A 72,089-nucleotide genomic window follows, 5' to 3' on the forward strand; every position below is an offset into this window, starting at 1 on the left:
TACAATGAAAAATTCCAAAAAATACTAATATCTCGTTTACAAGTCCTTTTCAAAAGGGTACTCTTGGTTTTTCAATTTATTTAAATAGTTGAAAAAAAACTTACTTGAACAACAACAACATAATTCTTTACAAATTGTCTTTCTACCCCGAATCAAAATTCATACCTCTTGTAAGAATTTTGAAGGTTTCAATTTGAGAAAATAGTAAAATTTTGAAATTTCATTGCCACATTTAGCCCATAAGTGTAAACTTATATTCATGAATTCACCCATTAATTAGATACATTTAAATTTTAGTTTTTTTAACAAAGACACATGATTGTAAGAGCAATACATGATCTTACCACATGGATGGTTTGGTATTTTCATTTATGCATCAACAAACTTTTAGAATACTAACAATTAAAGCCAGGGAATTCTCATGAGGGGTCCCTTGAAAAATTGTCTTTCCTATATGAATTGAGTGAGTTCTTGATTCAAATTGGTTTTACTATATATTTTCAATCCTTTGAACTCTGAATAGTTTAATCCAAATTAGAATACTACACTACTTAGGTAATATCAACCAAAATCCCTTGTGGTGGCCTTGAGCCCCTTCCTTTGCACATGTATCCTATTTTCATCTATGAAACTTTAAGATCTTGAAAGAGTTAGTGATGAGAAAGGGCCAACCCCTCCTTTAAATTGTATGGAGAACTCATTGTTCCCTTAAAGTGGTGTATGCCAACTCACTCAACTTATACTAGTTACAAGATAAAAGATATGTGCCTACTCAAAATGACCTTCATAACCGAGTGGTAGCTTGCTTTCTTAATTATCTAGATTGAAATCATAAAACAACACATAGTTAAAATACCAAAACTTGCATTAGTCCACCGAACATCTTGATAATCTTATTTTGGAAGCCAATTACCCTTTTTCCATAGCTATAATAGCTTATTGAGTGGATGGAACTGAGATTTGAAACCCAATTTTTATACACAACTACCCGAATCATTTTCTTAGTGATTTTGATTATTTTTAGGGTAGCTTAAATCCATTTGAATTGAAAACACTTTCTATTCACAATCTCTAGTCATGTTAAATCGTGTTTCTATAGCTTTCCCAGGTATTTTTTAATCCTAAGTTTGATAGTTTTACACAAGCCATTTACTATTTAATTGGTTTCAAACTCAATAATTGACCTCAATAATATGTTTAGACTATCTTTCCAATGTCACAAGTATGTGAACATATTTTTTTTCACTTATTTTAGTTCATAGGTTTAAAAATCAACAAGCTCATTCTCACAACTCCTTCCCGAAAAAAAATCATATTGTCCTTTTTGGCAAACTAAGCAGCTAAGGGAGGACAATATCTATGTTGGGCAGTCCTAATAGGGCATGCACACAAGTCCTCCACCTCTCTTTCTTCCCCTTTTCATCACCTTAAACACAATACCATCTAAGGTATATGTAGCTGATCTGAGTTGTACTAAGTTACCAAAGAGATTGTAATTGGCCTCACTACAAGATAAGTGGGATTTGTCTCAATAGATCATTTTTTGTTATAACAAACACTAAGGGATTTATTAGTACTTCCGCATTTTAAGTATTTTATAAAGCTAACATCATTCTACCTATTCATATAAGAATCCTAGTAATGAAAATTCCACAAGGAATTCAAGAAAAGCCTAATGATACAAAAAATTAATTGATTTATCCATACGTAACAAACCAAATAAAAAAATACAAGAGGATAAATGAAAAGAGGACTATGGGAGATATGAGAAGCTTGATAATCCTTGGATAAGGTCTTATATTATACATAATTTGTTGAAGGTAAAAATTCTTATTCACTACAAAATTTATAAAAAAAGGTTTGAGGGCATTTATGAATGACACTTTTATAGATATTTTTTTATTTATTCATTTTTCAAATATATATTAAAAACTATACGAGCACAAATTTTATTTTATTTTAATTTCTTAAATAGTATGTTTTTTTTATTATTTTGAGTTTGTAGTTTTGAAGTTTTAAATCTCAAATTTTTGTTTTCTACGCACTCTTTTTTCTTGAACTTTTTGAATTAAATAACTTATTTTATTGAAAAACACATTACTAAAAATCAATTCGATATGCATTTTAATAAAATTATCTCTTAAATATTATTATTTTTTATTTTATTTTATTTTATTTTATTTATTTATTTATTTTATTTTTTTCAGCAGGAAAAAAACCATCTGTTTTATATTATGATTAAAACAATACATATGTATGATGGACGAAATGTTAAAATTGGAAACTAGGGCCAAACTCAATGTGGGTCATCTTATTCATGGCTGATAATATTTTTATTAGATTCCTCTCGTCGAGAGGTGTAGGATTGATCTAAGGATCATCCGATTCCGATATGTATTTATGGAGATATGAATTTATTTTGATTAAGGAATAATTATCAAGCCGACCAGTGACTCATGTAGGCTCAGAAGCCCAACAGACGCATCTATTCATCATCAACATTTGTATATAAATACAATAGGTCTTTTCCTCATTTGGACACTCACTCTCATCACATCTCTCTCTCTCTCTCTCTCTCTCTCTCTCCTGCACAGAAAAGAGGCTCTTCTCCTACTACGCAGAGAGGGACTCTTCTCTCACACGTGTGGAAGGAAGGACACATAATTTAGGGCTGCAACTGTAGATCAGAAGTTTGACCAGCATTGACCATCAGACTCTGTCTCAGAACTATGCTGTAGGTACTGACTCTCCTCAAAAGGCCACATTTTTTGGTGAAGGAATCAAGCTGATCTGATAGTTGGTTTGCAAGATATTGTCTGCCCTAGTTTAGCGCTGATCTAGGGTTTGCTGCTGCTGATGTAAATCATATTTATGTAATATTTCTCTCTACTGAATTATTGAAGATAAAGGAAGATTTGATCAAAGGGTTTCCCCATATTGAGGTTTGTACCTGGCTAGCTGCCACATCTTGTGTCTCTTGTCTTGGCTTGTTTTATGTCAAATCATTTAATTTTCTATCTGCACTTTACTTATTGTACATGTGATTTCTAATCTGTGGATAATAATAATAAAAAGAAGTAAACTTATCTAAGCATAGAACATACCATAACTTAACATGGTATCAGAGCTGAGGTGAAGACAAAACCCGAGCAAGAGCAAGAGCAATCATCGAAGAGAAGATTGGCAAGGCTATCCTAAAAGAACTATGGGGTCCTCAACACTCTTCCCTGCAGAAGACAAGCTTCATGAGAAGTCTGACTATCACGGATGGAAGATGTCTCTTGATCTAACCTTATAAGATCAAGGAGTGTTGGACCATGTGAGAGGCAATATTGTTGAGCCTTCATCAAACACACCCGCTACTGCCAAGAACAAATGGAAAACCGGTGAAGTCAAAACAAAGAAGATCATCCGGGACTCTATCGACAAGTCCTTGGTGGCCTACATCTCCAACCTAAACACCTCCAAGGAAATCTATGATAGACTGGTGATTTTATTTAAAGTTAATGATGCAAATCAAGTCTTGTTTCTTAGAAATAGGCTGAAGGAAATTAAGAAGGGAAAAGATGATAGTATGCAAGCATACTTCCTAAGAATCACCAATATCAAGAACAATCTCCTATCTATTGGGGAGATTATTACTGATACAGAAATGGTACTCATGACTCTTGAAGGATTACCATCCGAATGGTACGTGTTTAGGACTACTCTTCTCAACAATAACATAACTCCTGGATTCGAGGAATTAATGGCAAGATGTATTCAAGAAGAAACAAGGATAGAAGAGCAAGAAATACCCATGCCTAAAGGTCCTCCTGCGGCCTTTTCTTCTCATGCTAAGAAAAGAAATAATTCTGGGAGTAAATCAAAAAGAAAGGCTGGACCTAAGGGTGGAAGAAAAGGATGATGTTACATTTGCGATAAAGCAGGTCACTATGCAAGGGAATGCCCTGATAGAAGGAGCTCTCACCAGGATGACGATCAAAATCCCTCTCATGGAAATCAAAGGAATGGAAAATCTAATAGCAGAGGTAAAAGGAGTTTTGGAAATCAAGGAAGAGGACAACCATTCAAGAAGGCTAGAAATTCCAGGTATGAATCTAACATTGTTGATAAATAGGAGGAATATTATCTACTAGTTGCTCTATCTACCTCTGCTCCTCCAGACTTGCTGGGAAATTGGCTTATTGATAGTGGTGCCTCAAGGCATTTCACTGGTCACAAAGAAGTTCTCCATAATCTGATAGAGAAAGAAACTAACCTGGAAATTTTCCTTCGAGATAATATGAAATATCCTGTGAAAGGTGTAGGCAATGTCTCTCTTAAATTGAATCAAGGTAATACGATCCAATTACAGGATGTATTATATGTACCTGACCTCAAAAAGAACCTAGTGTCCATCTCGACAATGGAAGATAAAGGCTACAAGGTGACCTTCAGCAATGGCAAGGTACATGTATGGAAAAACAATGTTAAAGATGCCTTTACTCTTGGGTTTCGAGTTGATTCATTATATCGGGTCGGTGGAAGTCTGCTAGGTGTCATGTCTTGTGACACATCTCTTCAGTCCAAAGTTTAGCATCAGAGGTTTTCCCACCTTCATTATAAAGCTCTACCCGATGTAAGACAAATGGTGACAGGGATGCCCGAATTCCGGGTAGAGAAAGAAGGTGTATGTCTGGGATGTGCCAAAGGAAAGTTCAAAAGGGAACCATTCCCCTTAAGCCAAAGCAAGACCTACGATATATTACAGTTGGTTCATTCAGACATATCTGGTATGATGCCTGTGAACTCCTTGGGAGGATATTCATATTACCTTACTTTTACCGATGACTATTCTCGAAAGACTTGGATATACTTCTTGAAAAAGAAGGATGAAGTGTTCTCTTGGTTTCAACACTTCAAAGCCTTGATTGAGACTCAAACTAAAAATAAGATGAAGATCTTAAGGATTGATAATGGGACTAAATACGAATCTAACGAGTTTCATGATTTTTGTAAAGAGGCTGGCATTAAGAGGGAGACTACTACACCATATACTACTTAACGGAATGGTGTGGCAGAAAGAAAGAACCGTACGATTGTGGAAGTTGTCCGTGCCATGCTCCATGATCAAAGACTTCCGAATTTTCTATGGGCCAAAGCTGCAAACACTGCTGTATATGTACAAAACTGATGCCATCATCAAGCATTGGGTTCCAAGACTCCTGAAGAAATGTTCACCGGTAAGAAACCTAACGTATCTCATTTTAGTATTTTTGGAAGCCCTGTATATTTTCATGTGCCGAAAGATAAAAGGAATAAATTTGGTGCATCTGGAAAGAAAGGAATCTTCGTGGGCTATGTTGAAAATACTAAGGGCTATAGAATCTATGTAGCCAGTCAAAGGGAAGCCATGACTAGTCATGATGTCACCTTTGATGAAGATATGGCTCTCAGCAAGGTGAACAATCTTCCTACTTTAAGGAGCTCTCAAGAAGTTGACACCAGGGAACCAAAAGAAAAAGGTGATGTAACAATGTTCGATGTGGATGAACCCATGGATCCTATTGATCCACCTCAGCCTTCATCTTCTAGGAAGAGGCCCTCTTGGCTTAGGGGGGCTACTCGATGATGCTGAAGGACACATTGCACCCTGAGGAACCCTCTGTGAAAGTAAGAAATCTAACACGTATTAGGGATACCTGACCATCATGAGCACGATCACACAAAATGAGCCTTCATCATTCTTAGATGCCGTCAAGCATCAAGTATGGAAGGATGCTATGACCGAAGAATATGAGTCTATTATGAAGAATGATGTCTGGGAAGTAGTTTCCAGACCCGAGGACAAGATAGTTGTCACTTCTAAGTGGCTTTACAAGATAAAGCATGCAGCAGATGGAAGTATGGAAAAGTATAAGGCTTGTTTTGTCACTCATGGCTTCTCCCAAAAGGAAGGTATAGACTATGATGAGATATTTTCACCTGTTGCTAGATATACCACCATCCGCTCAATCATAGCCCTTGCAACTACACAAGGATGGAATCTACATCAGATGGATGGAAAGACCGTGTTCCTTCATGGTTCGATCAAAGAAGAGGTCTATGTGGAGCAACGCGAAGTATTTGAGATTCATGATTGAGAATCTCATGTGTGCAAGTTGAAGAAGGCCCTCTATGGGCTGAAGCAAGCACCTGAAGCATGGTATGAGAGGATCGATAGCTACATGATGAAGCTAGGATTCACTAGGAGTGAAGTCAATCCTAACCTTTACTTTAAGGTTGTAGATGAAAAACCTCTCATACTGGTGCTATATGTTGACGACCTCTTCCTAACAGGTGCAGACCCTCTCATTCACAAATGTAAAAGGGAGTAGGATTATAAATTTGAAATGAAGGACCTAGGACTGATGCACTATTTCCTAGGACTTGAAGTTTGGCAGAAGCCAGGGGAAATTTTCCTATCTCAAGGAAAATATGTGGTGAATATTCTAGAAAGATTCGGTATGGTGGACTGCAAGCCTGTAACTACGCTGATGAAGCTTGACTTCAAAAAGTTAAGCGGTAGTGTTGCTGGACCTATTTTACGAAATGCCACCGAGTATCGGCAACTCATCGGAGCATTAATGTTCTTAGTGAACTCCCGTCCAGATATATGCTTTGCAGTCAACATATGGTTGAACCTCACCACATACATTGGATTCGTGCCAAGAATCTATTAAGGTATCTTCGTGGCACAATTACTTATGGGTTGAGATACACTACTGGAGATGTCAGACTTCTTGGATACACTGATGTTGATTAGGTAGGTAATGTGGTGGATCATAAGAGCACTTCCGAGTGATATTTCTCATTGGGATTTGCTTCGATATCTTGGATGAGCAGGAAGCAGAAGTCGGTGGCTTTGAGCACCACCGAAGTAGAGTATATTGCTGCTAGCATGGCCTCCTGTGAGGCAGTCAGGTTGTGAAAGCTCTTCAGTGAGATGTTTGTATTTACATTGGATACCACCGTGATCCTATGTGACAACTAGAGTGGGATTCATTTGTCAGAGAATCCTGTATTGCATGATTTCTCCAAGCATATCGATATCAAGTACCACTATATTCGAGGTATGGTGCAACGAGGAGAAATAAGGCTCCAACATATCGGTACAGATGAACGGTTCGCTGACATTCTGACAAAGCCCCTAGGGAAAATCAAATTCCTGACTTTCCGAGAACGACTTGGTGTCATTCAAAGACCCTTTGATGAGGGTCCTATATGATGTATTTAGCTCTGGGAGCTCTGGGAGAGGCACGGGGTACTTCTTGTAGCTACATATGACCACAGGGTGACACACCATCCCCTGGTGGTACACCTTGTGCAGGGTAAAAGGATCAAAGTTTCCCTGTGACACCCCATGGCGACTGTGGAATAGGATGATTAGTTCTCCTGTGGGCCTGGATGATATGTTCTCCATGGTGATTGTGGACAATATGATTCGTTCTCTTGTGGGACAGGGTGATTCACTCTCCTATGGACAGGATGATTCGCTCTCTTGAGGACAAGATGATTCGCTCTCTTGTGGGACAGGATGATTCGCTCTCCTGTGGATAGGATGATTCGCTCTCCTGTGGACAAGATGATTCACTCTCTTGTGGGACAAGATGATTCGCTCTCTTGTGGGATAGGATGATTTGCTCTCCTGTGGACAGGATGATTCGCTCTCATGTGGACAAGATGATTCACTCTCTTGTAAGAAAAGATGATTCGCTCTTGTGGTAGAGGATGATTCACTCTCTTGTGGACAGGATTGATTAGTTCTCCTATCGAGGCATCCTACCCATGCAGTCTGGGACTCATGGGAAGCACCTCTCATTTGATCAATGTGCAGGGAAATGAGGATAGGAACCATGGTAGTACCGATGGACGTATCACTGTATCTACCGTACTCCCTATGCTAGGTTGACCTTCATTGATTTGGGATCAATGATATTTGTCTGGGACCATTGGTAGGAGTTGTACCCACTATGACACTGACTTCAGGTCGGTTGAGGATTGGTCTAGGACCAGTGGTACACACTCTGAGACTAACTTTGAGTCAGTGGAAGATGGTATGATACATCCTCGATCATTTCTTCTTCTTCATAATTCGAACAAAGAAGAGCAGAGCAAAGAAAAACAGAGCATAGCAGAGTAGATTAGAATAGGGCAGAACAGAATAGAGCAGAGCAGGTAGAATACAACAGAGTAGAGCAAGGATCAAGCTATACAGGGCAGTCCATTTGATGGATGAATAGTAGCGGCCGACAGATGAATTGCAGATGGAGTTCTCCCTAGCTGAGAGGGAGTGTTAAAATTGGAAAATAGGGCCAAACTCAATTTGGATCATATTATTCATGATTGATAATATTTTTATTAGATTCCTCTCCTTGAGAGGTGTAGGATTGATCTAAGGATCATCTGATTCCGATAAGTATTTATGGAGATATGAATTTATTTTGATTATGGAATAATTATCAAGCCGACCAGCAACTCATGTAGGCTCAGAAGCCCAAAAGACACATCTATTCATCATCAACATTTGTATATAAATATAGGAGGTATTTTCCTCATTTGGACACTCACTCTCATCACATCTCTCTCTCTCTCTCTTTTGCGCAAAAAAGAGGCTCTTCTCCTACTGCGCAACAAGGGACTCTTCTCTCACACGTGTGGAAGGAAGGATGCAGAATTTAGGGCTGCAACTGCAGATCAGAAGTTTGACCAAAATTGACCATCAGACTCTCTCTCAGAACTATGCTGTAGGTGGAATTGACTCTCCTCAAAAGGCCACATTTTTTGGTGAAGGAATCAAGCCGATCCGACGGTCGGTTTGCAAGAAATTGTCTGCCTTAATTTAGGGTTGATCTAGGGTTTGTTGCTGCTGATGTAAATCAGATTTATGTACTATTTCTCTCTGCTGAATTATTGAAGATAAAGGAAGATTTGATCAAAGGGTTTCCCCATATTGAGGTTTGTCCCTGGCTAGCCGCCACATGTTGTGTCTCTTGTCTTGGCTTGTTTTCTGTCGATCGTTTAATGTTTTATCTGCACTTTACTTATTGTACAAGTGATTGCTAATCTGTGGATAATAATAATAAAAAGAAGTAAACTACTCTAAGCATAGAACATACCATAACTTAACACAGAACATCATCATAAATATGATATTGTATCCACAATATGACTACACAGGGTATTATAATTCTCAACATTCACAAGCTATAGCTATATGCTAATAAGCAACAGAGAAATAGTTTCTACAACTAATCTTCCCCTTCCAAATATTTCTCTGATTCACACAATGGGAACGAGAAGGCTTAAATGCACATCTAGTCTCTAACATGTTCTACATATAGCTACATAGAAGTGATCTTTTTTCTGTTTTTTTTTTATACAAGACCATATACAAAACTTTTACAAAAAATGGTACAAAAAGTTCCAAGGTACTTAACTGTGCAGACATTCTTATCCTTTTTTCTGATCTTCAAAAATCTATCCCGACAGCTTGACATTTCCTACTTCTGTCAAAGCTGATCCCATTTTTATCTGGATATGCATACCTTCTTCTGTGGCTAGTAATCCTTTCTTCGACATTTCATCCGCTTTCTTGTTGTGTACCCTGCTGATGTGTTGAATGGAATATTGATCAAGAGTGTTCCATAGGCTTTGTATATGTCTCAACGAGCCTTGCATATAATTTTGTTGAATATTATTCTTCCCCAAAATGTGATCAATCATACCTCTCGAATCTCCATATATTTGCATTTGTGGGATATCCAAAAATTTGATAAACCATAGTAATCCCCACAAGGCTATTTATTCTGCTTTCATACGTGTTCCCTCTCACGCATTCCAGTGAATCCTATACTCTTGTTATTCTTATACTTTTAGCCAAATTCCACACCCACATCTCCCTCCTTGTGCTGCCCCATCAAAAAAGCATGCCGAGTATTTGGTAACCTGTACCCTCCCCTTTTCTGCCTTCTCTTTCTGCTTGGTTCCGTCTCTCTGATCTGATATAAACCACCATTCTAGGAATTCGCAAATTACATTCTCTCTCCATCTATTGGATCCAAATATCAATTGACTTCGACCTTTCCAGATCTCCCAAAAGACAACCAAGGCGAGCGTTCGCCAACTTTCGCTTTGTGTACTCCACCATTTTAAACATTCCTCAATTGTATTAAACTGCATGTATGAGATCTACATCTTGGTGGTGAAGTGCTTCTAGATGCTTATAGATCTTGGACAGTGTAAGAATAAGTGGCAATTATGCTCACCATGTTTTCTACATAGATAAAAAATTCTAGGACCATGATGATTCTTCTTTTGTAAGTTTTCCCATGTAAGATTCTTATTCTGCGAAGTTAACCAAAGGAAAATGATGATCTTCATAGGGATATTAATTTGCCAGAACTTGTAAAACCAATAATATTCCTCATCACGTAGCCCCTTCAAACATAACTTGAGATAGAAGTCTGCCACCTCAATCTCTCTGGATTTCTTCTTTCTACCAACCCATGTGATGCAATCCCCTTTTCTGTCATAACATATCCTTGCATCTTTTAGTGATTTTACAAGCTCAAACCAATCCAATTCATACTGTCCTGTAAGGTTCAGTTGGATGGAGTCATGCCAAATTGGAATATTACCATTCCAGTCATGGATCATCTGACTCAGGACGAATATGCCCTTTCTATTCAAGTGGTTTATTAGTTCCACTGTACCAAGTGGAATCTCACTAGATCCTATTATGTTGTCTTTACCCAAAATAATACTATTACCGGATCCAAAAATCCACGAGATGTTCTGGAGTAGGATATTCTTGACCCTGTTAAAACTGTTCCATATCTGAGAACCATATTTTTTCCCAATTACACCATGTCTCATCCAAAAGGAAAAATCCTTATTCTTCATGTACTTAAACCAAATCAAATTTCCCCATATGTCAATACTATTGATGCCCTGTCATAATGATTTTAAAATCAACGCCCATCCAAAAATTTTAAGATTTAAAACACCCCATCCACCCAGCTTTTTTGGTCTAGTAATCTTCTCCAACTTGACCAAGTGATATTTGCAGCTCCTTCTTTCTCCTGACCAAATATAGTTTTCCATTATGCGATTCAGTAGTTTTATTATCATCTGCGGGATGTGGAACAAGTGTGCCCAATATATCCCCAACTGCGTGAGAACTGAATGTATGAGGGTGATACGACCTCCCATTGATAAACATCTATGTTCCCACCCCTTAATCTTGGAGTGGAATCTTTCCACCAACCACATCCAGTCAGCATTTTTGTAGTTTCCTAGCTTTAGGCGGTACCCAAAATATTTCATTCCATTATCTAAATTTACTACATTTACCCCAAAGCATCTCTGGATATAGCTGATATCATCATGGTTACATGATCCATATAATATGATGGATTTGTGTTCATTTTGAACAAGAACAGTAGCTTTTCCAAACTTCTTTAGAATTAATGAAAGTTCATAGCACTTAATTCTGTTTAACATACCCATCAACAAGATATCATCAACAAAGAAACTGTGAGAGATAGAAATATGAATGTTGACTTTTAGCGCTTCAAATTGACCTGTGTTAATAGATTTTTTAATTTTCAAGCTTAGTCCATACATCGCCAGTATGAAAAGAAGGGGGGATAAAGCACATCCCTGTCTAAGTCCCCTGCCGCAGCAAAAAACTTTGATGGGTATCCATTAATTATCATAGCATAACTTACTGTTGTTACACATCCCATAATCCATTCTGCCATGTTTGTTTTTATTCCAAATTTATGAAGGACCAAAACTCCAATCTAAGCAGTCATAACAGTTCGCAAAAACATTCCTGTTCTTTGTAAGGAGAATACAGATTAAGGATGTGTGTCCTTCCTTGGATATCTCTAATGTTACCAACCAAAAAATACTCGCCGAGTAGGAAAATGCCTTCAATTTTCCCACCTTGGGTCCCAGAAAGCTGCTAAACCCCCAGATCTTGTTGTGACATTAGTTGCCACAATATACCATGTCGGAAACATCCTCCTAAAATAATTGATTTTTTGTGATGTAGAGTGCATTGATTCTTGGATGAGAATAATTTTGGAATGAGATGTGATAAACAGGTCTCTTAATGCAAGGAATTTTTGAAGGGCCCCCAAACCCCTTATATTCAGTGAAAGGATGGAGTTCATTTGAGCCTATAGGGATGGGAGAGGAAATGGGGATATCAATGAGAGACGACGAGTTTGTCAAGGTTGTATGGCTTTGACATGAGCAACCTCTGAAGTGTCTAGTGCCTCTATTGTTTTTACGTCTCACAGTGATATTCCGTGTCGAGGAGGGACTTATTATAGGAGAACCAGATCCCTTTGGCTTATGAATAGTGAGCGATTTGAGGTCAAGGGTTTTCCTTTGAAGAAGGAAGTTGAGATCGTTGTCCACAAAGTTATTTGGTGATGAGACCAAAGATATTTGAGAACGAGATTTAGCAATGAGAGAATTTGGTTGTGTAGCAAGAGAATGGAGCCTTTGGGCTTGAGTATATGTGGCATATGAGGTAGATGGAATATCTACCATAGTGTGTTGTGACAGCACCGATGGCGGAGGCAAGATTGGAGTGGAAAGAAGCTAGTGATGCTCCCGATATGGAGAGTTGGCAACAATATGAGAGCGAGACTATTATGACGTCGGGGAGGAGGAGTGAACATGAATAGGAATAGGAGCAAATACATTTTTTTATAGAGCAAGGAGAGGGCTCAAAACAATCCACATTGTCCTCCTCATTAAACATTGTAGGGTATTCATTTACTGCCCCCACCTGTGAGTCCGCTTCCTCCACTTCCATTCTTTTATATGCCTTTTTGAAATATGAAACTGCCAAGGTTGTAATTTCCGATTGTTTCTTATAACAGTTCCCTTCACCATCACTCATCTGCCAAATCATATTTTGTTTCCTTCTGTGATTGGCAAAGTGATGAAATAACTTGGTATTTTATTCCCTTCACTAATCCAGATGGTTGTTCTTTCAATCTCCATGTCATCTCTCTTACTTGAAGAATCTTCTTCTTTTCTACTTCGAGTGCATGGATCCTCTCCCTTACTTTAGCAGGAAGGGAATGGGTGGCCATTTGGCTATGCATGGTCTTTAAGGCCTCCTCAATATCTATCATCTCCCTTCTCAAATTTGCATTCTTCTCCCGTTCCCATTTTTTACCTTTGTTTTAAGAATTCGAAGCCTACTCATAAACCTTTCAGTATACGAGAGGTCTTCCTCTGTATCTCTTCTTTCTAGCCAAAATGATCTGATAAGAGAATCAATATCTATGTCTTCAAGCAAAACTATATTAAACTTAAAAGGCAGGCAGCTCTTATATCAGTGTTGCACCAGAAGAGAGTGATTGGGCGATGATCTGATACATAGTTTTCAATAATGTGAGATCTTACATCCTGCATATTTTCCACCATATTTTCTTGTATAGGGAATATATCAAGTCTCTTTGATATAGAGCTATTTCCACTTCTTCCATTATCCCAAGTAGGAGCATTATTTGGTAGACAAATATCTATTAAGTTGTATGAGAAAATAATATCCCTTAGCTTTTGTGCCATCTTATCCACCACCCTAGATTGTCCCCACAGCTCCTCGACCCCTAGGGTATAGTTAAGATCCCCAACTAAAATCAAAGAGGATGAATGAAGGATCCCAGTTGCCTCCATTATATCCCAAAAACATTCCCACTCTTTGTAAGGAGCATACAGATTAAGGATGTGCATTCTTCCCAGGATACCTCTGATGTTACCAACCAGAAAAATACTCGCCGTGTAGGAAAATGCCTTCAGTTTTGCCCACCTTGGATCCCAGAAAGCTACTAAACCCCGAGTTCTTCTTGTGGCATCAGTTGCCACCATATACCATGTCGGAAACATCCTCCTAAAATAATCGATTTTTTGTGATGCTGAGTGCATTGATTCTTGGATGAGAATAATGTTGGAATGAGATGTGATAAACAAGTCTTTTAATGCAAGGAATTTTTGAAGGGCCCCTAAACCCCTTATATTCAGTAAAAGGATGGAGCTCATTTGAGCCTATTAGAGGGCATACATGCTCTAAGTACCTTGGGAGAGATGGGAGAGGAAATGGGGATATCAATGAGAGACGGTGAGTTTGTCAGGGTTGTATGGGTTTGACGTGAGCGACCTCTGAAGTGTCTACTACCTCTGTTGTTTGTACGTCTCACAGTGATATTCCCTACTGAGGAGGGACTTATTACAGGAGAACCAGATCCCTTTGGCTTATGAATAGTGAGCGATTTAAGGTCAAGGGTTTTCCTTTGAAGAAGGAAGTCGAGATCGCTGTCCACAGAGTTATTTGGTGATGAGACCAGAGATATTTGAGCGGGAGATTTAGCAATGGGAGAATTTGGTTGTGTAGCGAGAGAATGGAGACTTTGGGCTTCAGTATATGTGGCATATGAGGTAGATGGAATATCTGCCATAGTGTGTTGTGATAGTATTGACGGCTGAGGCAAGACTGGAGTGGAAAGAAGCTGGTGATGCTCCCAATATGGAGAGTTGGCAGCAATATGAGAGCCAGACTGTTTTGACGTTGGGGAGGAGGAGTGAACATGAATAGGAATAGGAACAAATACATTTTTTATAGAGTGAGGAGAGGGCTCAGAAAAAACTTGATTAGTGTGAAAGGAGTTACCTGAGCCCGAAATATTTCCAATATGTTTCGTGGCATATCCATGATGTGGAGAGAGGCATTCCAACTTGTTCTCCTTTTGTAGCCTTTGATGAGTCCCTTTACGTTCCCACGAAGGCCACCACCCTCCTCTTGCTTTGGGACAATTAGCTATTAAATGTCCAGTTTGATGACAATTGAGGCACCGGAATGGAATTCCCCAAAAATCCAAGCGTTGTGTGAGATTTATGTCCTCCCACCTTAGCTCAATGTGATACAAAAAGGCCTCGCTAAAATATTTTTCTATAAGGACCCATGTTATCCTTTTATCCCTAGCTCCCAAACATCGAGGATCAACGTATATGAATTTACCAATGGCATTGCCAATATCAGTAAATACTTCCTTCGTCCAAAATTCTAAAGGTAATCCGGGAAATTTAACACAGATAAGCTTGTTTTCGAGCATTTTCTTCAACGGATTGAAGCCTACGTACCATGCATACATTTCCAAAAATCCACGGTCCTTGACCCATGGCATTGTAATGATTTTTCTGACATCCTCTTCACTCAAAAAATGAAAGTTGTACTAGCCTCACCACCATGCGGACATAACTAAACAAAATTTTCCATTTTTTTGCCAGCCACTGCCTAATCTCAGCTTCTTCTATCTTTGTAAAAGACCTTCCTACGAAGGCCCTCTTTTGGAGACTCGTTACTCTATCGAGGAGAACATCATGGCCGAAAGAATGTATAGGTGCATGTGTTATTATCTTGATAGCACATTGTTTTTTGCCACCTTGCCTTTCACCACTGTTTTTCCCTTCCAAATTATTCTGAAGCTGGAAGCAGCCATCTGCCCACATGTCTCTTTCGTCACCCACGGTTGTCAGCCGAGGGGAGCGTGCCGCATTCCATTTCACGTCCAGGTTTGTGTGGCATTGTGACTCAGCCACCAATGTGGCTTGGATGAATGCTTCGTTTAAGGATGTTTCGGACTCAAAAGGGTACATCAGCATATATGGAATAAATGGGACTTCCTTCAGGACTTAATGACGTCCCTCCTACCAAGACAAGCTATAGAAGTCGGGATGGTTCCCACGTCCCAACCCCCCTTGTAAGGCCCTCGCGACTCGGGCAGGTGCGCGACGGGCGGGCGCCCCTTCACACGACAGACAAGCAGTGGGCACGAACCGGGTAGGCACGCACGACGAGCGGGCGCCCTTGCACGATGAGCGGGCGTGGTCACCCGGTGAGCGGGCACGGTCACCTGACGAGCGGGTGCGGTCACCCGGCGAGCTGACAATGCGATGAGCGGGCGCGGTTCTGCACGAGCGGGCGCAGTTCTGAACGAGCGGGCGCGGTTCTGCACGAGAAGGCGCGGTTCTGCACGAGCGGGCGCGGTTCTGAACGAGCGGGCACGGCTCTGCACGAGTGGACGCAGTTCTTTACGAGCGGGCGCAGTCACCCGGCGAGCGGGCGCGGTCACCCGATGAGCGGGTGCGGTCACCCAGCGAGCTGGAAATGCGACGAACAGCCGAGCTAGGTGCGACAAAAGAACGACACAATGCGACGAACAATGCGACACTTAAAATTAGACTAAGTGTTGGAGCCATGCTTATATGCGCAGCCAAATAGAAGCAAGCCGACTTGTATTAGAGTATTGTTTGGGCGTTGAGTGAAGGGTATGGGGGTCGGCCTTAAGGCTGGACACCCCTCCTAAACTACGCACAGAGTGGGTATAAATACAACAAGGTTGGAGCTCATTTGGAGGACAGTTCGAACAAGGAACTTCGCATATCTCTCTACATCGAGCAAGGGGTAAAAGGAAGGCACAGAAGTGCGCATATCTCATGCGCTGAAGGGTAAAGTGCGCAGTTTTACCGGGAGCTGATTGAGGACGACAGTACATGGTTTTAAGGTAGTTTTGTGCAGAACTAAGAGGAGGAGTTCTTGGTGTCTCGGGTGAGCACCCTCCTACCGTAAGAGGTTGGCACATGGTTGTAAAAGGCTGTCTTTGCCTTGTTTGTAAATATTGCTAAGTGCTGGCTTGGATTTTGCCAAGCACACTTGTATGATGTATTATTGAAGATTATCATAATATATTGTTATCGGGCAGACTTGTTCGAGAGTTGCCCCTCCCTTTATACTTATGTGCAATTGTTATTGTCTTGGTTAATTGCATATTGGATAATGAATGAGTATGGGTTTCATTAAGTATAAAGGTTAATGCATTTTACTTGGTTGCGAAACACAAACTAAGTATGTTAATGTGGAAAGGCGTAGTCCATGTGTACAAGTATTGTTAAAAAGAAAGTGCACGGTGGTGCCGCACCTCGCCGGACACGGTTGGAAGACTACCGTAGGCCTGGGGGTGTGACAGGTGGTATCAGAGCAGGGTTGCTCGTAGAGGCTTGGATAAGGTTCAGGTGTTGAAGCATTTGAAGGTGGTTTCAGGACTCGGTTTGAGCAGGGTTGCTCGTGACAGTTACTTGCAGGTGAAGGAAATCGTTTCACACAAGTGAGACAAGGATTGGTTCTATTTGCAGGTGACTTGGTAAATATGGAGAAGGCTGAAAAGGCAGTAATGGTGGATGATGGTGAATCCAGCCATAGTGCAGTTAAGGATTTCCAATACAAAGTGTTGGAACACATGAGTCGACTAAGTTCTAACTGGGTTGCGATGAAGGCTGAGAACATGAAGATTCAAGAAAGTTGTTCGGAACTAAGGAGAGAACTTGAAGAACTCAGAAGCCAATGCGAAAGTACGACAGATATTGAACTCAATGAGTTTGATGAGGAGATCCAACGAAGTAGACTTGGTCTTCAAGAGCTCTTTGATGAAAGAGCCCGGTTGAGGAAGGAAAGTGCTAAAGTGGAAGCCGAAATCAAGCAAATTGAGGAAGAAATAAAGAAGAAGCTTCTTGGTAAGAAGGTTGTTGTGATTGAGCAGGAAGAACTCGACTACATTGACAAGTTGGAGACTCACTACCGAGAGCATCCAGAGGACATTCGGAAGTTTAGTTCCATGAACTTGGTCGATGGACACTTGGTTGGTACACTTGAGCAGAACACGGTGGAAGGAAAGCTTGAAGCAAGTCAAGCTAGACCAGGGCCGAGTTCCCTAGAAGAGCCAAGCAAGGAAGTAAGGTATCTTAAGAGGAATGTCAAGAAGGAGCATAAGCCTATTGACACTTCTGAGACCGAATTCTTGAAGAAGGTTGCTGAGATAAGGCGCAAGACAAAGCCGATAGAGGAAGATGGTTCCTTGAAGTTAAGTTTTGTGCAGGTGACCGTGAAGGGCAAGAGATTTGCAGCTTTGATTGATACAGGGGCTACTCATAGCTTCGTGAGCAGGAAGGCAGCAAAGTCTTTTGGAAAGAAAGCAAAGATGGAGAGGGAATGTAGTGCTTTCAAAGCAGTTAACTCTTCCATTAGAGCTGTTGATGGTGTATTGAAAAACACTCAGGTGAAGGTAGGATCATGGTTCGGGAAGTTGGATTTGAGAGTTGTGGATATGGATGATCATTCTATGGTGTTGGGGCTGGACTTTATGAGGCTTGCACAAGCCATACCGATGATGACCCGGGATCTTCTCTTGATCACAGCTGAAGGAAAGAACATGATGGTACCGATGAATAGAAGAAGTTGCTTGGGGTATAGACCAAGGATGGCTTCTATGACTTTGTATCCCAAAGATCCAAATGTGAAGCATGAGGATGTGGAGCAAAGAGGACTTGGGAGTGTGGTTCAAACAACGAAGGAAAGGAAGCTTGTTGACTTCGTTGCAAGAGCTGGAAAGAAGAATGAAGAAAGTGAGGAGAGGACCTCACGAACATGGAGACACTTGTTGGGAGCATCTTCTACTGATGATCTTCACAATGGAGTTGCAAATGAAGCAAGCCCGAGTGCTACTTCAAAAGCAGTGGTTGATGAAGGTTATGAGGGTAGAGATCCTGCTGGGATAGTGGACTTTTGCAGATATGCTATGGGCATATATGACTTTCAGTTGACAAAGGACAAGCTAGGTGAGCTTGGATGTACATGTGAGGAGGTTGAAGCTGTGCATAGATACTTGAGGACACAACATCAATCTGACACATGGGTGGATGAGAGTCAGGGAGGAAACTTCCTGGCCCTTCTTTCTCTATAGATGACATAGAAGATGGGGCTCATTGTTAGCTGCTCATGGCAGTGAGCCCTCAAACATGTTGAGCAGGTATGATTGATGATGCAGGGATGGCTTGGCATCAAGCATCATGACATGTTGCAGATGGATGGAGTTTCCATGGACCTGAGCATGGATTGTAGATTCTTGATGAGTCGAGGATGTGGCAGTATGTTTTGAGGACCGGCTGATGGTGACATGAGGATGTGCATTCTCATAGTTTGAGCGTGACAGTTGGACTGATCACCCGACTAGTTCAGACATGGGGTCGCGAAGTGTACAGAGATGTGTTGACATTATGCTGGAGTATCATGACATGAGTTCACATGATGATCATTGAGATGACTATTGATATAGTGTGGAGATGAGTTGTTGACACATGGTTGAGATGTGTTAGCACTTGTTGACATATCATGGGCAGTTTTGCACATGGAGATGAAGACATGATGGAGATGGAGCTTTATATATGTTGCAGTGATGTTTGCCTTATATGGAGGAGTCTACATCATGGTTGATGATGATCTTGGTGGAGAGCTACCGGGATGGTGTGTTGTCGAGGACGACAACGATTTCAGGTGGAGGAGGATGTAAGGCCCTCGCGACTCGGGCAGGTGCGCGACGGGCGGGCGCCCCTTCACACAACAGACAAGCGGTGGGCACGAACCGGGTAGGCACGCACAACGGGCGGGCGCCCTTGCACGATGAGCGGGCGTAGTCACCCGGCGAGCGGGCGCAGTCACCCGACAAGCGGGTGCAGTCACCCGGCGAGCTGACAACGCGATGAGCGGGCATGGTTCTGCACGAGCGGGCGTGGTTCTGAATGAGCGGGCGCGGTTCTGAATGAGCGGGCGCGGTTCTGCACGAGCGGGCGCGGTTCTGCACGAGCGGGCGTGGTTCTGCACGAGCGAGCGCGGTTCTGCACGAGCGGGCGCAGTCACCCGGCGAGCGGGCGCAGTCACCCGACGAGCGGGTGCGGTCACCCGGCGAGCTGGAAATGCGACGAACAGCCGAGCTAGGTGCGACAAAAGAATGACACAATGCGACGAACAATGCGACACTTAAAATTAAACTAAGTGTTGGAGCCATGCTTATATGCACAGCCAAATGGAAGCAAGCCGACTTGTATTAGAATGCTGTTTGGGCGTTGAGTGAAGGGTATGGGGGTCGGCCTTAAGGCTGGACACCCCTCCTAAACTACGCACAGATTGGGTATAAATACAACAAGGTTGGAGCTCATTTGGAGGACAGTTCGAACAAGGAACTTCGCATATCTCTCTACATCGAGCAAGGGGTAAAAGGAAGGCGCAGAAGTGCGCATATCTCATGCGCTGAAGGGTAAAGTGCGCAGTTTTACCGGGAGCTGATTGTAGGACGACAGTACACGGTTTTAAGGCAGTTTTGTGCAGAACTGAGAGGAGGAGTTCTTGGTGTCTCGGGTGAGCACCCTCCTACCGTAAGAGGTTGGCACATGGTTGTAAAAGGCTGTCTTTGCCTTGTTTGTAAATATTGCTAAGTGTTGGCTTGGATTTTGCCAAGCACACTTGTATGATGTATTATTGAAGATTATCATAATATATTGTTATCGGGCAGACTTGTTCGGGAGTTGCCCCTCCCTTTATACTTGTGTGCAATTGTTATTGTCTTGGTTAATTGCATATTGGATAATGAATGAGTATGGGCTTCATTAAGTATAAAGGTTAATGCATTTTACTTGGTTGCAAAACACAAACTAAGTATGTTAATGTGGAAAGGCGTAGTCCATGTGTACAAGTATTGTTAAAAAGAAAGTGCACGGTGGTGCCGCACCTCGCCGGACATGGTTGGAAGACTACCGTAGGCCTGGGGGCATGACAGGTGGTATCAGAGCAGGGTTGCTCATAGAGGCTTGGACAAGGTTCAGGTGTTGAACATTTGAAGGTGGTTTCAGGACTCGGTTTGAGCAGGGTTGCTCGTGATAGTTACTTGTTGATGAAGGAAATCGTTTCACATAAGTGAGACAAGGATTGGTTCTATTTGCAGGTGACTTGGTAAATATGGAGAAGGCTGAAAAGGCAGTAATGGTGGATGATGGTGAATCCAGCCATAGTGTAGTTAAGGCTTTCCGGCACAAAGTGTTGGAACACATGAGTCGACTAAGTTCTAACTGGGTTGCGATGAAGGCTGAGAACATGAAGATTCAAGAAAGCTGTTCGGAACTAAGGAGAGAACTTGAAGAACTCAGAATCCAATGCGAAAGTACGACAGATATTGAACTCAGGGAGTTTGATGAGGAGATCCAACGAAGTAGACTTGGTCTTCAAGAGCTCTTTGATGAAAGAGCCCGGTTGAGGAAGGAAAGTGCCAAGGCTAGGCCATGGCAGACAATAAAGATCACCTGATCGCATGCAGTCGTGACAATTCCCACTTCTCAACCTTCCTGGAACTCGTCGCCAGATCGAATGCCTGAATTTGGAAGATATCACCTCGATAACGTAGATTGTCCGAAAACAGTAATTTTACATGTATGAGGGACAGGGGCAGACGTCAGGAAGGGTGTGATAAGTGTAGGGGAAGGGACACTCGTCACCTCCAACAGGCGCCAGCAATTGGATCCAATTAGAGTTTTAAAAACTCCCCCGGAATTTCCAGTGTCGGAATCCGGTAACAGGACATTCCCGGAATAACTAGTAAGTGTGAAAATTGCCTTCTGAGCCGGTTCAAGACTCAGGACCCTCACAATAGCAAATGCATTACCAACCCTGTCAAAACCACCACCTATAACAAATTCTAATGGAAAAGCTGTTGCAGGGACGTGATACAGAGAAAATGTTAATCCACTTATACCAACATGTGTTCTGGGGATGAGACTGTAAACATGAAGTATCTATTTGGAGAAAGGAAGGGAATAAGGGAGCTATAGGTTAATTGCAGGCTATCATTTGGACTGTGAGAGGAGTGAAAAGATCATATCTAATGAATGCCTTTCAGAATGGCCCTAGCGAAGAGAATAATAGGGAGATATCATTATAAAACCATTATAACCAGAGAAAGACATACGATAACCAGATACAGGGGGTTTCAGAAAAATACTACATAGGATTTTTACTTCATTTAATTGTAAACCACCCTCAAGAAAATAGAGATACAAAAGCTACACTATGTCCTATTTTTTGCATACAAGCGAGATTTAATTCCTAATTAACAAGAAAACTCCAGGTTCAAATAATTCATACCAGACCCATTAATACAACATAACTTTGCACTATAATTGCTAGAAGACATACCTTTTCCTTTTTGCGCAGTGACTATGTTGTTCCTGGCCTGTTTTAGGTTCTCATCACCAACAAACCATTGTGTATTTCAGGACGAAGCAGTATTTAGTTCCGTCACGACCTTTAAACGTTGATTACCACCACTGTGTGATCTAAAATCAAATAACTAATACCAATTCATGAAATCACCATTAGGTGAGGAGACAGAGTGGTATTGTTTTGTGGAAATTACCGTCAATCCTAACCAAGGACACTGATAAGCTCAGTGGCAATCTTAAAGACGTGGATATTGTTCATCTGATAAGCTTGGAGAATTCCGAGAAGAAATTGTCAAATGATGCTTTCTTTTTGTTGGTTCAAAAAAATTGTTGATACTTTCTCTTGGTTCGTTCAAACAAATTGTACATTCGCTTGACATCTTCATATGGTGAACATGTTGATAGATTTGTCAGTGAAGTAAAGGATATTTTTAACTCACCTTGGATGGAAGATGGAGAAATAATCAATCCTGTTAAGTCACTACATGCATAACCTGGTAAATGTCTTCGGTTCAATAATGAAGGTATAATTGTGGTCATCTGCATTTCTGATGGCATCCAAACAAACAACCAATGCGAGAAGAACGATCTCCTGATATCCTCAACACCAAAGCTTCATTTCCTGTACCATATTCTGCATGAAAAATCTTTTCAAATGTTTGGTTCTCATAATGCCATACATTGAACTCTTATACTTGATTTAAGCTATCTGTATACCCAGATTTTTAATCATTACTCAAACCAACTATAACTCGCGATTCAGTAGGAATCCCATTGTCTCTTAAATATTTATATGGCTTACCCTTTCATGTTTTCTTTTTAATAAATTTTTTTTTAATAAATTTTTAGAAATTTCAGTTGAATGTATAATCTTTTTATTTAGAACCAATAATTCTTGATATCACTCTTTTGAGTATAAAATCAAATTATGGATATTTTATAAATTTTCATTTCATTAGATAATCATCCCAATTTGACTTAAAGAGATACCACTTAGCTATAAAATTAATTTTATATAAATATAATATGAAAATGAAATTCAATTCAATTTTTAATGGATAAATATATATCTTTTGTTAGAATTATAGATTTATATTCACTGCATAACAAAATATATGGTAATAGAATGACTTCACTAACACTATCATCACACATACAAAATAAAGAAATATTGAAAATACATAATTGACCTACTTATATAGAATTTTTAAATGTAACTCTGAAATTTCAATATGCTTTGAAGATAATGTTTTGAGTATTTTTCACTAAATTAAATTATAAAAATAAGAAATATATTTAGATTTCAATTATTAAATAAATATTTATGTCAAAATGATTATAGAGAATAAATTTAATGAATAAAAAATCATTAATCAAAAGAAATATATATATATATATTTTTTTTAAGTAACTATTTACTATAATATAATTATTATATTTTATATTTATATGTCTATTATTGATAAAAATGATAATAGGTAAATAAAATTAAAACATTTATACTATAATTGAAAATTCAATATTTAATATTTAATTTAGTTTTATACATCATTTTATCATAAACTTATTTAATATATTATTTGGTATGTTGATAAAATTTTTATTTTTTATTAAATTTTAATTTGTAAAACAACTATTAATATATATCTGAGATAGATAACATTTACTTTTATTTGAAACCCTCTAAAAGAAAAAAAAAACACACACATAAATTCTCATCATAACTTTTTATTAAAAAAAAGGAAATATTAAGTTACATAGTAGCCAAACAATTTAAAGATGATATATAATCATAATAATAACATAAAAACAAGATAATTTTCAATTGTTTATGTAAACTATACTCTCAATGAGGCACAAATTTTAGTTTACGGAGGCAGAGGAATTGCTTGGATGGTCAAAAAAAAATTCAAAAAACCTTGTAGATGTAGTGTTTGAATATGTTTTTGATAGTGGAAATGGATTCAGCACCATCAAAAACGTTTAGAGCACCTAAAATTATGAATTTTGACAGCTTTTACTTGGATTTACAAAAATCCTTGCTAGATTTTTTCAATATATGACCGAAAATTTTATAACTTTCAAAACAAAAAAGCATAATTTTTAAACTAAAACTTAGCTTACTCATGAGAGCATTTCCATTTTAATAGCTTTCATGTGATTTTAACAAGATCTTGCATTAAAATATCAATTTTTTTCTCAATTATAACATTCAAATTCGGCATGGCCCTTGACCTAGATCTTTTAGTCTCATCACTATGCATATCTCCCTCCACATTATCATTCCTTTTGGACGTCAATGTTTCTTCCTTGCTAGCTCATTGTCTAGGAGACTTTCTTCCTTAGTAACTAAAACATTGAAGGCATAATTCAAGTGGAAGGGAATAATTCATCAACATTTCAAGGAGACTTTCTTCCCTAGTAACTAAAACATTGAAGGCATAATTCAAGTGGAAGGGAATAATTCATCAACATTTCAAGGAGACTTTCTTCCCTAGTAACTAAAACATTGAAGGCATAATTCAAGTGGAAGGGAATAATTCATCAACATTTCAGGTAAATAAGCGCAAAAAATGAACAACTAATTTTTGAGAGTATTAATTAAAATTTAATCTTAAACATATACTTATTCAATCTTGAAAGTAAAATGAAAAAGAAATGCCTATCATATGAATGCTCTTAATAATTCAATGCTCATTTACTAGTTAATAATTATTATGCGTTTGGAAGTTTGAAAGATAGATTAATGGATAATCTCACACATTTAATGCTTAATTCATGCAGCATGTGAAAATTTGTTAAGGACTCCATTACCCGATAAATTAGGCATTGAACTACAATCTTTGATGCTTCGTGGAGAAGAATCATCCCCATTTAGAGCTCGATGTTACAACAATAATTGATTTTACACAATTAATGATTATATATTAAGGGAATTGTCTTCTTATGAGGATATTATTATGATTATTGTTAAAGTTCAATTAAATTCTAGTTTAAATATTATTATGATTATTGTTAAAGTTCAGTTAAATTCTAGTTTAAAATTCATTATTGATAATATTTGTGAAAGGAGATAAAAGTTTGATTAAATTCAAAGAATTATTTTTGACTAATCATAAATATATATGTCGAAATTTTAAATATGGTGAATAAAAAAACATAAAATAATTGTTGAAATTAAAGTAATTGTATGTTAAAACAATTCATGAATATATAATTTGAGTGGACTTAATGATTAAGAGTATGTGTTTGTTAGAGGTTACAAGTTCAAAATCACAAAGGGGTAGAGTATGTATGTGTTCATAGACTTAGTAGTCAATTTGATAGACTTAATAGTCAATTTGATACCAATTTGATATCTGGCTTAGTAGTCAATTTGATATATGGTAGTCAAATCTCTGCACAAACAAAGAGGTCTCCTACACCAATTTGATATCTGACTTAGTAGTACCAATATGTGCACAAACAAAGAGGTCTCATACACCAATCTCTGCACAAACAAAGAGGTCTCATACACCAATTTGATATCTGGCTTAGTAGTCAATTTGATATTTCGTAGTCAAATCTCTGCACAAACAAAGAGGTCTCATACACCAATTTGATATCTAGCTTAGTAGTCAATTTGATATCTAGTAGTCAAATCTTTGTACAAACAAAGAGGTCTCATACACCAACTTGATATAAGATATCTGGTAGTCAAATCTCTGCAAAAACAAAAAGGTCTCATACAACAATTTGATATCTGGCTTAATAGTCAATTTGATATCTGGTAGTCAAATCTCTGCGCAAACAAAGATGTCTCATACACCAATTTGATATATGGATTAGTGGTCAATTTGATATAGTTTGATATTTTGTAGTCAAATCTCTGCACAAACAATAAAATTCTATATATCAATTTAATATTTAACTTAACCATAAAATCAAATAATAATAATAAATAATTAAAAAATAAAAGCTAAATGACATCATTTAAAGCCCGCTACCTCATGCTTTGTAAATCCCGTATCCAATTTACATGAAATTTCGTAGTAATTGTGTTATATGAGATACCATTGATGGTATACTCATACCTAGATTTTTACGACCCTTACAAGAACCCGCGTCAGTCAGCCCCTATGCTGATCACTGTCTACCATTTGTTCTTCAAAATCGCCCCCCCTCAAAACCAATTTTCTGCAACAAAATTAATGAAAGAATACCAGTCATATCAGAAAAAATACAATTACAGCAATGTTGAAATTTTGGAGGTTTAAGATGATCTGAGTGTCACTTCTCAAACCTTGATGATTATTTGAAAACTTTTATAAGTAGTCCACTGTCCTCAAGTTGTACAGATTTAACAAAATAACAGATTAAATTTTCTTTTTTCAGAGGAAAAAAACTGAATATGTTATATTGAGATCATATAAACTGATGATAATTACATGGATCGAAAGAAGCCGTCGGTCATAAAAGACGCATCAAACTTAGAATCAATAGAAACAATGGATCAGCCAGATGTATGAGAATGAAACATATTGCCAGAATGTACGAAGAGAAGCGGGCAGATGAGGAGCTACCTGAAAATATGAAATGAAGAGAGTTGCATGGGAGCATGAAAAAGTAACCATCACCAGATGAAGAGAAATCTAGTCAGGTGGCATGGAGCCAGTGATCAGAGAGATGATAGTCTCGAGTGGAAGATGGGAGTCCCGAAAAACACAGCAGCACCGCCACTTCCAGACATGCCAGACGGTGAGGAGGAAAATGGCGTGCCACAATGGTCGTTGAGAGGACCACCAGATGAAGGCATCCTGAACCGAGGAGAAAAGGAGGATGGGAAAACCATAGATGGAGGACAGCTCGATCCAGATAGCAGAGGTGACAATGCATTGGAAGAACATGTGGATGTTCATTTCCAAATCTGAACGGCAGAAGCAGCATCGACTCGGGCCCTGCCACCCTTTTGCTTGAAGAACGTCCCAGGCAAGGTTCCTGTTGTAGAAAAGAAGCCAGCCGAAGAGGATGGATTTAAGAGGGCAAATGGCTTTCCAGAATTTGAGAGGAAAAGGAGAGGGGGAAGGCGGGATGAGTGATGAAAGGGCGGAGTATAGTCGTCGGACAGTGATGGGGTGGATGGAGGAGTCTGGGGACCAGATGAGGGCGTCTTGGGTTCCTAGTTGAAGGATGTTCAGGCGGGAAAATAGGAGCGTGGCGGAGGACCAATGGGGACGGAGGGGGGGAGGAATATGAAGTTGCTGGTCCGATTTCCAGTTGGGCTTCAGAGAGGACCATGAATCAATGAGCATGGACCAGGTGAAAATGCCCCTGGAGTGAAAGAAGGTGAGGAGAGCCGGGGAGATCTGAGATTCAAGGTTATGTAAGGTAGGGTCGAGTGCAATAAAAACAGATGAACCAGAAAAAAAAGTCCATTTAAGATTACTTAAGAAAAACCGTTGATTCTTGCGAAAGCAGCACCAGATGGGAGATCCATGGCATATCCCAAGAGTGGATCTTCTGAGCCAGTATTCTAAGTTCCGACCTTTTAAATACTTCTGTTTAATTAGAGCAGACCATGGGCTGTTCCCGAAGAATGCCCTGTGCATGGATTTGCAGATGAGCGCATTGCCAAAACGCCTCATATTAATGAGACCCCAGCCTCCATTCTTTTTGGAGATGGTGATGAAATCCATTCTTGCAAGATGAATTTTCGATTGATAGGAATGGCCTCCCCAGAGGAAATTTGCGGCAATTGACTGAATGATTTTGAAGACTTTGGCAGGGAGGACGAATAGATGACCCCAATAAACTGCTAATTGGGAGAGAACCGCTTGAACGAGAACAAATCTGCCAGCAAGTGATAAGAGCCTCAGTTCCCATTTGGAGATTTTGTTGTAGAATCTATCAATGAGCCACAACCAATCTGCAAATTTGTTATTTTTGACTTTGAGGCGGAAACCAAGATAAGAGAGGCCGTCTGAAAGGAGAGCGAGGTTGATGCCGAAACGAGCCGCTACCCAAAGTGCAGTAGCAAGGTTGGAATTATTATGGTAGAGCTTTGTTTTCTCATTGTTGATCAAAAGGCCAGAAGCGGCGCGGAACTTCTGAAAGATGATATATAAGCATGCCCAAGAAGACTTACAAAGCATAGCAAAGATAAGAATGTCATCAACAAAAAAGTTATGAGAGAGAGAGATATCCTTACAGATCCTAACAGGCTTACACCTTCCTTGAGAGACAGCAAGATTGATATGCGAACTAAGAGAGTTCATAACCAAAATAAAGAGGAGAGGGGACAGTGGGCATCCCTGACGGAGCCCTCTTTCAGCCTGGAAGAAGGTTGATGGAATTCCATTGATAATGACAGAGTAATGAACGGATTCAACGCATGCCATAATCCAGCTGCATGCATGCGGCGAGAGGCCAATTTTAGCAAGTAGAACTCTGATGAAGCTCCAACTGACACAGTCAAAGGCCTTTGAAAGATCAATCTTGAGGGCGGCCGCATCGATGTTCTTGGAGGAGATGGCGAAAAGGCCTTCTTGAGCAAGGGCAACAGCATCGAGAATAAGCCTATCTTTTAGAAAAGCATGTTGCTGAGGAGATATGAAGGAGCTGAGAGTTTTTTTCATGCGCTCAACAATAATCTTGGAAATGATTTTGTAAAGTGCATTGCACAGGGCAATGGGCCTGTAATCCCCGAAGGATGAGGGATTCTCTTTTTTAGGAATTAAAGCAATGAAGGTGGCCGATAGGGCGCTGTTGAAGTTCCCAGCTTGGCAGGTGGCATTTACCATATTGAGGAGATCATTTTTAAGGAGATCATAAAAGTGGGAGTAGAACTCGACCGGAATACCATCAGGCCCCGGACTCTTGTCCTTCTTAAAGCCTTTTATGATGCTTGATAGTTCCCCCTCCGTTATAGGCCTGAGGAAGAGTTCATTTGCGGCGTCGTCAAACATGGTCGGGAGGTGATTGACCGCCCACATCATGTCATAGATGTCGTTGTGTTGGCGTTTGTATTGGGCCCTGAAGAAAGAAGTGGCCGCGGCAGAGATATCATGCTGAGTGATGAGGGAGTTACCATTGGAGTCATCCATACTCCAAATCGAGTTCCTTGTTCTGCGAGCACTGGCATAGTTGTGAAAAAACTTAGTGTTCCTGTCGCCCTGTTTGAGCCAGAGAGCTCGACTTTTCAGCCTCCATGTTGCCTCCTCTTTTAGGAGCAAAGCTTGTTTCCTTTTTTCGAGGGACCATAGGAGAACCTTTTTGTCAATGGAGAGGCCATGCAGATGGATAGTAGACGAGATCAAGTTTATTTCATGAGTGATGATGCTTAGTTCCCGAGAGTCTGTTACCTTTTTCTTGATTTGCCAAGACCTGACTCCCTCCCTGAGCTTGTTGATTTTTTCGCGAAAAGTGAGGAAAGGAGCGTCTTCAGAGAGAGTGATGTGTCCCCAGGCGGATTTGACAAAGGCCTCGAAGGATTGATCCTGTAGATGAACAGTGTTAAACTTGAAAGAATAGCCCATCCTTCGTTGAACATTGACCCAAGCCAGAGATATGGGCTTGTGGTCAGATGTGGAGGCATCTCCAGTTTTGGCAATGGGCATCCCCCATTCTTCAATGATGGAAGACGACAGGAGAAAACGATCAATTCGCTTAGCAATGAAGGCACGACCCAATCTGCCATTGTCCCACGTGGGGGCCATGGGAACCGGAGTGATGTCGACCAGATCTCTATTGAGGAGCTCTCCACGCATTTTAACCGCTAGACTGTCCATAGACGAGCATTGACCCCAACATTCTTGTGAGCTGAGCGTGAAGTTGAAGTCTCCTGCAATGATCAGAGAATGAATATCAAGGATGCCTGTGAGGAGAAAAGAGTCCCAGAAGGGGATTCTGTTCTTGTAAGGCGCGTAAACATTGAGCAGATTGATTGGTCGGGGCCTTCCTCGAATGGACGCAGAGAGAAGAATGCCAGCTTGACACTTATATGCATTGGCTTTAACCATAAGAGGGTTCCATAGGGATACAAGGCCCCCCGACAGTCCATCAGCACTGATCGCCGACATGTGCCAGGAGGGAAACATTCTTCTGAAGAAGGCTATAGCAGTCGAACTGGAGTGCATGGTTTCCTGAACAAAAATGATATATGGACTTTCCGATAGGAATGTGGCTTTCAAAGCCAAGAATTTGGGGGCCGTTCCTAAACCCCGAATGTTATATGAGACAAGGAAGGTCATTTGGAAGGTTGACCAGCCAGACTTGCTCTAAGAGGCTGTGGGAGAGGAGATTCGAGGATCGGGACGTCGATGAGAGGGAGGTTTATGACACCCAAGTCTGTGGCAATCGAGCGACCTCTAAAATGCCTGCTACCACCTCTAGTTTTTTTCCGGACGGTGATGTTCTTGGCGGAGTCGGGGCTGATGGAGGGGAAGGCTGGCTTATGGATGGTGAGCGGTTCAAGAATGGGTGGTTGACGGTTCAGAAGAAGGTCGATGTCGCTGTCAGGTTCATTGAGAGGGGAGGAGGCAGGGGAATTGAAAGGGGTCGGAGAAGGTTGCAAATCTTTGCTTTTGGGAGATGGGGAGGACGAGGAGATTTGAATGGGATGTGAGCCGACAACGAAATCTGCAACGTTCATGGGAGGCGGGGAAGGAACCGTGTTCTCCTCTGGCTGTTCCGGAATGGGGGGGCATGAAAAGTCCGCCATATTCATGAGAGGGGGGGACAGCGAGGGACTTTTAAACTCGGCGAGGTTTGGCGAATCTCCCTTGTTTGCCAGCAGCTGATCTCCAGGATGATCAGAGGATTTGAAGGAGAAATGCCTCCCTGAGAGACTGTCGCTATCAGAGATAGAGTGTGGTTCCTTAGCCTTCGTAGAGCGAAGGGGCCTCGGTCGCCTGTATTTGCAATCATTAAAAAGATGTCCTGTGCGGTGGCATGATGAGCATCTGAAGGGGATGCCCCAAAAGTCGATTCTTTGATAAATACGGGAGCCTTCCCATATGATCTCCAGCTGCTCGGGATAGCCACCTTTGTAAGGCCTCTCAATAAGGATCCAAGCAATGCGCTTGTCCTGTTTAAACTTTGATTTAGTTAAATATATTTTAAATTTGATTTTTTTAAATGGTAAATATCTTTTTATGGTTTAGACTTTCATTTAGTTAAAATTATTTTAAATTTGATTTTTTTGAATTATATATATATATATATATATATATATATATATATATATATATATATTGTAATTTTGTTAAATTTATTTTAAATTTGATTTTTTAAATAATAATTTTTTTTGTTTCCCTTATATTTAAAATAATAGCTTAAATTTTTATTTTTTTTTCAAATTTTGATTTAGTTAAATTTATTTTAAATTTGATTTTTTAAATGGTATATATATTATTTATTAATTTTTGATTTACATTTATTTAAGATTTGATAGTTAAATTTATTTTAAATTTGATTTTTTAAATTGTATATATATTATTTATTTATTTTTTACTTATGTTTATTTAAAATTTGATAGATTGTAAATATATGTTTTTAGAAAATAGTTGGTGCATAAAGAATTGTCAAAAAGAGGTGTAACTTTTTTTTCAAATTTTTATTCTACATTAAATATGAATCTATGTTAGTTATTAGTATGTCACTTGTCAACTCTATGTTTATTACAAAAAATATTACACTTCTATCTCATGCTAACTAACAGTTCATTTAAATGTATTAGCTGCCATGCATTGTGAGGGATTAAGTTCTTAATTCTACAAACCTTTCCTCAAATTTTGATCTTTCTTTATGTGTGATGAATCTAGAGTTCACATAGATTTAAGTTGATTCTTAAAATGTTATATGTAAACTTCATATTAATTATAAACATAATTATATATCTCCCTTATTTATATTAAGCAACACATTATTCAAATATTTTATATTTTAACTATAAGAATCTCTATTGTATATTTAAAAAGATAATTTAATTTACTTCACATATGTTATCTTCTTAAAAATTACTAATAAATCACTTAATATAATGTGATTTTTTAAACAATAATAATAAATCAACAATAAAAAACATGAAGTAATACCATTAATAATCACTTTAATAATTAAAAGCCAAACTATAATAATTATTATAGCTATTGAAAAATTGTAAATTTATTAAAAGGTTAGAAATGAGAAATATAAAATTAAGCATATTACCAAAGTTTACCTCATGGATTAATAAATGATTAGTGACTAATTTCATAGTAGCCACATGCCAAACAACCTAGTGACTAATATTTTTTATAATGTGATTATTCTTAATATAATCATTTAAACCAACTTGTTTATTGTTGAAAACATTTGTCTATTTACAATTTTAGTTATTTATTGATTTTATTTTAATTAAGTTGTCAATTTCTTTTTACATAAGAGACAAATACAAACCATCAACGCTCCATATTACGCTTGTTTTCTTATTGATTTAGATACCATATTTGAATTACACTTGTTTTCTTAGGTACCATTTTTGCAATGTTTCTACTACCCAATAGCTAGAAATCCCTTAATAAATATTTTTTTATTACATATTTCAATTTTCCTAGAGGACATTTTTATTGGTAAATTTATTACTAGAAAATTTTATCAGTCCTCAACTAACACTACTTCTTCTAACATTTCTTTCTCAACTTTCAATGTATTGTTTTATAATGAGATATAATAATGAATATACTATTGATGACACACTCTTAGAGTTTATCTTAGGATATCATAGTCCGAATTGGTAAGCTATGCCAAATATTTATCCAATGCCATCCATGATCAATTTGCCTAGTTTTATTCACTAAAATATTTTAGTTATCAATCTTACTTGATTTATTTGATTATGTATTACCAATTTTCTAATTTTGAGCATTTAGGGTTGTACACAATTTATTAGCATGGTAAACCTTTTTTGGTTTTAGAGTGGACAAGGATTGTTCCAAAACCAAGGTTAAAAAAACGATTTTGAATATTTTATAGATGATATCATATTTATTGTTTGTACATGTGTACACTATGAGTACACACTAAGATTATGTTTAGAATGACAACATTTGTTTCAATTAAATCTTGATTTTAGAGTAAAAGAGTAGTTGGCTTAGAGATCAACCACCCCTGCTTCAAGTTTTCATAATTCTTAATTTTTTTTCTTTGGAGTATATTAAGCAAATATTAAACTCATTCTTTATTATTTTGCTACAAAAATTTAAAATATTATTTTTTCTTACTTACTAAAGTTTTCTCTTTTGTGATTAGAATAAAATATGCTCTACCCATGGTGGAGAAAATTATGAAATATTTTAATTTATACAAGGGAAGGGTTAGACTTGTCATACATATAAGGTTACTGTTGAAAATGGCAACAAGAAATGCTAAAAATAGAAATTCTATAAATAGCATTTCAGGTACCAATGTTGGATATAGCAACAAGGAATGATAAAATAGAAATGCTAAAAATAGCATTGCTATAAATAGAATTTCGGGATAGATTCCAATTTTAGTTAATCCCTGAACTAAAATTGAGAATTAAAATTCGAATTTGATCTTAACAGTTGTTTGTAAAATAATTAATTAATTCATCTTGAATTAATTATTGTAGAAAATCAAACATGAAGTGTATGTGAAGGCATGCAACAGTTTCCCCGTTGATTAAGGAAGTTATCCCTTGATTAAAGGAGATCAGGATGAGTTGTTCTTTTGAGTAGTAATTAGTTAGCTCAATTAACTGAGTTAAGTCCAATTAGATTAGTTCCAACAATTTGTGGAATTGATTGTGAGTTCAGTTAGTTAATGCATGCATGCATGTAACTGCTGCACTTCAGATAACTTAATATTCTCTCATAAATAACTCATGCATGTCAGTTCAGTCAAAGACCCAGTTGAGATTAAAGGAAGGGAAAATGTACTATCAGTTGGAGGAATTTTCTTCTAAAGGAATCTCATCCATGCAGAAGGAATTCACTCATTTAGGATTGTGCAGTTATTTCAAAGGTTAGAGCAGTGTGTGAGGGATTATTACACACAGGTGGTAGCTTGAGGACCCAAGAGAAAATGCGCAAGGAAATAGGAGGCTTGTAGGACTTAAGGAAGGCATATGTGTTGTCTATTCTGTCTATGAGCAGCAGTGAGGGATTGTACTGAGAGCTAGATAGCTTGTGAGCTAAAGCTTTGTGTAATCCTAAGATATTTCCACTTGTATGATAATAAAGATAGCCGGGTTTTTAGCTGAGGCTTTCCCCAGAGTATTCTTTTGTGTTTCATGTGTATGATTTCTTCTTCTCTGTTATATGTGTTCCTATTTGATCTTGCTCAAAACCGATTAAGCTTTTGCAAGTTTGTTTGTATAAGTAGATCAAGTATTTTTCTTTAGGATATTGCATTATCAGGTGATCTACAGTGAGAAATTCTACAGTTACTTCTAACTTGAGAGTTTTCATTATCTTCGCGCTTTATATTCATCATGCTAATATGAAAATAGGGATATTATCAAATAAGAAGAGCTTGTTAGAATTTCAAGAGGTTCTACAAACTCATCACGTTATATCAAATGTAAGACAAGCTAATTAAAAAGAACTAGCCCATAAGAAGTAGATATTGAATGGGATTATTTCAATCGATGATGACCATCCTTCAAACATAGTAAGTTAAATAGTGAGTTCTATTGCAACAATGGTATTGGATCCATATAATGGGACAACAATGAAAGATATGGATTATATCATGGAGACTACAAGGAAAGTGTAAGTACTTAGGAAAAATATACAAGAGTATGATGCAATGGAGCAATATAAAAGTGATTCAACATCAAAAATAATGAGAATAAATTCAAATTTAGAATTAAGGGAATACTCACATAAACAAATTATTGAGAAGTAGAAAGAAAACAAGAAAAATGTTGGTGGACTGATTCTTCAAAAGTCTATGATTTCAATTTATTCAGACTCCATCTATTAGTATGATTTGAATTTAAATAGGAACACAACAAATTACACATATAACCATAAATATAGAGATGCAGCAGAAATAAGACTATCTCTAATTAATATCAAATAATGAAATATGCTTACAAACATAATGGAAATGAGACTAGCTCGGGCGATGATAGTTTATCTCTAAGAAGAGATGTGGCAGTTACATGTCTCTGAACTGAGTTACAATGAGGATAAAGGGCCTTTTTATTATTGAACAATAAGAAAAAACCCTAAACAACCAAAACCATAACCCAAGGAGATGTAACATCAAGAGTTTATGGGCCCCGTTGGGGTTAGTTGGGTAGCAAACCTCCCAGGGTCGTAACTTGGTCATATTATCTTCATTTGACGTGCATGATACCTTATTGGAAAGATCTCTTAGAGGAATACATCTTAAAATGCGATTTCATTAAAATTTCTTAGAGAGATCTTTCCAAAAAAACGTCATTTAGGGCCTCAAAACGGCTCCAAAAGTTTAGGACCCAAAAAACTACCAAAAATAGTAAATTGTGCTACAATTAAGGAAACTAAAAAATTGAAAGAAGCAATGGTGGGGGTCCACGTGGAATAGGTGGGTGGCCACCAATATCCACCTAGATTGTTCCTCCCCCCTTAGGAAGCAATGGTCTCCTTTGCGTTGAGTTCCTCCATGAGATGAGGAAACCTCTATTGAACTTGGTCCCTAGTGAGCCATTTTCCTTGGTGCAGGAGTTGGTTGGATTTGACAACTCAATACAGTTGGATCTTCTGTTCGCGAGTGTTCTTGATCTACGTGTCCATGATCCGATCAGTTGCAACTAGCCATATAAATATAATTCTCTTTATTGGCTTTATATATCATATCAAAGTCATATCCATCTAACCATAAAGCCCATCTTAAAATTATGGAATTACCTTGTTCAAGCAATCTTTTTTTTTGCAACATTCCTTTCATGTGCCTGAGGTCTGTCTTAACAATGGAGTGGACACTTTTAAGGAATAATCTGAATTTTTTGATAGCTTTCTTTACTGGTAGAATTTCTTTATGGGAAGAAGGATAAAATTTTTTAGCGTCTAAGAATGTGCCTGAGGCATATGCACACACTTCTTCCTTTTTTCCATATTTCTGCAATAAGATTTTTTCCCAACTGTAATCTTACGCATCTGTTTCAAGAATGAATGGTAGGTCATTGTGGCGAAGAGCCAAATGTGGTAGTTGTTTGATTTTCTAATTTATATTTCTCATGCCTTTGGTCATCTAGTCATTCTAGTTGCTTCCCTTTTTTAGCCTTTGTTGCAGAAGCATTATATCTATGGCTTGCTCTAGATAAAATTGCTTGATAAAGAATTCAACACATGTGGTTGTAATTATATTCTGCCTTGGGATATGATTAAACCCAAGTACTCATTCCATGTTTATGCAATAATGAACTTATCTAGAGAGGCAGAAAGAACTAGACCATGCTTGAAAACAACTTGATAAAATATCTCTAAGTGTTTTTTATGTTCACTAATATCCTTGCTGAAAATTAACAAATCATCTATGTAGACAATGATAAAAGAATAGTCTCAAAAAAGATCTTCCATTCTCTTTTGGAATTCTGATGGGGCATTCTTCAAACCAAATGGCATAATTTTCCATTGAAATTTTCCTCCAGGTAGCAAAATTTTGTTTTATATCTGTCTTGAGGATTAATGCCAATTTTCCAAAACCCACTTTTAAGATCAAACTTACTGAATGCATTTTCTTTGGCGATCTTTGATAACAACATTTCTTTATTAGGTAAAGGATATTTAATGGGCACAAGAGCTTCATTCAGAGCTTTGTAGTTGATAACTAACCTCCTTTTTCCACATTTTTTTCTCTGAGTGCTTATTGACATACAAAGCTGGACATGCCCAAGAACTCTTGCATGGTTCTATTAGTTTTCTCTTTATCAAGTCATTAATTTCTGCTTTAAAAATCTCATGTTCATACGACCTCATGTGATTTGCTGATGGCTTTTGGTCTTTGACATAGCCTTCTCTCTGAACTGGAAGTGAGACAAAATATTTTTCCCTGAACCAGAATGCATAAGGGTGTTTGATTGTACAATCATTTTCAACTTATTTACAATATCAAATAGAACAGTAGGGCCATGGATTTCTGCATGCTTGACAATTTTCTGTATCTTGGAAAGATCTGTTACTGCTTCATCGAAATTGCTTACCTCATTAGGTTTTGCTCTGAGTGTGTATTTACTATTAGCAAGGACTTGCACCTTTTCGTCTTGAATGATGAAATTTATCATGTCCTTTTCAATGCTAATTGGCATGATTTTTTTCATAAAATCATGTCCAAGCAACATATCAGCATTAGTATCATTATTATATAAAGTGACATATGCTTCTTGTGATCCTAATAATATTGGAAAGTCTAGAACAATATATGGAATTTTTATCAGTTGTTTGTTAACTGCCCTAAACTGGACTTGAGTGGGTTTCCAATAGTAAGGAGGAATGGCCTTGAATTTGCAATAGTTTCTCATAGCTTCAGTATCAATCTGAGCATCAAGAATGTATTCTTTGTAACCTGGCACTTTTATTTTTACATGGATGATCGTCCTATCATCTACCACTGATGTCATGAATGTTTTCATTACTGTGTTGATTAGCCAATAGCAATGGAGTTTGATATGAAAGGAAAGTAGAAGAAACAAACTGTGAGTTCAGACTATCAAGTTCTTACATGTTGTCTTGAATCCTTTATGCAAGCTCCTTCATCTCATTTCTGTCTCTTTGGAGATCTTCTTCTACCCTTTTAATCTTATCCAATAATTTTTCTGCAATATTACCAGTGGATCCTTGTGATGCTTCTGTTGTTATATGCCAATCTAAAATCTCAAAGTCCTGTCCATCAGTTATCTTGTGAGGAATAGAAGCCTGCAAATGGTCAATCTTTTCTTGGAGGCGTCTTCGAGGAATAATCAAGCTAGGATGAAGAGAGGCCTTTTGTCTCTAGATTTCTTCAATTTGATGTTGGAGATCATAAAGAAAACATGAAACAATTGGATAAATATGTACACTCACTATTGTCACTATTATTGTCTAAAAGAGAAACCTTTTGGAAATTTTCATCAATGTCATAGCTATTATCTGAATGAGTATTATGTATAGAAAAACATTCAAAATTAGAATCTGTCTGAGAAACTAAATCCCAATCAGCTGGATCATAAGAGGATTTAAAAACTTCAACAATCTTTTCTGGATTCCTTTCTTTCCTTTGTTGGGACATCTGTTGGTCCAATGACCAATCTAACCACAAATAAAGCATTTAGACTCTTTTGTTAGTTTAGACCTTTTCTTGAAAACAAATTGTGATCTTCTAGCTATAGAAGATCTTGGCCTATATTTTTTTTCTTAATAGTAAGAGGTCAAGACCTACAAAAACACTTAACACTTTGGTCTTCTTGAGAACCCTTTCTGAAGTGGTTCTTATAACATCCAAAATGATATGTTTTAGTAAAGGAGTCACAGATGGTGGGGCTGAAATGCGACTGCTTTTTGACATTATTACGAGATTTGTTGGCGGCACATTCATTCTTCAGAATGGTAAGAATGTGTTGGTGAAGTGCGGATAGAGACCATGTATCTATGGAAATGTGTTGTGCAGATAGTGGTTGTTGAACTAATTCAGGTATTTTACCTGGCATGGAGGCTATGTAGTGTCGGAGATAAGCCACATTATGGTGATCAGGGATTTTATAATAAATATTTTTCATTGTTCCTTAAAAGTGCCCACTTCATTGTTAAGATAAGGAGAAACATATATGTTGTAAGCAAAATCCGAAGGTGTCTACCGCGATAAGTGCCATTGTTGCTGAGGAAAGGTGTTGTTGGGCGTAGGACATGACCCATGATTACAAATATGCAATTTTTCAAGTGCTTTTAATCCTTTTATCTTCATCATTATGGATGCTAGGAGAAGTTTTAATTTCTCTAATGAATCTCATGAAGCAACACATGAGAAAAAATGGGTATGGCTTACAAAGTTTTTGAACAAAAGCAATACAAATGTTTTGTTTGATATTAGAGTCGTAGAGCAGGAATTTAATCCACAACCTAATTGGGAACTACCAAACGTTGAGATGGAAAAGATATATAAACTCCCAATTTTTTAGTTCCATGCTACTACACTATTTAGATTTTCCTCTGTAAATGTTCCTGTTTCTGTTGGTCAAAGTGTATATCAAATTCCTCTCATTAGAAAGGAAGATGTAGAATGGGGTCTGAGTCATGATTACAAATACATACATATCAGACTCATACAATTTGGGATTAATCCTCTTGTATGACCAGGGTTAGATAACTCATGTCTAACTTGTGTTCTTGTTGCCAAACACAATAAGTTTGAAGACTCATTGATAGGAGGATTCCAAATTCCCTTAAATAATTGGTCATGATAGTTTGAAGACGCATTGATAGGAGGATTCCAAAATCCCCTAAATAATGGTCATGTTTGGTCTTCAGTCAGTGTCTTGAGCTGAGGCTAATGCTTCCTTATATAGGAGGAGCCCTCTGAGTGTTGATCAAGCTTTTTATTCTTTCCCATCCCCAAAGTAAAGTATCATATCCCACAAAAGCTTCATGATATGATACAAAGTGGAGATTCCAAGTGGGGGAACCCACGAAAGCCATAATGTATGTACTAAAAAGTTATATAGAGTAGATATTCATTTACAAAAGATATCATATATGTACCTTTTATCTTCATCAGTATGGATGTTAGGCAAAGTTTTAATTTCTCTAATGAATCTCGTAAAAAAGCACATGAGAAAAAATGGGCATGGCTTACAAAGTTTTTTGAACAAAATCAATACACATGTTTTGTTTGATACTAGAGTCGTAGACCAGAAATTTAATCCACAACCTAAAATTTAATCCACAACCTAATTGGGAAATACCAAACATTGAGATGGAAAAGATATATAAACTCCCAGTTTTTCAGTTCCCCGCTGCTACATTGTTCTGATGTAATAGTGACATAGTTTGTTTAAGCGGTTTGGGGATGATTTGTTCCTTCAATCGGGTAAGTATGACACTTTTGAAATAATTATAGCTGTAATAGTGATAATGTATCTTTAGAAATTACCGATTATCTTAGTTCTGATTTCCAACAAAAAATATCGTGATTTACATATTCCATATTTCGTAAAGGTTGAGATATGATTCTGCGCAGATATTTGCAACCTTTACAAGTCATGCAGTGAGACCAGTGGCAGGATTAATGGAGGCCCAAAGTCTACCTCGCGTGCAGAGAGAATCGTGGAAGGTGATTTCCGGGCTCTAACTGGACCATAATTTCACGTGTATTGACTATGACCATACCCCCATCCTGTAAGTAATGAGAGCCAAATTATTTTACCTGACGTCTATGCATGTTCGACCAGCCTATAAGTATTTCCCCCACTCTACAGAAAAATATGTCCAGTAATTCATTGGGTTGGAAGTAGTGAGCGTGCACAGCTTAGATTGATCATGGCGACAGAGTTGGGTTTTCACCAGTTCCCAGTTTCGCGGAACGTAGGTAATCACTTTGATATTAAGCTACTCAGTGCTTTTATCTTTGTATTGACAGTGGCGGCATGGAGTTTCTTTTACAGGGGGAGGAATGGAAAATCTGGTAGCATGCCTAAGGGGAGGCTGCCCCCGGGGCCGTTTCCGTTGCCCATCATCGGGAGCCTTCACCTGCTGGGAGACCTTCCCGACCGCGCTCTGGCGGCGCTATCTAAGAAATACGGGCCTCTCATGTCTCTCCGCCTCGGCTCCACCCTCACCTTGGTCGTCTCCTCTCCAGATATGGACAAGGAGTTTCTCAAGACCAATGACCGCATTTTTGCCACCAGGTCTCCATCCGCCGCTGCAAAATACTTGACGTATAATTCCTCGGATGTGGTCTTTGCTCCGTTAGGGCCTTACTGGAGGCAGATGCGCAAGGTCTGTGTTTTACAGGTGCTCCACTCTAAGCGCATAGAATACTTCCGCTACATAAGAGAAGAGGAAGTCTCCGCCATGATTCGCTCTCTTCTGAATTCAGTTCATCAGCCTGTGAACATTACCAAGATCGTGTCGGGTCTGGTGACTGATATAATGTGCAGGATGGCCTTCCGTAGAAAATATAGTGACCGGGACATAATTGGCAACATAGAGTTCGTATCAATGGTGAAAGAAATTGTTGCATTGTCTGGTTCTTTTAACATTGGAGACTACATAACATACTTGGCCTGGATGGATCTCCAAGGCTTCAGCCGTCGCTTCAAGAAAGTAAGGAAGTCGCAGGACGATTTCTTAGAGAAAGTAATTGATGATCACGCTGCGCAGAATGACGCCAACGCTCCACAAGATCTTGTGGATGTTTTAATTGCAGCCTCGGTCGATAAAAATGCAGCGTTCCAACCTTCACGAGATAATATTAAAGCCGTTCTTCTGGTAAGTATATTTGGCTTGAAATTCATCTTCTCCCATTGAGGTTAGGTTACTTTTTACCTTTGCTTTTTTATTCTGGAATTATTTTAGTGTGGTTTTTTAATGGGGATTATAATTATATCGGATAGTGTTAGATCTGAGATTTTTGTAATCTATAATGTAGATAAGTGTTTTTAGGATTAATCATATTTTGAGATTTTTGCAATCTATAATGTAGATAAGTGTTTTTAGGATTAACCATATTTTCAGGGTCGATCTTTTGAACCAAACCAACTAATGTGGTTCATATCCAATCTTGAAAATATGATTAATCCAAAAAACATTTATCTATATATTGGATAGTTTTAAATGTCAAAAAATATTGGCAAGAATAATTGAAAATAATTGATGTTTGGAACTATACAGTGTGATTTATCATTTTATGGGTAAGATAAACATTATTGAAGATGAACCATAATATATAGTTAGAAATGTCAAAAAAATATTGGCAAAAATAATTTCAATGTGATGGATGGGAAGGGATAATATTAAAGTTGTTATTGTGGTAAGTATGTTGATTTGAAATTCTTCTTCATGATCCAGATTTATTGTGGTTTGTCATTTTATCCCAAAGATGAACCATACTAGTTGGTTTAAAATATTGACAAAAATAATTTTCATGTGTTAAAGATATTATTAAAGAAGCTATTCTAATAAATATATTGATTTAAAATTCTTCTTCCCCAACCATATTATTTTGCCGATGTTTCAAATCATCCACTGTGATTCATAATTTTAGTGTGATGGATTTAGAAGAGATAATATTAAAGCTGTTAAAGATAATATTAAAGTCGTTATTCTAGTAAATATGTTGGTTTGAAATTCTTCTTCCTAATCCAGATTATTTGGGCAATGTTTTGAAACATTAGTATAATTCATCATTTTATCCCAAAAATGAACCATACTAAATGGTTCTTTGACAAAAATAATTCCAATGTGATAGATCGAGAAGAAATAATATTAAAACTGTTATGGTAAGTATGTTAATTTGAAATTTATCTCCCTAATCTATCCTATTGAATTTTATTTTTTTCAATTTACAACATTTTATCCCAATAATGAACCATACTAGATAGTTTTTTGACCCAAAAAAACAATTACAATGTAATAAATTCAGAAAAAATAATATTAAAACTGTTATGGTAAGTATTCTTTTCAATTTACAACATTTTATCCCAAAAATGAACAATACTAGATAGTTTTTTGACAAAAATAATTGCAATGTAATAAATTCAGAAAAAATAACATTAAAACTGTTATGGTAAGTATGTTAATATGAAATTTATCGCCTTCGATCATATTGAGATTATTTCGTCAATTTCTCAAACCATCTAATACGATTCATTATTAATCATTTTATCTGGAAAATGAATCACACTAACAGGTTCAGGGTTTAGAATGTTTCAAAAAAAAATTGGAAAATGAATCACACTAACAGGTTCAGGGTTTAGAATGTTTCAAAAAAAAATTGGAAAATGAATCACACTAACAGGTTCAGGGTTTAGAATGTTTCAAAAAAAAATTGGAAAATGAATCACACTAACAGGTTCAGGGTTTAGAATGTTTCAAAAAAAAATTGTCAGCTAAAATAATAATTTCAATATGATGAGCAAAACTATGCACTAAGTCTTCCTTGATTCTTAAGAATAACACAGGGAGTATACATAATATGATGGACAAGAAAATAAATTTCAAATGAATCCTAATCACAAAGAAACCTTCATACTAAAGTATGTTGATTTTGGATATATTATTTCATCAATTATTCCAATGGTTTCCGATAATTCAATAATTGTGACCCCGAACTTATGTTTACAATGGTGACAGGATATGTTGGCCGGTGGCACGGACACGTCTTCTACAAGCTTAGACTGGACAATGGCCGAACTAGTGAAGAACCCTCCAGTGATGAAGAAGCTTCAGGACGAGTTGGAACGTGTAGTTGGATTCAATCGCATGGTAAGCGAGTCTGACCTGCCTAGTCTCGTTTACTTACAAGCTGTGGTGAAAGAAACACTTAGACTCCATCCAGCGGGGCCGTTTGGGGTTCCCCACGCTTCTGTGGAGGACTGCACTATATTGGGTTATCAAATCCCCAAGGGAACTCGCGTTCTGGTGAACCTTTGGGAGATTGCAACGAATCCTGAGTCATGGGGGGAGGATGCAGATACTTTCAATCCAGAGAGATTTATGAAAGCTGGCTCCATAGATTCTAGAATTCAGAACTTTGAGTGGCTTCAGAACTTTGAGTGGCTTCCGTTCGGAGGAGGCAGGAGAGGATGTCCAGGACAGCAACTGGCAACTCTTGTTGTCGAGTTTGCGGTGGCCCAACTCGTGCACTGTTTCAATTGGAAGCTTCCTGAGGGCATGGATGTGAAGGACCTGGACATGACTGAAAAGTATGAATTGACGATGCCCAGATCCCACAAACTCTTTGCGGTTCCAACTACTCGATTTGCCGTAGCAGTGTAATTACCTATGTATCATATTTGTATTGCCAACTGGTCACATTACGTTGTGTGGGAGTAAAATAAAAACAGCAGACCACGTTGAAGCTGTTGAAATAAAGCCCTGGTCTTGTAGAAACTTCTTACCAGACGGGACATTATACTTTATAGTGTTTAATAGCTTGGTTATTAATTACGTAGATGTTAGGAATTTTTACTTAATTCCAAAGATGTGATTTTCATTTTCTGCTCTAGAGCTGTGAATTTCTGTGACCAATTCGCTGCGACCAGAATTGAAAAACCTGTAACTGAGTTTCGAGTCACTGATATAACAGGATTATACCGGATATCTTATAATATCCTCCTTGTCAGTAATACATTCACACGGAATATTGTTGAATTAAAATCTTACCATGAATCAGATCGTTGGATAGGAACAAGTTTTGGCGAAAAGTAGAAATAGTGGAAAAGTAGAAATTTGTAAAGATTTATCTTTAATATGGATTTGATATGAGTGGAAAGGTTTTTATTTCCTTCCCTCGTATTTTTTTTTTAATGAGTTTATATTATTTAATTGCTTTTTTATAGTTATTTAATTTTTAGATTTTTTATAATTTTTATTTTATTTTACTTGATAGAGTAAAATTTTAATTAGATTTTGATAACTAATTACACATTATTGTTATAGTTTTAGATTAGAATTTGGTAAAATAATTTTTAATTTAAATAATTTTTAATATATAAATAGATTTGTTTAAATACATAAATAGATTCAAATATCTTTAAAAAAAATATTGTTGAAAATGTAATTTCAACTCCGCAACAGTTGAGCCGTGCAGCAGCATTAAGACAATAACCATGCGCTTCACCAAGGATCGGGGCACAAGACATCTCCAATGAGCGATCGCCGATATCGCATCGGCGAGTCGCAATGGAGGACTTACAAGAGGTCTGAGCTTTTATGTCTTGCGATGAGCGATCGCCGATATCGCATCGGTGCTTTCAAAAAGGGGGCAGAACCCGACAGGTATTCTACATTTTATTTCATGTTGTTTCAGTTCCGCCAGCGGCCTTTTTCTCGTGTTTTTAATGTTATCCAGGCATAAGTCAAAATATATCGCATCGGTGGATATCGCATCGGCATTTCGCTATCGGGATAGCCAAAGGGACGGGGTCTTTACATATGACATGCATCTGACCCAATGGGACGGACCCGATAGCCTTATAAATAATTTCTGATAAATTTTCAGGTCCGCGCTAAGGCCGTTTTCAATGGTTTTTGGTGCATTTTCGTTATATAACGAAATATAAGGAAATACAAAGGAAGCCTTGGCGGGTGCCGATAGCGATGAGTCCCGGACCCGATGAGGCAGACCTGATAGGGAAGATATATATGTGTGGACCTTTGATATTCAAAATAGTGAGGTGGGCGATATTGTTCAATGGCACGGAGCTGGTTAAAGCATGGAGCAGTACAACAGTAGGTGACTGCTTTCAATACACAACATGGCCAAGAAGGAAGCAGGTTGCAATCCAACTCTTGCACATTGAATTCTCAGCTACCGCAGTTAAAGTGCAGCTCAGCCAAGGACAAGAAGGACAGCCTCGAGTAGTTCACAGCATGGGACTCCATTTTTGTTCATTAAATCATTCAGATTTTGTATGTAAGTTTTTTTGTGTGTGTGTGGTTGTCTGTTGAGAGAGAGAAGGTAGAAGCACAGCAGCGCATGTGAATGAAATTTTTGTTGAACATGAAATGTAATACGCAGCAGCGTAGCATATACAATGTAATGGGAAAGGAATGAATAGAGTAGCACTGCACATTTTTTTTGTGAAATCCCTCCGTGAGAGAGGAAGACTCCTTTGTAATACCAGTTTTATTAATGAATAGAAATCTGTTGGTGTGTGAAAACTCTGTCCTCTGCAAATAAATTTTTAGCCTTCCGCTGTGTTAAGATCCTGTGTGAAAAACAGAGCATTGTCTCTGTGTTCAGTTTATTTTGTTTTTGGGATTTTAACAGAAAAATCCCCAACAGTGGTATCAGAGCTTGTTCAGGCTCTTTGAAGATGTCAAAGAAGCTGAAGGAAGGATTCTTACTGCAGTAGCTTCTCCAGCAGTGTGAAAACTCGGGCAAAAGAATCCAAGGTATTTTTTTCAGTGATTTTTAATACATAGTCAAGTATTGCAAGAATGGCCAGCACAAGTACTAGCATGGGTATGTTTAATACTCAGCTCCCACAGTTTAATGGGAAAAACTATGACTATTGGGCAATAACCATGAGAGCCCTGTTTGCCTCACAAGATTTATGGGAAATAGTTGAAGATGGTTTTAAAGAACCAGCAGATGAAAATGAGTTTAATAATCTAACTCAGGCAGAGAAAGATCTGTTGAAGAGCTACAAGAAGAAGAATTCAAAAGCCCCTGTATTTTTGTATCAAGCAGTGGACCAGAGTGTGTTTCCAAGGATAGCAGCAGCCAAGACATCCAAAGGAGCATGGCAAACTCTCAGGACAGCCTATCAAGGCATGGAGAAAGTGAAGACAGCAAAACTACAGTTGCTTAGGAAAGATTTTGAGAATCTGTGCATAAAGGAGTCAGACAATATTGACTCATTCTTCAACATGTGATTGGTTTGGTCACACAGATAAGGACTTATGGAGAGACTCTTGAAAGAAGGAGGATTCTGGAGAAAATATTGAGAGTCCTACCCTCAAGGTTCCATGTGATTGTCACCACAATAGAAGAAACAAAGGATCTTTCAAACTTTTCAGTTGATGAACTTCATGCATCACTGATAACACATGAGCAGAGGTTGAGTAGAAATGAAAAATCATCTCTAGAGCAAGCCTTCAAGACCCAGATGTCCTTTGGAAGAGGAAGAGGTCAAGGCAGAGGAAACAAGAGAGGAAGAGGCAGAAGCCAAAACAGAGGTGGAAGGAACAACCCAGAAAATGCTCAAGGAAGAGGAAGCAATCCAAATCATAACTAAAGTCAAGGCAGCAGCCAACAAAGAGGACAACATCATGCTCAAGGACAAAGGTATGAAAAATCCAATGTCCAATGTTATTACTGTAAAAAATATGGGCACTATGCCAGTGAATGTAGGAAGAAGCAGCATGATATGAGTAATAGATCCAATGTAAATATCACTAGAGAAAATATCAGCCAAGATAATGTACTTTTAGCTTGTAATATGGCTGAAACAAACAGTGAAGACATATGGTTTCTAGATTCCGGTTGTAGTAACCATTTGACAGGAAACATAGCTTTTTTTTCTGCTTTAGATCAAAATGTGAAATCACAAGTCACACTTGGAACTGATAGCAAAATTTCTGTTATGGGAAAAGGAGAGGTAAAAATATTTACAAAGAAAGGTGAAAAGAAAACCATAGCAGATGTCTATTATGTTCCTGGAATGAGATGTAACCTCTTGAGTACTGGACAGCTTGTTCAAAAGGGGTACAATGTTTTCTTTGAGAATGATGCATGCACCATCATGGATAGAACACCCAGCAAACGATGTATTGCTAAAGTGAAGATGAAAAGGAACAGAATGTTCCCTCTCAGAATAAGAGCAGATTCGAAAAACAAAGAAGTAATTGCAGCAGTTACCCAAGAGGCTTTCCAAAGCATACCAAAGGATGAAAATTGGTTGTGGCACTTGAGATTTGGACATCTCAACTTTGGAGACTTGTTGAGCAGAAAAGGAATGGTAAGGGGATTACCATTGATAGAGAAACCGGATAGCCTTTCTGAAGGTTGTATCTTGGGAAAACAACATAGAGAAAGTTTTCCATCAGGGAAAAGCATAGGGAAAAAGCACCCTTAGAAATTATCCACTCAGATTTATGTGGACCAATGCAAACCCCATCTTTAGCAGGCAGCTAATATTTTCTAACATTCATTGATGATTTCACAAGAAAGACTTGGGTTTTTTCTTGAAGAACAAAAGTGAAGTGTTTGAAAAATTTCGAAATTTCAAAGCACTTGTGGAAAATCAGAGCAGACTGCGCATCAAAGTTTTGAAAACAGACAGAGGAGGTGAGTATATCTCCAAGGAATTCCTACGGTTTTGTAGATAAAATGGAATACACAAGAAATTTACAGCTAGGTACACTCCGCAGCAAAATGGAGTTGTTGAAAGGAAGAATAGAACCATCATGGATTTAGCGAGGAGCATGTTAAAGGCAAAGCATTTGCCAAATGATTATTGGGCTGCAGCTGTACACTGTGCAGTATATATTTTGAATAAATGCCCTACAAAAGCTGTGATGAACAAAGTGCCGGAAGAAGCATGGAGTGGGAGAAAGCAAGGAGTCACCCACATGAAAGTTTTTGGGTGTGTGGCTTATGCACACATTCTAGATCAGCTAAGGAGGAAGTTGGACAGCAAAGGGGAGAAATGTATCTTTATTGGATACAGTGAGGATTCCAAAGCTTACAGGTTGTATATCCCATCAATCAAGAAGTTATTTGTGAGTAGAGATGTTCAGTTCATTGAAGAGGAAGCTCGGGATGGAAGCATAGAGAAAACAGTGAATGTTAAAAACTGTTTGTCTCATGATGAAGATGATGAAGAGATGGCTGAAATGCATCCCCAAACAGCAGCACCAACACAAGGACAGCAAAGAACACCTTTGAGGAGAAATGAGAGTGCTTCTCCAAGCACACCACAAGGAGGAAATTCAAGTGCTTCTTCAAGCACTTGCACACCAAATGAAAGAGGTAAGAAATTTAGAAATTTAAGTGATATTTATGATGATGAAATGAATTCCTTGTTTGCTTTGTATTGTCAAGTTGATGACCCTATTCATTTCAAATATGCAATTAAAGATAAGAAATGGATAGAAGCTATGGATGAGGAGATGAATGCCATAGAAAGAAACAAGACATGGGATTTAGTTGAGCTACCAAAAGGTAAAGAAGTCATTGGAGTCAAATGGGTCTATAAGACCAAGTGCAATGCTGAAGGTAAAATTCAAAGACACAAGGCAAGACTGGTTGTCAAGGGATACAAATAGCAGTATGGGAGAGATTATGAGGAGACTTTCGCACCGGTTGCAAGAATGGAAACCGTGAGAGCAGTGTTGTCCATAGCAACACAAAACAAATGGAAAGTTTACCAAATGGACATGAAATCAGCCTTCCTAAATGGAGTGTTAAAGGAGGAGGTTTACATTGAACAGCCTCTAGGCTATGAGAAGAAAGGCCAAGAGCACAAAGTGTGCAGATTGAAGAAAGCTCTTTATGGGCTGAAGCAAGCGCCAAGAGCATGGTACAATAGGATAGATTCCTATCTACTGGAAAATGAATTTGACAAATGTGAGGGAGAACCCACCGTCTACATCAAAGAAAAGGATGGTAAAATTTTAATTGTAGTGTTGTATGTTGATGATGTGATTTTTACAGGTAATGATAACTACCTCATTGAAAATTTCAAATTAGTCATGAAAGAAGAATTTGAAATGACTGACATGGATTTGTTGAGATACTTCTTAGGAATAGAAGTAGATCAAAATGAAAATGGGATTTTTATTTCACAATCAAAATAGGTAAATGAAGTGTTGGGCAGATTTAATATGCAAGAGTGCAAGGAAGCAATCACTCCCACGGTAATGGGATTAAAACTCAGCAAAGAGGACAACAGCAAGGATTTTGATCCTAGCTTGTATAAGAGCATAGTTGGCAGCGTTATGTATTTAACTGCAACTAGGCCTGATATAATGTTTGTTGTTAGTTTGATTTCCAGATTCATGGAGAGGCCAAAAGAGGCACATTGGAAGGAAGCAAAAAGAATTCTGAGGTATGTCAAAGGTACTAAAATGTTTGGAATTTTATATTCTACTTCAGAATGTTTAGATTTAGTTGGATACACTGATAGTGATTGGGCTGGAAGTGGAGATGATCGGAAAAGCACATCCGGTTATGTTTTTCACATGGGTTCAGGAGCCATTTCATGGGCTTCTAAGAAGCAGCTTATTGTAGCATTGTCTACAATAGAGGCTGAATATGTGGCAGCTACAGAACCAGCATGTCAAGCAGTTTGGATGAGAAGAATGTTAAGGAGCCTAGGCCAAGAGCAAGCAAAAGCAACAGTGATTTTTTGTGACAATAGCTCAGCTATTGCATTATCAAGGAATTCAGTGTTTCATAAGAGGACGAAACACATTGACACAAGGTTTCATTACATCAGAGAATTGGTAAGCAGTGGAGAAATCACTTTACAACATTGTAGGACTCAAGAATAGGTTGCAGACATTTTGACAGAGCCATTGGATCAGAAAAGCTTTGAATTTTTGAGGAAGTTTTTGGGTATGACTGAATGCCTAACAGTTGAAATTAAAGGGGAGTGTTGAAAATGTAATTTCAACTGCGCAAAAGTTGAGCCGTGCAGTAGCATTAAGACAATAACCGTGCGCTTCACCAAGGATCAGGGCACAAGACATCGCTGATGAGCGATTGCCGAAATCGCATCGGCGAGTCGCAATGGAGGACTTACAAGAGGTCTGAGCTTTTATGTCTTGTGATGAGCGATCGCTGATATCGCATTGGCGTGTCGCATCGGCGCTTTCAAAAAGGGGGCAGGACCCGACGGGTATTCTACATTTTATTTCATGTTGTTTCAATTCCGCCAACGACCTTTTTCCCGTGTTTTTAATGTTATCCAGGCATAAGTCAAAATATATCGCATCTACGGATATCGCATCGGCATTTCGCTATCGGGATAGCCAAAGGGACGGGGTCTTTACATATGACATGCATCCGACCTGATGGGATGGACCTGATAGCCTTATAAATAATTTCTGATAAATTTTCAGGTCCGCGCTAAGGCCGTTTTCAATGGTTTTTGGCGCATTTTCGTTATATAACGAAATATAAGGAAATACAAAGGAAGCCTTGGCGGGTGCCGATAGCGATGAGTCCCGGACCCGATGAGGCGGACCCGATAGAGAAGATATATATGTGTGGACCTTTGATATTCAAAATAGTGAGGTGGGCGATATTGTTCAATGGCGCGGAGCTGGTTAAAGCATGGAGCAGTACAGCAGTAGGCGACTGCATTCAATACACAGTATGGCCGAGAAGGAAGCAGGTTGCGATCCAACTCTTGCACATTGAATTCTCAGCTACCACAGTTAAAGTGCAGCTCAGCCAAGGACAAGAAGGACAGCCTCGAGCAGTTCATAGCATGGGACACCATTTTTGTTCATTAAAAAAATCATTCAGATTTTGTATGTAAGTTTTTTTGTGTGCGTGTGGTTGTCTGTTGAGAGAGAGAGAGAGAGTGGAGGTAGAAGCGCAGCAACGCATGTGAATGAAATTTTTGTTGAACATGAAATGTAATACGCAGTAGCGTAGCATATACAATGTAATGGGAAAGGAATGAATAGAGTAGCACTGCGCATTTTTTTTGTGAAATCCCTCCATGAGAGAGAAAGACTCCTTTGTAATACCAGTTTTAATAATGAATAGAAATCTGTTGGTGTGTGAAATCCTCTGCAAATAAATTTTTAGCCTTCCACTGTGTTAAGATCCTGGAGAAAAACAGAGCATTGTGTCTGTGTTCAGTTTATTTTTTTTTGGGGATTTTAACAGAAAAATCCCCAACAAATATATGGAGTATTTAAATTATGTAGAATTCATATATCAAATTTATAATTCTAACAAAACTTTTCTATATTTTGAAAAAAATTAATCTGAAAATATATAAATAACTATTTACAATTATTTATATTATATTGTAAATAATTTTATTTTGTTTTTTTGTGAAATCTTGTTTTGAATAGCCGACAGAGGTTGGGTCTCATGGCCAACGAATGATCTGCTAAGTCATTCGTGCCACTGTGCAGGTTCGAGCCTCGTCTTAATCGAGGGTCGTTCTTGCGGGCTAGGCAGTTTCTCCTAGAGGTTATAGTGGCACCCAGTGGGATTTGACACCATTAGATGCCACCGTTGTTGCTGATTTCGCAAGTCAACAAACAAAAAAAAAACATCTTGTTTTGAATATATATATATATATATATATATATATATATATATATATATATATATATATATATATATATATATATATTCCAAAATATTTATAATAGTGTATACAAATCAATGATTGAGATCTATTTCCACATAGTTATGTCTTTTTATTTTTTTAATTTAATTTATTATTTAAAAAATGTTATATAAACAAATTTCTTAAGATGTGAGTTATTATTTCTAGACCATGTGGTATTGATAATCTATATGGTATTGTAACAAAAATATATATACAAATTAAAAATCTCCATAATAAAGTGTTTGTAAGTTTCCATGATTAATGAGTTTATTGAATGTTTTTTAAAATATTTATATCTTTAACTTATATTAATATTTTTATAATTAATATTAATTTAAAATAAATTCATAATTTAATTACCTTTTATGATTTTTTTTAATCTCATTCAAATATGTACTTACAAGCCTATGACAACATCAGTTATTTTATGTTATAATATCTTAACTTAAAAAAATAGGTTAATAGCCAAATCTAAAGAGATAGGTTATCGAGGACCTACATTTGCCATGAGTGAAAGTTTCTCAATTTTTTGCCAAGGGGGTATTTGTGGATAATTATTCCATTCATGAACAAGTGTAATATGCAACATTGCTTGTTAGTACCCGCTTCTTATGAAAAACGTAATTGATACGAGAACTTATTTGTTCCACCAAAGATTTCTATAAAGTAATGGTGGCCGAGGGAGAGGCCAAGAAAAGCTAGAAACAAGGATAGAAAGGACACATTCAGAAGGGATGAGAAGAGGAAATACAAAGATGGATGAAGAGTGGTAGCGAGGAGATGAATCAGCAAGAGCTACCAGTAGGTAGCACTTAAGAGAAGAGAAGAGAAAGGGATTGCCTCTCAATCCCTGGAGGTTGTGGGTTGAGTATCTAGTCTCTTGAGCCTTGTAACAACTTAGGGTCCCTGGAGATAGTCGGTTGAGATAGGATCCTAAATCCCTATAATAGCTTGGGTCCCTAGAGGCTATGGGTTGAGACACAGGTCTTTGGATCCCTGTAGCAGCTTAGGTCTCTAGAGACTATGGGTTGGGATGGAATCTTTGGAGCCCTGTAACAACTTGAGTCCCCTAGAGGTTGTGGGTTGAGATAGCAGACTGTTGAGCCCTTTAACAACTTTGGAAGAGACCATCCTAGAGTAGTAGTAGAGGAAGACTAAATTGAATACTTATGGTTACCGCCCTGATTGAACAATGGATTTTGGAATCCTTAGAAGGGGGAGAATCACTATGTGTGAAATTGGGGCTGAGGTTGGGAGCCTCTGGACTCCTGGTGTCTACCAAGCAAGTAGTTATCAGTTAGTGGGATTGAGGAAGGAAGTCCTACGGGGTCCCTGATTCAGTGGCAGTTGATGTCCTAGTCCTAGAAGTAAGCAACCCCCCAGACTCTAGAATTTCGCTTGGGGGTGACGACTGCAAGTAAGTGTGGTTGCAACTGTCTATGGTTGGGTGGAGAGTCCTTGTCCTAGGCTCAGTTTCCCATCAAGTTCAAAGATAAGTATCTTTGTATGTCATTTATCTTCTAATGAATCATGTCGAAGTATTATAGATGATGGTTCTAGATTCAGGGACTACACTATGTTGATTATGCTTGGATATGTGGTACATTTTCCTTGGGGATATGTTATTGATATGTATATATATATGTGTGTGTTGATCATATAGATGCATGTGTGTGTGAAAGATGAAAGCAAGAATGCGTGAAATGATTGTGAATGATGGTCACAAAACATCTAATGCATAATAGGCATAAAAAACTACATGATAACACAGGCTAAGCCACAACACTAAGCTGAGCATAGACCTACATACATGTTTAATAATGTGGAAAGCAGCACATACATAACTTATTAAGGAAGAGACAGAAATCGTTACATGTCATGACCGAGCTATGAGAGCTTGGATTAATAGTTGAAAAATAGTGGGTTCTGAGACCCCTTTTATCAATATGTAAATTACATGGAAGACCCTCTACATACTAGGGCTTGTATTCACTTATATGTCATTTGTTGTCCAGTTACAAGTTGTTGTGTTGCATGGCAAACAATGCATTAATGACAATGAGATTTTTCCCCTAGAACCAATTGAGCCGCGAGCTTTGCTTGAATGTCTTTTAGCCTGGCATTTTCAGCAGGTTGGATACCTATTGTTGGCATCATTGGGTGGTTGTTGAGGCACCCGAAGGCTCCATGTAGTGTCATGTAACTTCTCGTAGGCTCGACAAGGGGTCCGCTACCATTGGCGTGTGGTAGAAGAGGTAGGAACAAATCCTGTGGTAGGTAAGTGACGTAGGAGCACCTATGTCACCTTGGGTAGCATTCCCTCCCAGTGGGAAGGGAAGAATTGTGGGCCAAGTACCCAATGGAGAATCTATCACCTAAGCTCAGGCAGGATAATGTTGTAGACAACCCTAAGAAACCAATGACATCATCATGAAACCATGAAGCACATCTGGTAGTCCACCATATTCCTAAAATAGATCCATTTTCACCAAGACTAACTCAAGGAATCCTGTGCGGTGGTAGAGCGGGTAGTCGAGGATGTTGCAGATATCTTTGCCTAAGACACTACGTGATACGGAGTCAAGTTCCCTTGACCGATTCATGGCAAGAACGAGGAGGAAGGCCTTATTGTGGTGTAGAGGAGTGAGGCCATGCACTTATAGGAAAAGTGTGAGCTAACCTTATCCTTTGCTCGGTCAAAACTCTAGTCAAGGGGGGGTTTCAATTGGTAGAACCATATTCCCCCTCACATGATTGGTCGGAATGACGAGGAAAAAACTATGTAGAGCCAATGCCCAAAAGATAATTTAATTTGAAGTCACGGACTTGAGGGTAAAGGGTACCAAAGTTCTATCAAGTGCTGGTGACGAGAACTTCTTCCTTCACTCGAATCCATTAGGCGAGGAAGCTACCAGAGGTGGCCACCCCAGAAGCCGAGAAGTTTGGAACCCTGGAGTGTTGTTAGATGGATTTCTTAAGGGGCTCCAGGTTCAAGGGTTCTCGTTTACTTAGTAAAACCAAGTGTCAAGCTAGTCATCGGGGAATCCCTCACTTTCCTTAAATAAGGCAAATGATGACTTATCTTCAAGGTTGAAATGACATCAACATGACACTGTGAAGGACACGTCATAAGCATTTTGGGAGTGTTTGGTACCCGCCACACACAGGTGACATGTGGACCTCTTCCAAAACGACACAGTGTGGATGATGTCGACATGATGTCTTCCGAGCAATGGTGAGACCCCAGAGGTCAGAAACGTTGTAATTATGGATGGATGAAGGTCCTAAGAACCATAGGTAGCAAGGATTTTCAGTTGAAAGTGCACTGGTTGATAGATAAATTCTCTGTCACCTGGGGCCGTTAACCCAAAAGTATTCTGATAAAGGCATCAGGGTTGTGGAGCCCATAGGGGCACTAGTGGATAGTGTGTGGATGGTTGCGTGGTAGCTGGAATATTGGAAGTCCTTAACCATTACAGAAAATAATATCGAAAGTGTCAGGGTAACAAGATGGATAGAGTATGGGTGGTCAGACCCACACCAACATGGCAGGTCATTGATGGGAAAGAAGGTCATCATCGTAGAGTAGTGGTCTGTCAACCGAAAGGTCAAATTTCGGGGGGAACCTCAACTTTAGAGTTCAAGACACGCTGAGCATCCTAGAGTCGTCACATGCCAGCCAAAAGATCGAGATTTCGAAGGCGACTCTGGATTGCAATTTCAAGGTGTGTTGAGGACCCAAAGCTGCATCGAATTAGTTAGTGAATATATATATATATATATATATATATATATATATATATACCCCCATTCCTTGAATGCAAAATGAAGGGATCAGGTACATTACAATATTTTATTTTGGAATTTATTATAGGTCAAAATTCGTATTCACTACAAAATATTTAAGGGGAAAGTCTAAGGGCACCTATAAATGGTCACATTCCAAAACATTATTTTATTTATGGATTTTTCAAATATATATTAGAAAAATATTACATCATTGTAAATATTTTTCTTTTAGAATTTTTAAATAAATTTATTTTTCTTCTGAGTTTGTAGTTTTTAAATGGAAAACTCAATTTTTTCTTTGGCATATTCTTTTTTTTGGAAAATTTTGAGTTAAATTACTTATTTGGCATTTTTTTTTCCTAGACAAAATAAATTAAATGACTTATTTTGCAAAAAAAAATCATTAATTTGGTAAATTTAAATGAAATTATATATGCTTTAATCAATTTCAAGTTTTTTAAAATAAATTTTTATAAAATTTCAATTTTGAAAATTATCTTTTACAAAACTAAAAATAGTTAATCTTTTTAGATTTTTCATTTTAATTATTTATTATAACGATTATAAATTTTACTCTTTTGGAATAAAATCAAATTAGGAATATCTAAATATATAAAAACATTTAAACATTTCCATTTTACAAAAATTCTAATACTCCCTCATACAATTTGTAATCAACCAATGAAATACATGCGAAATTTTCTATAAATTTTCTATAATCAACATATTAAATACATATATACTCATACAACTTGTAATCAACAAATGAAATAAATGCACATGACGTGCATGATGTAATGGCTGGGGCGGATGGTTTTCACACCCCCCACCCAAGTTTGAATCCTGCGAGGTTGTAAAAAGTGGAAAAATGAGAAGTTGTAAAAAAGTGGGTCCTACCGAAGCTTACAAAAACAAATGAAATAAATGCGAAACTTTCTATAATCAATATATTAAATACATATAAGAAATATAATTCAATTTCTAATAGAAAAATATAATAATTCAATTTACAATGGAGAAATATAATTTTATTTTTAATGGAAAATATAAATATCGTAAATAGAATTATATATTTTTGTTGACTACATAGCAAAGATTTAGCGTCTAAAAGAAAATTAAGTAATTATAAGAGGGTCATCAACCCCACCCTTGAAGATCAAAAGTATCTCTCTATTTTAACTAGCTCAAAGAAGAAAATTAATATAGCAAAGATTAGAACGAATTCTCATGAGCTCCATAGTGAAACTGGCCGTTGGGCAGTTCCTAAAACGCCATGGATAGAAAGGATCTGCCATATTTGTGAGAATAGGAGCATCGAGGTTGAAAACCACTTCCTCTTAGAGTGCCCTGCATACAACCACATTAGATCTCAATTTCACAACCTTTGTTACAATACTGACCTTCCTAGCCTTTTACAATGCCAAAATTATAGTGAACTCGGGAGGCTTCTCTCCAAGCTTTTTGAGCATAGGAACAAAATCTTAAATCAAAATAAATAATTTGTCTTTTTAGGTCCGATAGATCATTATTTGGTCTCAGCGGACGTTAAACATCATCATCATCATCAGCAAATCTTATGATTTATGGAAATTAATATATATATATATATATATATATAATTTTAATTAAAATCCCAAATTTCAATTTGCTTTTTAAAAACTTGATTTAAATATTTTAAATAAAAAATAAAAAATATTTTACTTTTCTTATTTATGTCAAAATGATTATGAATACTAAATTTGATTAATAGCGAAGCATGAGTAAAAGGATATTTCATCAATCCCCTTTTAATAAAAAAAAATTAATTGTCATTTCATTAATTTTGAATTCTAAATATTTAAATATTAAAATTTATTTATTTTTTAATAAAATTTTCATTAGAAATTATATTTTCATAAAGCTGGGTAAACATTATGCAAATTTTAGAAGTCAAAATCACACTTTCTATCCCAAGTTATTTCCTGTGCAGCCAGGAACGAATAATGGAACGTGATCGAAGTATTATATGAGACAAAACATATCATCTTATGATTCTCATGATAGTTTGATGATGGATCTTGTTTTTGGTTTGAATTAGTCACCATTATCAAAGTTGATATTTTGTTCATGTAAATCAAAATAAAATAAAATAAAAATCTAAAAATAAAAAAAATAATATGAACTTGTAAAAAAAATTAAACTTGAAAATTGGATCCCTCTTAGCTTATATTAGATCTGTATTTAAGATGGATCTATACTAGTCTTATTTTCAATATTAACTATTTATGTTTATTTAAGATAATCTGAAAAAATGAAAGATAGAAAATGAGAAAAACATGCAAGTAAAATCTAATAATATGAATGACAAAACCCTAAAACTCAAATGTAATGTAAAAAATGAACTACTAGATATTAGTAAGCTTCAAGTGATCTCCATATACCAAGAAATTTATAAGCTAATCATTGTTCTCCTTCTATCCAAATTTATTCAACAATAAGTATGTCTAAATTAATCCTTATAATAGATCACAAAAAATAAATCTTTAAATGAATTCCAAACAAATTATCATCATTATAATAATAACTATTCTCCAACTGACCAATTGCTATTATCAAATTAAATTATAACAATGAAAAAATATATATTTTAAAATTTTTACAAATTTTTATATATAAAAGTTAACCTTCTATGTAATTTTTTAATACAAAAATTCCATTTTTTATGGAAACTTACCAAAAAAGGAAAAAAAATGTAATGTAAATCTTCATGAGGCGGTAGATGGATGCTTGCTCATTTAAAAAAAAAAAAGAAAAAAGAAAAAAGTATTTTGATTGGAATAAAATGAGTGCAATATATAAATGAAGTTGTTTTTAGTGTGATTTTTCAGATTTTCTAGTTTTAATTTAATGGAAAAATTTGAGGTGAAATCTTGATTTGTGTTATTTAAATTTAAAATTTGAGGTGAACTCTTGATTTGTGTTATTTAAATTCATTTTTTTACTATATATATGGATTTAGCACCCTTAATGCAATTCTATCATGCTAAATTACCTATGAAATTTATGATTTCAATAAATTCCTACAAAATTTTACAAAAATTAAACCAGAAAAACTGACCTAGAAAATTTCGAAAAAAAACAACCTTGAAAAAAAATTACGTGTCCAAACCACCACACCACTTAACATTGACGCTAATGAATTCTTGGTCATACAGCATCAATGATGTTCTTATAATTGAACCTGAGAATTACACGTATTCCTGTCATGATCTTGCATGTGTTCAATAATTTTGACTGGCTACCAAAAAATTCCAATGGCCGTGAGGACGTGCTGGTCGACTATGGTTCCAGCAACACTTCGACTGAGGAAAACGCACGATCATGAAACACAATTGCAGCGTGAGCAGGCACATGACCGATGCGAAGATCTGATGACGCCGGGGACCATTAGAAAAAAACAAGAGTAGATCTGAAGAGTCTCTGTGGACGGGGCATGAAAAGTTATTTAGAATGCATGTACGTTCATCAAAGATCATTAAACACATTATCATTCTCTCTCCTAAATGTAAATAAATACTCTTTTCAAAGTAGTGTTAAATAGAGTCAATAACAAGTTAGAATCGAACAATAATTAAAAAAGGACTATATAGTAGTCAGTGCTTGCGATTTAACAATAATTAAAAAAGACTATATAGTAGTCAGTGCTTGTGATTTAGTTTAAATAGAGTTTAATAAATAAAAAATAATAAAGATAAAGATTTCATCACAAAATAAAACTACTAATAAAATATTGTATTGTTGAATGTCCTCACCAAAAATTAAAAAAATTAATTCACTAATATTGTTTATATTAAAATACATATTTATTTTTATTGATATATCTAATTGTTTATAACTAAATTTCTTAAAATATATTTTTAATATAATAATAATTTACTTTAGATTGAAAATATTGTGAAAATTTTATAATTGATGAAAAAAAACTTTAAGGAAGAAAGAAATAAAATTAGTCACTAATAAAAATGGAAGGCATTTTTGCTATCAAATTCTTATTTGTAATGATAAAAAAGATTATGACATTTAAATTTATTAATTTAAAATTTATAAACTTTTAAAGAAATTTTATGATTATAAAAATTTTACATCTACAAGACCAAAGAATTCATCATGGTTTGTTATTGTAAGACCCATTCATCAAAATCAAATTTGAAAATGACATGACACGTGAAAAATAATAATAAAAACAGAAAAGTTGAGAAAAGAGGATGTTATGGCTTCGTGACTCTGATTCATGGGTAGGAGAGTTTCAACATAGATTATACTACATCGACCAATAACAACGAACAAATACCCTTAACTCATCTCCTCAATAAGGCTTCTAAAACATCATATATTGGTTCAATGTATGTTTAGTATTGTGGGCAATTTTGGTATGAGTGTTAGTGTTTGATTGAATGTCTTTGAAGTTGCTAGTTGAGTTTATGTCTTGGGTCGGATATCTACGAGAAAATAATTGAATTTGTGTTTCAGTTTGGATTTTTTTCAAGTTTATGTTTAGGTTGAGTGTAATTTAGATTTGGTTTGTTAGTTTAAATGGCCATGGATGAGTTTGGTTTTGATAGGACAATTGTTTCAAAATATTATTGTTGTTTATAAGTTATTTTTGAGTCAAATCCTAGGGAAATTTTGCAAGAAAAAAGAGATTCAAATATCTTTTGGGCACAAGCCTAAGCATTAATCTTTCTTAAAAATTGTAAATGCACTTATGTACCTACAAATTTAAAGGGAGGGGGTTTGATCCCCTGACCTCTTCCTGCCTCAACCTTTTTGAATTGGAAATTTCCATACAAACAAATCAAATTAGAGGAAGGGTTCAAACCGGTGACCTCTTCCACCTCAAATTTTGGTATTGAACTATAATGAAAATCTCATCCGCAAATAGTGCATGCAACTAACCACCATCAAACAACTTGAAGCACCTACCTCCCAACCCCTCTAAATGGTCCTATCATCCAGGAATATCATTGCTCACGACATGAAAACCTCCTTCAGTGATGGTTTCTACTATTTCTTACCTACCACTCATCAATCATCACTGTCACTTCTCTATCAGTTTTTGCAATGCAGAGGGATTAGGGGCATATCTTACCACTTGTGTGGAGCCATCATAACTACTCTTGTCCACCACCAAGGGTTTTGGTTTTTGTTTATTTAATATGTAGTTTCTTATTTTATTTATGTTAATTTTTTATTTTTTTCCCATATATATATATATATATATATATTCCCAAGGAAAATTCATGATTTTATTAATGAAAACAAAATTACATGTTGCACATGCTTGAAAGCATTCCATCATCTAGTCAATGATTGATGATCATAAATTCATACAAAATAATCAACTAGTCAGATGAAGAGAATAGATTAAACTTTTCTCCATTCCTTTTTTCAACCTTTCTCCATTCTCCTTGAGATGGCAATGGGGAGACGATGGCTAGTTTATTTCCTTCTTCTATTCTTGGATTTCCTTGTCTGAATTAGAATTATCTGATGTGTGATGACATTTGTATCCACTAGAATCCTTTGCTTCTAATATCCTGGCTAGCTGTGTCGCAGTGACCTGTAAATCAGTTCGTTCTTGAGATACTTCCCCCTTTACTTCATTGTCTTGTGATTTCTAATTTTCCACATTGGCAGTGGATACTTTTCCTACTTCGTCCTCTTCCTCATCTAGCTCATTTGGTCGAAATTGCCATCCTTTGGGCTACTTCTGCGGTTTCTTCTTCCTTCGTGGTTCTTTCTTGGCTTCAGGGCGCAAGTTTTGTAGATGTCCTATTTGTCAGCATATTTGACATATAAAGGTTGTGTTCTCGAAATATAGGAGCTGAGTCCAGTTCTACTTGTTGTGTATCAATTGTATGTGATCCCGTAGGCCTTTACTTAGGTCCACTTATACGCATATTCGAGAAAAAGTGTAGATTTGTTCCTCCATTATTTGTGTATCTATATTTATGTATCGTCCTAAAATATTCACAATGCCTTCTAGCACTTGGTCATGCCAGAAGTGTAGGGGGAGGTTATGAAGTCTAACCACGATGACATTTTTTATACAGTCATGGTGTTTGCATCAAATTTTGGGAACCATGAGGTAATGAAAAGCCCTGTAGATCCCCAAAACCATGGGCCTTCCTAAAGTACAATTTCTTAATCCTCCGATGATACTTTACGATGAAGAATCCTTTAGAGCAAAGATGTATTTCATGTTTTGTTGTCCATTTTGTGAAGATCCACTGGAATAGACCCATTGGTTTTGGCCATAAACTATTAAATCTACAAATGATGGTTTGGGCTTCATAAATTGTGCATAGATTGATTGTTTCTAAAATATCTATGACTAGTTTTGGAGCGTGATTCACTTGTTCCACTATGTATGGACTAGGAGTGTTAGTAATTTGTTCTAGCCATGTTGTAGTTGTTAGATCCCCTTGTAGAAAGTTTTTGCAGAAGAGACCACCCTTGATAAGTTCCTTGTTTGTTTTTGTACCCTTGGGTAAACTTGATCCAACAACCTCACTTACTGCCTTTGACTTACTTGAACCCACAGCTCCACCTCTCAATGTCAAATTTTGGATGATGGTGATCACAAGATGAATGTTGTAATCTTGTAGAATCTGATAATCTTGCAGAGATCTGTCACCATAGATCAGGTTTTGTAGATGCGTTGAATAGCCCAGATTGATCATGATGTTCTGCTTCAGTTGAGAAACCTTGTCCAATGTTTGTAACGAAACTTATGATGATTTTCGAGTAGGGGTTTTAAAAAAAAATTGTATTGTATTATGGTCTACCAATTCTTCCTGATCCAGGGGGACATATGTTACAGTTTTAGTATCAGTGATATATGTCACCTCGGAAGCGTCCAATGAACTCTTCGTTGTGCGCATAATCCATATCGTGTTACGTTTTCTAACGAAATAGGGTCGAGCCGCATAAAGGGTTCTAGTGGGCATAGATTTGATTCTGATTCGACCTAGCTGAGAGAGAAAAATTTTGGATCTAAAATGGACAAATCTAGCATAGATCGACTTTGCATTGTACTAGTTATCTACATTCCTGGTGGTGCCTCGATGAAATAGATAACCTCTTCGACAGAGATAAAAATCTGAGTAAGTTGATAAGATATCTTAGCAGGTGTAATCACAGATGCAAATATCCAAAACCAGGCAGTGCAAAGGGTAGATCTGAGTGTGCATTGACGCGTCTCTACATGTGTGTATCGAGCCCATAACAATAAGTCAATTAGAGGATAGAAATTTTCCTCCCTTTCGCAGATAGGAACCGAATCAGATATGTTGTCTGTAACAAATTGGAGGGAGTTCTCATGGCTTACCGATATATCCAGCTCAATACAAAGGTTCTAGATATTTCCATCTGCATACTGGGCAGGAGATGCAATCCCAATGTCAACAATCTCCTAAACTATAGAGATCTTTGAAACCCTAGCTTTCTTCATCCTTTGAAGGTAAGCATAGTTTCGATTCGCATCATGGTGGAGGAGGGAGTTGTAGACGCTCATTCTCTTGATAGATCCTCCGTCGCAAATCTTTACCTTTGCCTCAAGCCTTCCATTGCCGCAGATCACCAACTCCTCAGATGCTCTGTTGCTGCAGATCTTCACCATCACAGATCTATTTTTGATATCTTCCTATCTTAATTCAATTCTATCTGTTTTTTCCTTTTATATATATATATGAATTTAATAAATAAAAAAATTGTATATATATACTTGAAAGACTGTATTAAAAATTCATTTTTCGGGCAAAGTAATATTATATATTCCTCATGCAAAGGTGGTTTTTTTACCATGTTCAGGAAATCACACAAAAGCATTGAACGCATCTACAACCATAATACTTGGTAATTCAACCTATATTATCATTAAAAAATCAAGAGTTACATGGGCGCTAAATTTCTCTTGAGGTAGGTGTTAGAAGGGGGCATAATTGGACGCCTCCATGAACAAATTTCACCAAATCAAAAGGAATCTATTTCAGTTATATTGTAGCAACATATCAATTCTAGAATTTGTTTCAATTTTTTGGTTTAATTTAGAATCCCCCGAATCCCCACCTATATTGGCCTTTCAATTATTCGTTTGCATAACTTTTATAAGCCCATATCTCACATATCATAAGTTGAATTGGTGCCAAGGGAAAGGGACATGGAATATGGTGTGAAACAATATAACATGAAGGCAACATTTAGGTCTCCATAAGTTCCACAACACCTGAGTCAAAGGAAGAGGCTTCATAACACTATGACTAAGTGATCATTCAGTCTCTTCGCATCATGGCTATTGTGCTTAACCTTGAGTTTAGTGGGATGGATGAATTTGCACTCATTTTAGTATATATATCACTTATTTTTCACTTGTTTTTCCTCCTAAAGGGCCCCACATACCAAAAAAAAAGGCCCAAAAAACCCCAAAAACATTAAAAAACAAGAGGTAGGGATCCATCCAACAAGAGAAAACAAAAATATCTAGTTGTTGTACTTGCATATATACACATGTGTTATATGTGAGTCTATGCATGAAGCTGGGTTACACTTTTTCGCAAGAAAGGGCGCATTTTGGGTGTAAAACAACAACTCAATCGAGCCATTTTAAGTGCTTTATTGAGCAATCTTTCAACCTTCAATCGAGTTGTTTGAGGGCCTAAATATAGCTCGATCAAGCTCTTGTGTAACCCGAGGTTATTTAGGAGCTTGATCAAGCCTTAAAGGTAGATCGAGTATCCGTTTAACCACATTAAGGGCTCCATCAAGGTTTTCTTAAACCCTTAATCGAGTTATTTGAATTTTATAACTCAAGTGCTTGATCGAATGTTTTAAGTGCTTGATTGAGCTCTTGTGGTAATAAAAATCACAATTTTAGTATCCCTTTTGTAGATTTCTATGCAACACCATCTTTTACCCTAATGGACTTAGGGCGGAATTTGTCCTTAAGTTGAGGAGTTGATCATGTTGGATTCGTGAAGGAATCCTCTATCCAATGACATATGAGTTTCACATTTTTGAATTCACGTGATATTTTTCATGTAATTTCTTTTAACAATAATGTTTGAAATATTTTGGATAGTTTCTAAGGGGTTGAATAAAAAATCAATAACATAAAATATACACAATGAAAAATTTTCAAAAAATACTAATATCTCATTTACGAGGCCTTTTCAAAAGGGTATTCTTGGTTTTTCAATTTATTTGAATACTTGAAAATAAACTTACGTGAACACGTGTCTGAAAAATGCAATTGAAATATTACTTCGCCAAGTTTGAAAAACAATAAAAAATATATTTTTGCATAACTTAGTTCTTTCTGTGTAGATCATATATATATATATATATCACATTTTAGACTAAGTTATGCAACAAGAATACACACATACCTCTTAAGATGTGCGAAAATTTGCAAGGACAAATATTTCATTTAATGAAAAATTGACAAATCATACGACACTAAATTCATTTTGCAAAAAATATCATTAGGGAAACATCATAATTCTTTACAAATTTCCTTTCTACCCCGAATCAAAATTCATAACTCTTATTGAATTTGAAAGCTTCAATTTGAGAAAAGAGTAATATTTTGAAATTTGATCACAACATTTAGCCCATAAGTGTAACTTATATTCATAAATTCACCAATTAATTAGATATATTTCAATTTTAGTTTTTCTAACAAAGAGACATGATTATAAAAGCAATACATGATCTTACCTCATGGATGGTTCGGTGTTTTCATTTATGCATTGACAAAATTTTAGAATACTAGCAATTAAAGCCAAGGAATTCTCATGAGGGGCCCCTTGAAAAGTTGTCTTTCCCATATGAATTGAGTGAGTTCTTGATTCACATTGGTTTTACTGTATATTTTCAATCCTTTGAATTGTGAATAGTTTAACCGAAATTATAATACTACACTACTTAGGTAATCTCAACCAAAATCCCTTGTGGTGGCCTTGAGTCCCTCCCTTTCAACATGTATCCTATTGTCATCTATGCAACTTTAATATCTTGAAAGAGTTAGTGATCAGAAAGGGCCAACCCCTCCTTTAAACTGCATGGAGCACTCGTTGTTCCATTAAAGTGGTGTATGCCAACTCACTCAACTTATACTATTTACAAGATAAAAGATATGTTCCTACTCAAAAGGACCTTCATAACCGAGTGGTAGCTTGCTTGCTTAATTATCTAGATTGAAATCTTAAACCAATACATAGTTAAAATAACAAAACTTGCATTAGTCCACCCAACATCTCGATAATATTATTTTGGAAACCAATTACCCTTTCTCCATAGCTATAATAGGTTACTCAGGGGATGGAATTGAGATTTGAAACCCCATTTTTATACACAACTACCCAAATCATTTTCTTAGTGATTTTGATTAGTTTTAGGGTAGTTTTAAATCCATTTGAAGTGAAAACATTTTGTATTCACAATGTCTAGTCATGTTAAATCGTGTTGCTATAGCTTTCCTAAGTATTTTGTAATCCTAAATTTGATAATTTTACACAAGTTATTCACTATTTAATTGGTTTCAAACTCAATAATTGAACTCAGTAATAAGTTTAGACTATCTTTCCAATGTCACAAGGAAGTGAACATCTTTTTGTTCACTTATTTTAGTTCACAGGTTTGAAAATCAACAAGCTCATTCTTGCAACTCCTTCCCAAAAAAAACATATTGTCCTTTTTGGCAAACTAAGCAGCTAAGGGAGGACAATATCTATGTTGGGCGGTCCTAATAGGGCTTGCACACAAGTCCTCCACCTCTCTTTCTTCCCCTTTTCATCACCTTAAACACAATACCATCTAAGGTATATGTAGCTTATGCCTTGTGCTAAGTTACCAAAGAGATTGTAATTGGCCTCACTACAAGATAAGTGGGATTTGTCTCAATAAATAATTTTTTATTATAACAAGCACTAAGGGATTTATTAGTACTTCCACATTTTAAGTATTTTATAAAGCTAACATCATTCTACCTATTCATATAAGAATCCTAGTAATGAAAATTCCACCAGAAATTCAAGAAAAACCTAATGATACACAAAATTAATCGATTTATACCTATGTAACAAACCAAATAACAAAATACAATAGGAAAAATGAAAAGAAGACTATGGAAGATATGAGAAGTTTGATAATCCTTACATAAAGTCTTATATTATATAAAATTTGTTGAAGGTAAAAATTCTTATTCACTACAAAATTTATTAAAAAAATAAAGTTGGAGGACATTTATGAATGACATTTTCCTAAATATGTTTTATCTATTTATTTCAAATATATATTAAAAATTATATGAGCACAAATTTTATTTTATTTTAATTTCTTAAATCATATGTTTTTTTATTATTTTGAGTTTGTGGTTTTGAAATCTTAAATCTCAATTTTGTTTTTGTATGCACTCTTTTTTCTTGAATTTTTGAATAAAATAACCTATTTTATGGAAAAGCTCATTACTAAAAATCAATTCTATATGCATTTTAATAAAATTGTCTCTTAAATATTTATATGGCTTACCATTTCATGTTTTCTTTTTAATAAATTTTTATAAATTTCAGTTGAATATATAATCTTTTATTTAGAACCAATAATTCTTAATATTACTCTTTTGAGTTAAAAATCAAATTATGGATATTTTAACCTGGATATAAATTTTCATTTACCATTAGATAATCATCCCAATTTGACTTACACGGATACCACTTAGCTATAAAATTAATTTTATATAGATATAATATGAAAATGAAATTCAATTCAAATTTTAGTGGATAAATATATTTGTTTTTGTTGGAATTATAGATTTGTATTTACTGGATAACAAAATATATGGTAATAGAATGACTTCACAAACGTTATTATCATACATATGAAAGTAAAGAAATATTGAAAAGACATAATTGACCTACTTATATATAATTTTTAATTGTAATTCTCACATTTCAATATGTTTTTGATTGAAATTCTGAAATTTCAATATGCTTTGAAGATAATGTTTGGAGTATTTTTTACTAAATTGAGTTATAAAAATAAAAAATATATTTAGATTTTAATTATTAAATAGATATTTATGTGAAAATAATTATATACAATAAATTTAATGAATAAAAAATCATTAATCAAAAGAAATAATTTTTTTAAATTTTTTAAATTAACCATTTACTATTATATAATTATTATATTTTATATTTGTATGTCTATTATTGATCGAAAATTATAATAAGTAAATAAAATCGAAACATTTATATTATTATTGTTGAAAATGTAATATTTAATATAGTTTTATACATCATTTTATCATAAACCTATTTAACATATTATTTGGCATGTTGATAATTTATTTATTTATTTATTAAATTTCAATTTGTAAAACAACTATTGATATATATCTCAAACACATAACATTTATTATTATTTGAAATCCTATTTTAAAAAACACACACATAAATTTCTCATCATAACTTTTTATTAAATTTCAATTGGTAAAACAACTATTAACATATATCTCAAATACATAACATTTACTATTATTTGAAACTAATTCTAACTCTCAAATTTCAATATGTTTTTGATTGAAATTCTGAAATTTCAATATGCTTTGAAGATCATGTTTTGAGTATTTTTTACTAAATTAAGTTATAAAAATAAAAAAAATATATTTAGATTTTAATTATTAAATAGATATTTATGTGAAAATAATTATAGAGAATAAATTTAATGAATAAAAAATCATTAATCAAAAGAAATAATTTTTTTTAATTTTTTAAATTAAACATTTACTATTATATAATTATTATATTTTATATTTATATGTCTATTATTGATCAAAAATTATAATAAGTAAATAAAATTGAAACATTTGTATTATTATTGTTGAAAATTCAATATTTAATATAGTTTTATACACCATTTTATCATAAACCTATTTAATATATTATTTGGCATGTTGATAATTTATTTATTTATTTATTAAATTTCAATCTGTAAAACAATTATTGACATATATCTCAAACACATAACATTTACTATTATTTGAAACCCTGATTAAAAAAAAACAAATAACAAATAACAAAAGCGCACACACATAAATTTCTCATCATAACTTTCTCATCATAACTTTTTATTAAATTTCAATTGGTAAAACAACTATTAACATATATCTCAAATACATAACATTTACTATTATCTGAAACCCTATTTAAAAAAAAAAAAAAACACATACATTTCAACTAAAGTAAAGGAAATATTAAGTTAAATAGTAGCCAAACAATTTAAAAATGATATATAATCATAATAATAAGCTAAAAACAAATAATTTTCAATTGTTTATGTAAACTAGACCCTCAATGGGGCACAAATTTTAGCTTACTTGTTGGAACATTTCCATTTTAATAGCTCTGGTTTGATTTTAGCAACATCTTGCATTAGAATATGAATCTTTCTCTCAATTATAGCATTGATATTGGGCATGGTCTTGATCTAGATCTTTGAGTCTCATCATTATACATATCTCCATTCACATTATCATTCCTTTTGGGACGTCAATGCTTCTTCCTTGCTAGTTCATTGTCTAAGAGACTTTCTTCCATAAAAACTAAAACATTGAAGACATGAGTGCTAAAACATTGAAGACATAATTCACTGAGGTAGCAGCATTCTCTAAAGTCAATTCCTTATTAGTCCCTGCCATCTGGCAATGGCCAGGGACTATAGGAATCAGTTTTGTTTGATTTAACATTAATTCGAAGTATTGTTTCGCCGAATGCCTTGGTTAGATCAAAGTTTTAGAACGTTGTGTGCCCTCCGTGCCAGGATGACCAAGGTGCTCTGGATTGCCATCTTATTTGGCCTCTTCCCGAGGCGGGAGAGGCCGGAGCATAGGTTATCTTCGTTTGCCGGGTTTATTACTCGTGACCGTCAGAGCGATTTCATATATTAATGTTAAGATTACTTAACATTAGTTTGGATGGAGTTTGGATGGATTATGTGCAACTGCAGAAAGGGTTTGGCATATTCGCAGGAACTGTTCAGGTTTGTTTGGCATATTCGCAGGCGGCACGTGTTCAGCATGCAGGCTGCATGCACTGCAGCTGTTGCATTAAGGCAAATTACAGATGCTTCCACTGGTGCTATCTTAGCTGCTTGCTGATGTTTCCTTAAGAGTCCATGTTATCATACTCCCTGTTCCATTTGGTCAGGAAAGCCTCTTCGCTACTGGTTTTGGATTGCTCCAAGGCAGACCGTTCCCAGAACCTCTAATGCTCTCTGCAACAACTATGTTTCTGCGGTGAGATACAATGAACAAGGTGAGATAAATAGTTTTTTAAACCTGTATATTTACATTTTCCCATTATTTTTCTACAGCCTTAATTTGCAGCGAACTTATTTCTTCCATGGTTCAGTCCCTTTAACGTGCATATTTTCCGCGATGATAGGTATAGATTGGTAAGCAGTAAGGGGAAAATCTATTTCCAAAAAAAATATATATGGATGGGTGAAATTACACAAACTTACAGTGTGCAATCTGCGCTGTCCAATCTGATGATGCTCGAACTTCTGGGATATCGTTGGCAAAGGGGGAAGTTCTTTTCACCTGAACTGACTGAATTCAAGGCTTCATCTAGGTCGATTGAGAAAGTTCAGCAGGTTAGAAAGAATCCGTTCCATGGCGGTTTTCTTCAACTAGTGCCCCTTCTCTTGCGCGCCGTGCTCGGCTTGAAGAAGCTTAACAAGAGCTTGACGAGGGCTTGCCGAAAGAATGGCTGCTATGGGAACTCCGGCCAAGTAGGTCAGTGAAAGGTTTTCCCTTCTCTTTCATGACCAAGAAGTCTGAGTCACCGCTCCTTCTTTATTGAAATGGGATTCCTATTCCGTAGTTGCGCCCTACTCTGCAAAGACGTCAGCTCGTACTCGAGCCCATACGAGGTATGCTTGTCTTACTCAAGCGAGTCACTTATTCGTATTCTTTCTCTCATCCCAGTTGCCAGATCGGTCTTCCATCCTTCATCTAATAACCTTATTCTTATATCGTATGAGGGTAACTTCTTGCAGCTAGCAAGGACTCTTATGAGCGAATGCAGAAGGAGGAATAAGGCATACTACTATCAGACTGAAAGCTAAGCACTTATAGTTGTCAGTAGTCCGTACGGAAAGAAAGATTCACCCACGCGTCGTCGGTGCTTATTACTTTGCCTTCTTCCATAGCTTGTAATAACTGTGACTTATTTCATTTTAGCTGCCCAGAAATCTACTTAATCAACCTTGAACTAAACCGGTTACAATTTCGTTAGCAAAATAATAGAAATTGAGAAAATTTAGTAAAAAAAATTTTAAAGGTAAGTTATATCATTATCGAATCTCGAGATTTTACTTACTCCGGAGTTTTTGATCTGCTGAATCCATTTTCCCATTCTTGACGAATTTCAGGAAGCCATAAAGTGACCTCATTAGACAACTCCATTCCAACTAATCGATTTCTAAACCAAGCTAAGCTACTATTGCATTCATGAATTCGAGGCTTAGAAATATCTTCTATTATAGGTGCGCCTCTCGGCAGCTACCCATATCTTGCAGCGCATTGTTTGTATTATTTATTCAAAAATTCCGTGTTGAGGTAAATGCTCATCATTGAGTGCAGCATTGACCTGCTGAGTTGAACAGCAGTTCGATGGGTTGATGCTGCATTCAGCGAGTAGTGAAGTAGGCAAGAAAGCAAGCACGGAATTACGAGTGGTTCTGATCCGGGATGAAAGAAGCCATAGAGTAAGGTAGGCAAGAAAGCACCAAGCAAGGGGCTTGCGCTTCCTGCGGATGACTGCAACATTGAATTGATGTTCCCCCTGATGACTGCGACTGCGAAACTTGCCCAATTTCTGCTGTTTCCTTAATTGTCTGAGCAGAATGCTGCATGCTGTTATTATTTTTCTCTACCAGTTATGGCAGCCTGCCTCTCTGTAACAGGTGATCAGTCATGGCAGCCTGCCTCTCTGTAACAGGTGATGGACAGCAGCCTTCCCAATGTTCAGGCACGTGTCTCTTGCATGCACATCGACCGGCTGAGAATGAAACAACACACACTCAAAAACATTTCTCTTTGAAAAAAATAATAGAGTTTCTTTGACAGTTTTCTAAAGGA

General features: G+C 36.6%; 1 pseudogene; it reads left to right on the forward strand.

The window, feature by feature from the left end:
• The first annotated feature begins 40,628 nt into the window (after positions 1-40,628).
• Positions 40,629-44,087, forward strand: LOC149233224 (cytochrome P450 71AU50 pseudogene; annotated as a pseudogene).
• Positions 44,088-72,089: the final 28,002 nt, after the last annotated feature.

The sequence above is a fragment of the Pinus tabuliformis genome, chromosome J, assembly GCF_031772625.1.
Source record: "Pinus tabuliformis cultivar Carrire ecotype Pingquan chromosome J, CPIR1, whole genome shotgun sequence".
NCBI classification, from domain to species: Eukaryota; Viridiplantae; Streptophyta; class Pinopsida; order Pinales; family Pinaceae; genus Pinus; species Pinus tabuliformis.